Genomic DNA, 72,089 nt, shown 5'->3' with positions numbered 1-72,089 from the left:
AGAAGTGGAAGAGGAGTTCCCGTCATCCAGCGCTCCCACATAGAGCTTAAGAAAGGATCGTCTCCCAGAGAGTTCCCAGAGCCACGGAGACATAACAGCCCCAGAGGAAAAGAAAGTAAAGACATAACTCACCCAGGAACCAGAGTAAGAACACTGCCGTCTTCGAACTGCTCCCTCCTCATTTCCTTCCAGCTACCCCTGGATTGCTGGAGCCCTAATAAGTGTCCAGATAGCCCCACCACGGCCCCGGGCTATCCAGGATTGGGAGCCGCACGAGAGCACCCTTGATGACCTACTATCCGTTTCCCCTCCAGCTGGAGGGGGAGTGCTGCTCCCGCTCAGTTTTCTCCTGACCTGCTCCTCCCTACCGCATGCTACCCCCGTGTTCTCCCCATCCTACCCCTCCTCCTACCGGATCTCTAGATGCCGTTCCGTGGTGGTCCTCCCCACCCCTGTCCGGTTTGAGATGCGACTGCCCTCCTACACCTGCTCCCGGCCCTTGCTGTTTCTCCCCTGCCTTGCCCTCCCCCCACTCCCCCTCTATCCTACCCCCTACCTTGTCCTATGGGGCCCCACTTCTCTCCCCGATCTTAGGGAGTGTCTCACAGCGAGTGTCGGCCTCCGAGCTGGCACTTACAGGACGGCGACGACAGAGGGGGATTCGGTGGGATGGGGGGGTCTTTGGGAGCGCACCCACTGGAGTGATTTTACCTTCTGTGGTGGCCATGGGGAGTACCGAGGAGGATCCCGGGGTGCAATATGGCTCCTCAGAGGGGTGTGGACAGAAGAGTCTTACCCACAAGACTCCGGTCGGATCGGAGGGGCTCGAGAAGAGGCTCCTCAAAAACTGTAAGGAGGGAGAGATATCCTGGCACCAGAGTTGAAGGCACCTATCCTGACTTCCAGCAGCTGACAGGTCTGTTTTCCAAATGTTAAATTCCTGATGGTTCATATTTTGCTGAAAAAGAACTTCAGCGGCCTACTGTTTTTTCCCTGGAGGATGTCCCCCGTCATTACCCCCCCCCCCCCCATACCCCTTGACTTTCCCCCGCACCAGTGGGGAACATGGACCGACCCATAGACATAAAGTTTCCCGTGGTGATTGAAGCTTTTGTGAGGACCCCTCCGTGGGGGGTGGTTGGGGGGAGAGGGGTGTTTAAATATAAGTTGTGGGAATATGTGTAAAAATTGAATCAAACTACCTGTTTGTATATAGTTCCACTGTCGAGGTTACTAAAGTTATCAATATATCTGTTGAATTTCGACATAAATGAAAATGGGTTCCCTCCCCCTCCCCTCTCCCTCCCCTTCACTCTTCCCCCCCTCCCTCCCCTCTTCCCCCCCTCCCTCCCCTCTGTCCCCCCTCCCAACCCCTCTTCCCCCCCTCCCTCCCCTCTGTCCCCCCTCCCTCCCCTCTTCCCCCCTTCCCTCCCCTCTTCCCCACCTCCCTCCCCTCTCCCCCCTCCCTCTACCCCCCTCCCCCCTCCTCCCTCCCCTCCCTCCCCTCTCCCCCCTCCCTCTCCCCCCCTCCTCCCTCCCCTCCCTCCCCTCCCTCCCCTATCCCTCCCTCTCCCCCCATCCCTCTCCCTTCCCCCCTCCCTTCCCCCCCCCTTTCCCGAGGGGGATTGAAGCTTTTAAGAGGATCCCCACTGTGGGGGATATTTGGGGGAAGCGGGTTGTGCAAATATAAGTTGTGGGAATGTGTGTAAAAATTTAAGTAAATTACCTGTTTGTATATAGTTCTTACTGCTGATGTAGCTAAAGGTATAAATGCATCTGTTGAATGTCGACATAAATGAAAACAGGTTCCCAAAACCCTCTCCACCCTCCATTCTCCCCCTCTTCTCCCATCCCCCCCTCCCCCTTCCCCCACTTGACTACGGAGTACTAATGCATATAAAAGTATTAATAAGAACAAAATGTATGACACCTCCATCTTTAAGATATATTATGCGTGCTCTAGGAATTTCATAATTACTCTCTGGCCCCCCTTCCTGGGCAACCCCCACCCCACCCTACCCATACCCCCCGTCCCCTCACGCCCCGACTCCCTCCCCTCTCCAATCCCCTCCCCCCCCACATTCTCGCCCTCCCCCCCCCCCCTCCTCTACACCCCACTGTTCTGCCAAACCAATACAAAGGTTAGGATCCATGAGAAGAAAATAAATATTCTCTAAGAAAAACTACACGGTTTTATTTGCAGAACATGAATAAAAACATGGTTAACAATTAATTGTTATTTATATTCACAATCATTCATCACATCAAGATATGAGTGTATATAGTAAGATACATGGGATTAAGCATGTGTATGGTAGCTTCTGGCTTATTGTTGTTTTTTATTATGTTCTCAGTCTCATTATTACTTTACTGATATATGCATTATGAGTTTAATTGTATATATCTGAAGCTGACTTTTTTAATCATGTTTTTATTCATGTTCTGTGTTATGTGTATGTCTCCTATTTTATGTGTTACGACGTGCACCTGTCGATCATGATCTTATGCTCCACAGGTGCTGGGGATTGACGCACTATATTAGGATTCATTTGATCACTGGCGGATCCCTCTTTGACAAAGCGCTTCGGCGTGAAACGCGTTAGAGGATCTGCCAGAGCTCCACGAATAAGCACCAATAAAGTTCTTTAGTCACATATCCCAGCCTCTGCATCATTTCACTGGCGGTGCACCGATCCTTTCTCCTGCGGGAGTACTGCAATTTCACGTGACGTCTTCGGGAGCACGACGGGTATGCTGAAACAGCTGAGCCACGCGATACGCCCTAGATGCAGACCACCCACTGAGACTGAGGAGTCGTTGTCAGATCGTAGTGGACGGAGGAACTGAGTTATTGCAGAGACGGCCGTATTCCTCTTATCAACCATGAGTCTCCCTTCACATTTTTAGAGCTTATGTATAAGCCAGTGAGATAGGAGCATGCTCATGCTGACGGTTGTTTATTCATTGAGGTCAGCCTGTCTTACTCTATCCTCCTCATATATACTATTTACAGCATTGTTCAGCGACCCCATTACCTCTGAGCGCCGGATTGGCGAACTTTATACAAGTTTACCTTACCATCATAACCCCAATTCTCCCTAAACGTATTCATTCGGACCAAGTGGGCTTTGTCTCGGGCAGACAAGCCTCAGACAACACCCGTAAAGTCATGGATATTGTGGACAATGTGTACCTGACCGGAGTAAAGGCGATTCTATTAAGTTTAGACGCTGAAAAAACGTTTGATAGAATAAAGTCGGCATTTTTAGATCAGACAATGCTAAAATTTGGTTTCTCGGCCCCATACCTGAGGGCATTAGAGCCCTCTACAGGACGCCCACTGCCTATGTTAAACTCCAAAGAGGAGATTCGGACCCCATCAAAATTAAAAATGGGACTAGACAGGGATGCCCATTGTCCCCCCTGCTCTTCGCACTATCGATCGAACCTCTGGCGTCAATAATCAGAGATGATATAAGTATCCAGGGTATCCAGATAGGCGAAACAAACTGCAAGATCTCACTATTCGCAGATGATATAATACTATCGCTAGCCAACCCATTGATACCTCTGCCAAATTTGCAATCCCAACTAGACCAATTTGGACAGGCCTCAGGATACAAAATAAACAATGACAAATCTGAAGCACTAAATATATCGCTCCCCGCCCAAGAGGTCAGGCTTTTACAAGCAAACTTTAAATATAAATGGTCCCAAATACACATCAAATATCTAGGAATATACATAACAAACACATACAATTTATTATACCAATATAACTACCCACCCCTATTTGAAAAAATTTAAAAAGATCTTCAGTCCTGGAACGACTATCAAATATCCTGGATCGGAAGGATAACGGCGGTAAAAATGAATATCTTGCCTAGGCTGTTGTACTTCTTCCAAACCCTTCCAATAAAAGTCCCAATTAGGGATCTCAAAAATATCCAAAACAGAATCTTTCAATTTATCTGGAAGAATAAAAGACCGCGAGTTGCAAGATCGGTAATGCTAGCACTGATATCGGGAGGGGGCATGGGGGCGCCTGATATTATCAAATACTATCATGCGGCCCACTTAAAACAAGCAGTGATGTGGAACTGTGAGCCAGCAACTTGTGGCTGGCTTGAAATTGAGTCTGTCTATGTTGGCCCTTCCACTCTAACGGCGGAACTTTGGAGCTCCGAGGAGGGGGAGAGCCCCACGGGAAGATTTAAGCTTGTGGCGATGAGATGCACATGGGAAATCTGGTCCAAAAGCAAAAAAAGATACTCCCTTTCCACCCACCCTTCTAGCCTGGTCCTGATTGTCCATAACCCTAGGTTTCCACCGGGGTGTTCCCCTAAATATGTGGAACAACTCAGAAGTATGGACATGCTAGCGGCAAAATACCTTATCAAAGAAGGAGAGATCCTGTCATACCAGGAGCTAAAACAAAAACCCAAAAGGCAGAACCTCCCAATTTGTAGTTATTTACAGATCCGACACTTTCTCTAAAAGTTCTCTCAGAATTCCAAATTTACTACCCTGACGAACTTTGAAAAATTATGTATGGAATGACTCTATAGAGGTGGTTTGATCTCGGAAATATACGCGGGGATTGCATCTCACGCAACGTCCCAGCCCCACAATTATATGCGGAAATGGGCTGAAGAACTAAATATAGAAATAGATAATGACGACTGGAGGGATATCTGGGAATCTGCAGCTAAAACATTAATTTGTGCAGTCACGAAAGAAAATATATACAAAATCATATTTCAATGGTACCTAACCCCGAGTAGACTGAGCCAGATTTTCCCATGAACACCAGATCTCTGCTGGAGAGGATGTGGTATGAGAGGGGACATGGTTCACATCGGGTGGGATTACCCACAAATATAGAAATTCTGGACCATTATCCAAAGCTTGATATTCGAGAGCACAGACCTGAGGATACCTACAGTATAGACCCGCTGGCATACCTATTAGCAAAACCAATAGAGGAACTACAAACTCCAGTAAGCAAACTTATATCATTTATACTCAGCGGCTCGCTTCTCTAAAGTAGCCGCGTGGAAAGACATTATCCCCCCATCTAGACGTACAGTCATACTAAGAGTTAACAATGTTAAACTAATGGAAAAGTTATCAGCCCAATTAAACCATTCCCTGGAAAAATTCGACAAGATATGGGAACCCTGGTCCCTAGATTAAAATACTTACTGTACTAACTTAGAGAAAGAAATAAGACAACACATAGCTGACTGATATATAGGCAAACCCTCGGAACGATATTTAGAAAATCCCTTCTAAAAAACTTAAGTAATGGGTAGATAGGTCGCTGAAAGAAAAAAAAACACATAGCCAAAACTTGACCCTGCCAGCATATAGTAAATTAAAGTTGTACTTACCCCTGCCAGCATGAAGACCATTGTCATCCTCCTCATCTTCCTCTGCATCCGTCTTGTCTTAAGTGGGCATTGACAGTTAAATAAAAAAAAACTACTGACCTGCAACCCCTTAATTATCTTAGTGGTTATTAACCACTATGTTAAATACGTGGTTAACAACCCCCCCCCCTCCTGCTACCCACTCAGTCGACCTAAAAACCTAGGATATGTGGATATGAACAGGCAGCCTAGCACTAACCATCAGAATAACCCTGAACATGGTAACAGTGAGGGAAATGGGCCTGACAGTGAGGAGTTTGAGAGTGCCAGTAATCAGGGTAATTATAGAGTGAAGAATAAACTTATGTTGCTCCGAGACATTACACAGCTCAAGTTGTTATTGGGTATGCTTGATTCTGCTTTGCCAGTTTCGCAAATCATGCAGTATTTTTAATCAATTGTTGATCAGCATGATTTTGGTAATAGGGATATCTGTAAACTGTTAAAAGCCTGGCTTCCACCTAATCTATCTACCCAATTGTGTCCAGTGGGTTGGTCTTTATCAGGGCACACAAATGAAAACTTCTCTTCTTCAACAGATGGCATACTGCATTACACATTAATACTACATTGTGTATAAGCTACTTACCGGAGAGCAAGACAGCATCAATATTCCCACCCAAATAAAAATGCAGGTTAGGGTGCAGCATATGGAAGAATGCAAGAGATTAAAGGAATTATGGGAGGAGGCAGGAGAGTCGATATAACTACTTTAGAATCTATGAAAATTAACATAACAGACTCTCCCACAGAATTTATGATCTGATATTATGATCTGTATCGCCTAGTTTTCATTGCCAACATGGTCTTAGTATGAGTGACCCTGGCTTTCTCTCCTCAGCTGTTGCACGGATGCCATTTTTGGACCGGAGCATACGTGCCACTCTAAAGTGTAGCCCGACCTTTGAAGATTTTCTTACAGTCCTACAGGACTGGCTATATGATTCTGATCCAGACACTCCACACCATGCTCATAATGAAGGTAGTTATGCAGACAGAAATAATGTGAAGTGTTACAATTGTGGTAAGAGGGGTCATTTTAGACGTAACTGTAAACTACCAAGGCAAGTTGGAAGAAAAGAATGGAATAAAAGGGACAGGCTATTGACTAAGTTGCTGAAGTACAATAGTTACTCTTTGGACTTGGTTTGTCTTTTGGATCTGATACAAAATACTTTTTTTGTACCATTGTTTTGCTTGTAAACTTGCAATTCTGCTTCATTTCTGAAATAACTTAATTTCAGTGTTGTCTAATTTTTAGATTGAATGAAGCTTTAGATGAAGTTTACCTCGATTGCCCTTCACCCCCCTTTCTCAGCACATAAGGTATGTGAAGGGGGAGAAAGAGGTGGGAATTTTGGTTAGCCTCTGAGATGCATTGCATACTATGTTTTCTGAAAGTTACTGAGTCAAAAAATGTTTGAATTTGTTACAAAGATTAAATAATTGGAGTACAGTAATTCAAATGTTGTGATATATGCACTCATGTTTCTTTTTATTTTAACTAAATGAACAATTTATTTTCATTTTTTAAATGAACGTAAACATATTTATTTTTTCTGTTTCTAAGATCTTGGATGTCCCACGTATGTTACGTAAGAGTATAAAACCAAGTGGCATTACATTATGAACTCACTAATACATCAAATTGTTTGCAAACAATTCAAATTATTAAAGCAATATAAACATCTGGTTTTATAAAATGGTAATAAGAATGTGCACAAATTATTTCTGTAATGAAAAATGTATATTGTTGGGTTTGTGTCTAACCCTTTTTATGTTAATTTCCTATGGAATTTCCAGGACATCGGATGCGCGGTATAATTTTCGTTTTCTTTCCCATGTTAAATGATGTGTTAACATTATGTGAATTGATATGTTTTATTTACAGGTTAGAAGGGAAAAAGTGAAATATAGTATTCTTCTATGTTAAGGAAATGTTGTATTCTGTATCTTTCACTATTTTGTGGTTTACTGTGATATTCTGATTTTCTTTCAGGAGAAACAAGTTAAGTGTTTTGTGTCCATTGTCCTCCATTATGTATGTTGTGTTGTTTTCCATGTTTTATGTAAAGTAAAGTCCCAAATTTTGTGATAAATGTAAACTGTTGGGAATTGTAAGAGGCAAATAGTGTCCCTTATCAGAGAGCTAATTAAGACAAGAAGGGAGAGAGCTGTCTCTAGCTGTGCAAACAGTTGCTGAAATACTAACATCAGATAAAAAGGAAAACCCAGAGGGAACCAAATGAACTTAAAATGGTATGGGTATCAAACACGAATACAGAGTAAAATCACCCAGAGAGAACACCTTAAACATGTTACTGGCACTAGGAGGGATTTTCCATTTTAACTACATGTTAGAGTAGAAGCAATTAGGCAAGTGATAACTAAAAAAAAATGAGAGATCTAAAGAAGGGTTGAGAACTTAATAGAGGGAGCTACACTACAGTATCATGGTTATTAACTGCTAAGAATTGATATTGCATTTGATCTTTTACAGGTTTCCACTTCCATGGAGCTTAAAGAAAAATCATGTAATCTGAATAAATGGATGCAACTGTTTGCCATCTTACCAATTGTAGCTATGCTTTGTATTGGACTCGCATATGTTCTTCTGAAAGAGGAAAGCTATCCTACGAGCATTTAAGGACAAGTGCAAATGGCAGCCACCTCCTTAACCACAATCGCCTCGGCTAATGACATCAAGGAATTGCTGATACTAATTGTACAGTTTCTATAGGGAGTCAATTCTTCCAATTCATGTGAGTTTGTTTTACAGATGAATGATGAATTGATTTGGAAAACTTTACTAAATTTACCATTAACTTTACTAGCAATGTGAAAGGTTGGGACAATCGAATGGGTGCTAATATGAGGGAATACGTGCCACTTAACCCGTCTATAGAAGTAATCCCTTGTGGGAAGTTAATTGTCCGAAGTTGAATGTGGGGGAAAAGATAAAATATTTCCCAAATGTCAGTATTGCAGGCTACCACTAATGTCACATCTGGACAGGTAATTGGAGAATTAACTAATTTAAAAAGGCTGCCAGATATGAAATTCCTTTATTGCAATACAACTGAACCCTAGGAGGAATGTGTAATTGGGAAGAATATAGTAATGCAGATAATAGTTTAAAAATAATAATCTGAGAAGTTAAACAGTAGATTCAGACCAAGCATTATTTTTATCGACATTGCTTGAAGGAGATCCGATTCAGTTTAAACTGTAGACTCGGTACAGAAAATAGGAGTCAATCGGGCCTATTCTAGTAGCTTCAATAAAATCACTGCCATCTCGAACGGTTTGGCATTTGTATTATCACAGTATTCAGAAAGAATCAGAAAGCCATACCGCAAGTCACAAACCGTGAGGTACAGTAGGAAAATGCCAATACCGTACGGGACAGCAGCGATGGTATCTCAACCTTTTTCTAAGTTCTCCCCCGTGCGATCTGGCCGCAGCCTGTAAGAGCTGCATAGAGAGAGCTGCACAGAGGGCTGCATCTCCCGGCAGAGCTGTTACAGGCGATCAACATGTTTTTATTTAAATTTTAATTACAGAGTATTGTAGCAGGGGGTCTCCAGAGCTGAACCGCGTTAATTTCAGGTCCGGGGACCCACTGCTTCCTAAGATACAGGCCCCGGTATGGGTTGCTGGTATCTCCTATGCATTTAAAATGTCCCAGTCATGTGACACGGGAGATTTAAACATTGCTGGAATACCGGTACCCCATACTGGGGCCTGTATCTTGGGAAGCAAGGGTTCCCCGGAGCGGAAATTAATGTGGTTCTGCCATGGATACCCACTGCTACAATACTCTGTGATTAAAATTGAATAAAAACAGCTTAATTGCCTTAGTGGCAAGCCACTAAAGCAATAAAGGAGTTAAACTTGAGTACCTGTTATTCCCAGGGTGGGAGGTTATGCCTGCTGGGAAGGTTGTGGGCGGAGTTAACCCCTTCACTACAATAACAGTGGTAACCGCTATGGTAATAAAGGGGTTAACCAGTCCTGCTACCCACCAGAGAGGCCTAACCACCCACCCTGGGGCAAGTAACCCCATTCATCCAATCCCTCCACCCCCAAGAAACATAAAAATACAACAACCCTACTACCCACCTCCTCTACACCCAACAACCCCCCCCACTTAACACATACAGTGTAGTACAGTAATGGGCAAAATAACTATTATCCAGGATGAAGGGCATCATCATCACTGTCCTCCGCATCCTTGTCCTCCATGGGCAGCAACATTACGTAAAAAAACAAACTAATGACCACTAACCCTTTAATCACCTTAGCGATTATTAAATGCTATAGTAATTAAGGGGTTAACCCCCCTCCCCCGCTATCCACCCTGGATGCCTAACCACCCTCCCCTGCTACCCATTGATTGGTACAGTGATAAACCATGGCCAACAGACAGGCTCCAGACAACATCCGTAGAGAAGTAGACTTGACACAGATAGCCAATAACACTAAGATCCCTTCTATGCTCCTGTCATTGGATGTAGAGAAGAACTTCGACAGGGTGGATCGGCCCTATCTATTCAGAGCCCTCAAAGCCTTTGGGATCTCAGGAAACTTCCTTAACTGGACAAAAATACTATACAGTTCACCAACTTGAGTTAACCAACCAGCGTGCTAAGGGTTAATATCAGCGTTTGCTTATTTTGCCATCCCCACCCTCTGTAATATTAATGACCCAAGAGGACAAATTAGTTTTTGAAACAACAGCTGCATTCAGTCTGAACCCCTTCAGTCTACATCTGCATCGCCCCAAAGGCGGACACCTTATGGGGTTCCCGAAAAGCTGCTCCCCTCTGCACATAACCAGTGTGCTAAGGGTTAATATCTGCATTTGCTTATTGCTGAATTTCGTCAGCCCTACCCTCTGGAATGTTAATGACCGAATAGGACAAAAGACTTTTTGAAACAACAGCTGCCTTCAATCTGAACCCTTTAGCCTACATCTGCGTCGCCCCAAAGGTGGACACCTAATGGGGTTCCCCATTATAGGGTTGAAAAGAAGTGTAACATCTGCATCGCCTGAAAGACGGACAGCCTTTAGTGCAGCTGATGTCTGGTGATGTTAAACCTGCTCTAGTTTCAATCAGAAACTCACCAGCACTTTTATCCCATGTACCCAATTTTTCAACTGTCCATGAAATGTCTGTCCATGTCTGGTTTTGGCTACTACCCTGCCCTGCCTAACATGTAAGTCCTGGTGCAGTGCAGGCAGTGTTAGGCCCAATCCGAGTTTTCCCCAGCAGTGAGTAGCTCACTTGAGTGACAGGGGGGGGGGCAGAACAAGGCCTATGTTCTTCCCAATCCTGGGCTCAGACTTTGCTCCTCCTTCAGGAGCTCCATATGTAAATTTAGGCAGTGTTGTCTCTCCCCTGTTGTCTCTCCCCTGAAGAGGTGCGTAGTGCTCTGTCATCTTCTATCCCCTTTCTTAGGGGAGTGGGAGTGAGGTCTATACCACTCATCTCATCAAGGGGTGAGGGAAGAGCATAGGACCGGTTCTGGAGGCCTCAAGCCCCAAGGTTGAATCCAGGGACTATCTGAAGGCTGGAGGCCAAGTGTATGCAGTAGAAGCTGACTTTATGCTATGAGAATAAAGTTGCTCCAGTTTATAAAATATACTCCTGGCTCCGAGTGCAATCTATCAGGGGGAGTATCCGAGTGGTCTCCTGCGGGGTTTGCCTCCAGCATCCCTGGAGCCTGCAGGGGATGGAGGCGCTAAACCAACAAGAAAAGGACTAAACATCACCCCAAAAGCCTGTCCTGTCTTCCCCATACCACCGGCGGACAGAGTATAAGAAAGGGCAGGCTAGATCAGTTCTCCATTCATTCCAGCTAAGAGAGCTGGATGCTACAGACAGGCACTGGCCTGCAACAGATTTGCTTTATGATATTTATTTTATTTTTGGTAAGTAGGAAAGCCACACAAAGATAGCTAGAGAATTGTTGTCTAGTTAATGCTCAGATAGAGCTAGGATTTATTTTGATTCTTTTTCTTTGCCTTGATTTGGTCTGCTGGAGTGACAAAGAAAATAAAGCCTTTAAACCAGAGCTGGATGGTCCTGTGACTGTGCTTTACCCTAAAAGACAGTGGGTTTTAAGGTTCCCAGACAAGAACTCTTCAGACAAAAAGGGTATTTTGTCACATTTGGTGGCGAATGCGGGTGCCCATATTATATCTCTGAGGGTATAAAACCACTTCAAACTCACCATGGAGGAGGAATTGCTCCAGAATGCATCTACACAGCAGCAGGCTATCGCTGCACAACAAGAAACTAATACTGACCAACAACAATCTAATGCTGGAGTTATCGCTGCTCAACAGCAGGCTTCCGCAGCCTAACAGCAGGCTACCGCTGCACAGCAATAGATTGACAGGATACACGCTAAGGCACTCAGAGGGACCTGTGAGGAACAGCAAGTTGACATCTGTGAGCTGCGACAGGAGATCCAGGCTGTGTCTGAGAGGCTGTGCGGGAATCCTGATGGGAGATACCAAGGACCCAAGGCAATCCGGGCTAGTCATTGCCTTGAAAAGATGACTGCAACAGATGATGTTGAGGCGTACTGTTGCGGCTAAGCTTAATCTAAATCTTAACCGCAATTTTCTCTGCCTTTTTAATTTTCGCGCCGAAATTGGCCGCGCGCCAGCCGCATCTTGCGGCCGCGCGCAGCCGTTTCTCCCGTTCAACGCTAATGGCGCTGAACAAAGGAAGCGCCTGCGGCGCTGGAAAAAAAAAAAAAAGCCCGCGTCTGACCGCTTTTTAAAAATAACCGCGGAGGCGGCCGCATTAGTATAAAGGCGGCCGCCACTGTACCTCCTGGCGTTTGAGTGCACAGCAGAAAGAGAGGGATGGCCGGCAGTTGAGTGGGCAAGCATACTGGCACCATTCCCGAGTGGAGAACCACAAAAGGCCTATGGCCTAGAACCAGCGCAAGCCAGCGACTACAAGCTGAAGGACGAAATTCTGGCACGCCTGGGAGTGACCGCTGCAGTACGGGCTCAAATGTTCCACTTATGGTTGTATTCTCCTGACAAGACAGCAAGATCCCAAATGTTTTACCTCATACACCTTGCCCGAAAGTGGCTTCAACCTGAGGTTAACGCGGCCAGCCACATTGTGGAGCTTTTAGTGATTGACCGCATTCTGCGGGGCCTTCCTGCTACCCTGCATCGGTGGGTCAGTCAAAGTTACCCCCATACAGCGGACCAGCTGATGGTGGAGAGACATGTCGCTGCAGGAGAACTCCTACGCCCTGCTCCAACTGAACAAACCCGCAATTCCAAGGCCCAGGATCCTGCAAGACCTGGTAAGACTGCTTAGGGTTTAAGGGAAACTACTCCAGGAGCCAGGGGCGCATTCAGACATAACAGATCTGGAAAAGGAACTTATTGGGAGTCAGATTATGTTATAAAATGTTTTAAATGTAATGAGGTTTGTCATACAGTCAAGGACAGCCCACTTACAGTAAAGATGAACTCATGGAATGCAATGTGGGTGAAAACATGGGACCATACTCACTTTGTGGATGTGTTGGATCTAAGAAGGATGGTGGTAATTGTTTTCATTTGTGCTATGTGAAGGTGAATGGGAAAATGTCTAGAGCACTGCTTGATTCAAGAAGTATGGTCACCTTAGTAGCAAAGCCTGTAATACCGGACGTGAAAATAGATAATATACAGAAAATGGAAATTATTTGCGTCCATGGTGATAAAAGAGAATATCCCACAGCTGAGATAAATATTGGAACCCAGTGTGGTACCCTAAATTACCGGGTAGGGCTAGTACCCAGATTTGCCTATGATGTGATACTTGGTAGAGATTTCCCCAACTTTCTAGAGTTGTGGTGAGTAACAGAGAAGGCAGTCCAGGGCTCATCACAGAAGGGTCAAACTAGTGAGGGACATGTATTCCTGTTTTCTGAGGTTGATTTGGAGAGTGACCAGGGTTGTAATGGGGAAGAGAAGAATCAAAATGACTGCCATTTGCCATGTTAGTAGGGGACAACCCCGTTGGCAGCAGTGAAGAGCCTTGTACTAGCACAAAGGAAGATGATTTGCTGGACATGGGGGTCAGTCCTATTAATTTTAAAAGCGCCCAATGGGAAGATCCTACTCTAGTCACTGCTAGAGATAATGTCCAGGTTGTGAATGGGGTTGCTACGCAGCCAGAAAATGTTACCTAATCCCTACTTTGAAGTGATACATGACCTAATTCATCGAGTAGGGAAAAAGGATTCAGCCATCACTAAGCAGTTGCTGGTTCCCCAGACTTTCCGTAACACTTTACTAAACCTTGCACATAGCCACATACTGGGAGGACACCTGGGAGTTGAGAAAATTAGAGAATCCTTAGGGGGTTTTACTGGCCTGGGGTGCTTGCTGCAATAACAAACTATTGCTCCTCATGCCCTGACTGCCAGTGTGCAGCCCCTTTCAAGGCTTTCCGCAGCCCCCTAGTGTTCCTACCTATAATTGATGTACCTTTTGAAAGGATAGCTATGGACTTGGAGGGCCCTCTGGTAAAATCCGCTAGAGGGCATCAGTATATACTGGTTGTTCTGGACTATGCAACCCACTATCCAGAGGCAATACCCCTACGTAATACCTCTGCAAAAACCATAGCAGATGAGTTAATTTTTAGCAGGGTGGGTATTCCCAAAGATCCTCTTTTATGTCTAGGATCAGAAGAGAATTGTGCAAGTGTCTTCAAGTGAAACAAATTAGGACCTGAGTATATCATCCCCAGACTGATTGCTTAGCGGAAATATTTAATAAAACCCTTAAAAGTATGCTACGGAAGGTAATTGACACATATGGGAAAAATTGGGACTTTTTCTTACCCTACCTCATGTTCTCCATAAGAGAAGTATTCCAAGCCTCACAAGGTTTTTCCCCTTTTGAATTAGTGTATGGGCGACATCCTTGAGGAGTACTAGATATAGCTAAAGAGACCTGGGAGCATGAGACAGCACCCCATCATAGTGTGATTTAACATATATCCCAGATGCAGGGTCGACTGACAGCTATCATGCATATAGTGAGGGAATATTCAGTATGCAAAAAGCCCAGGAAGCGCAGAAAAACAGCTATAACCGTAATGCTAGAATAAGCATGTTTCAACCTGATGATAGGGTGTTAGTGCTGGTCCCTACAGTGGAGAACAAGTTCCTTGCAAAGTGGCATGGCCCATTTGAAATCATTGAGAAAGTGGGTGCTGTTAATTACAAAGTAAGGCAGCCAGGAAGAAGAAAACCTGAGCAATTGTATCCTATAAACTTGTTAAAACCTTGTAAGGATAGGGAAGTCCTGGTTGCTTTAAATGCCTTGGAACTTCCAATTACTGATCCTGAGGTGAACATACCAGACATTCTGCCTGTGCATCAGAAACAAGAGGTCATGGATTTTGTCAGGAGAAATAGGGGCATTGTCTCTGTGACCCCAGAGAAAACTAATGTAATTTAACATGACATAATAACAGAACCGGGGAAAAAGGTTCATCTTAAACCCTATAGGATTCCTGAAGCCCGAAAGGAGGCTATAAACTTGGAGGTGGAAAAGATGTTAAACCATGGGGTAATCGAAGAGTCACATAGAGGGTGGAACAGTCCTATTGTGCTGGTTCCAAAACCTGATGGCACTTTAAGATTTTGTAATAACTATCACAAGTTAAATTGCGTTTCTAAATTTGACTCATACCCAATGCTTAGGGTTGATGAATTAATAGAGAGACTGGGCAAAGCACATTACCTGACAACTCTAGATCTAACAAAAGGTTATTGGTAGGTTCCTCTCACTGAACGGGCAAAAGAGAAAGTTGCATTCTCAACACCCAAAGACATGTTTCAGTATACAGTTCAACCATTCAGGCTACATGGTGCCGCTGCCACATTCCAAAGAATGATGGACAGGGTTCTAAAACCCAATACTAGATATGTGGCGGCATACCTGGATGATGTTGTTATCCACAGTGAAGACTGGCAGTCCCATCTCCCAAAGGTTCACGCAGTACTTAATTCCATTTGTGCCGTTGGTTTAATTGCTAATCCTCCCAAGTGTACCATTGGTCTGGAGGAGGCAATGTACTGTATATAGGATATTCAATTGGGAGAGGATTGGTTAAACCAGAAAAAGCAAAGGTAAAAGCTATAAAAAAAATCTTGCCCCAGCCACTTACCAAGAAACAGGTAAGAGCATTTTTAGGTCTGATGAGGTACTGCTGCGGCACAGTTTATTCGAGCATTTGCCCGTTCTGTGCCGCAGCAGTAGCCTGGCGCGCGCCCGAGTGTGACGGGCGCGCGCCGAAGCAGCGGAAGAGCGCCCTCCGATCGGGGCGCTCTCCCTACCGCTGCCGGGTCCGCCGGGTCCCCCGGAACCCCCTGCCGCTGTCCCGCGATCGCGGGACACCAGGGCTCCCTCGGGGAGCCCCTGGACACGCGTGCAGGGGGCGCACGCTCCCGATGACGCGTGACCGCGCGTCTATGACGCGCGGCACGCCGAGGGGCGGCCACTAGCAAGCCGGGAAATCTCCCGGCTTGCGGTACCGGCCACACTCGAATAAAGTGTGTCGGTAGTGTACTACAGAAGGTTTATCCCAAATTTTGCCACAGTTGCAGCCCCTTTAACAGACCTCACAAAAGCAAGGTCCCCGGTTACAGTTAAGTGGTCTCCAGAGGCAGATCAGGCTTGTAAATCATTGAAAGAAGCTCTCTGCCCAACCTGTCTTGAAAACCCCAGATTTTTTTAGAGAGTTCATAGTACAGACAGATGCTTCTGATGTGAGCTTAGGGGCTGTCTTATCACAGGAATATCAGGGTGAGGAACATCCCATTTACTTTTTGAGCAGAAAGCTAAACCCACCAGGAAATAACTATTCAATAGTAGAAAAAGAATGTTTGGCAATTAAATGGGCTTTAGAGGCTCTGCAGTTAGGAAGAAAATTCAGATTAATTACAGACCATGCTCCACTTACTTGGATGTCCCAGAATAAAGAGAAAAACTCAAGGGTGACAAGGTGGTTCCTTAGTCTCCAGCCCTTTAATTTCACGGTGGAGCACAGGGCAGGTGTCCATGGTCTCTCACCCCAGTAGGAATGAGCTGTGGGGGAGGGGCAGATAGAGGATATGTGAGAGGAAATGTGGTGAAGTTGTGGATGGGAGATATATAAGCCCTGCATTTGCAAATTATACCTATCCCTACTAAGGGTTAAAGGCCAAGGGAAGGTTTTGCAAATGAAGCCAGGTGCAGATCACCTACTGTAGCCTTAATTAACAGAGTATATGGGCAGTCTAGATCAGTTCTCCCCTCATTCCAGCTAAGAGAGCTGGATGCTACTTACAGGCACTGGCATGCAACAGTTTTGCTTTATGATATTTACATTATTGTTTGGTAAGTGGAAAGCCACCCAAAGATAGCTAGAGAATTGCTGTCTAGTTAGATAGAGCTAGGAGTTATTTTGATTCTTTTGTTTGCCTTGATTTTGTCTGCTGGAGTGACAAAGAAAATAAAGCCTTTAAACCAGAGCTTGATGGTCCTGTGACTGTGCTTTACCCTAAAAGACAGTGGAATTTAAGGTTCCCAGACAAGAACCCTTCAGACAAAAGGGGTATTTTGTCACACACTGCAGTACTTGCAGCTAACTTTAGTTTGCCTTGTTATTAGCCTTAGTATGGATTGCCCTCTGTTTTTTTGTTATTTTCCCTAGCTACCATAGCTTTTTGGTGTAGCTCTGCACATTTTGAAAATTCAATTTTTTTCCAGTCTTATTGAATCTAGTGTAACATTAAACCCTATCAGTTTTGACATTTTGGTCTCCTGTCTATTAACAGGAACCCTCTGAGGGTTCCATACTGTACATCCTGATTGTTAAGTACCTCTAATGGTGGTATTTTCATCTTACGATATGTCCTTTTTAATTTCTTCACCCATGGGATGATGTCACAGATTTTTGTTTAGTTTTTAACCCATTCATTGCTTTTCCTGTCTCTTTGAGTAATACCCAGAATAAATTTCCCAATATGTATTTGAGTAATCAGAAGCTTCTGAATTGTTTTCACATTTAGGGACCAAGTTTACTTTTTAGGCAGATCTCATCTTCATTCTCCCATTGATTTAATTTGAGATGTTCCCATCTATTAATACTTGCTGGCCAAGGTAGATATAGGGGCCTATGCAGAAAGCCCCAGGGGGAAAAAAAATTGCAGTGCCGTTTAAATCTCCATTTTTTTAAGCGTTGCTTTCACGGTATGCAGAAAGTCCTGAATACCTGTGATAGCAAAATTTGCAGAAATGGCGAGTACCCGCCAGCGATAGAAAGGCCTTTTCGGAGGGCCGATCCTATCTGCTGCAGAGAGAGAGACGTCTCTCCCTGCGCAAATCGGGAATTTTGAAAAATGTTATTTCAATTTTAATAATAGTGTAGATGGGCAGGGGGTCTCCGATGCATTTAAATGTCCCGCGTCACGTGACCGTGGTAATCAAAAGCATAGGAGATACCGGCACCCCATAACGGGGTCTGTTTCTCTGGAAGCAGGGGGTCCCTAGACCTCAAATCAATGCGGTCATGCTCCAAATATCCCCTGCTCATCTACACTAGTATTAAAACACAAATGTACACAATTAAAAAATTTGTTACAATAGCGGCTATCTGCTATTGTAATGAGTGGGAGCAGGGGGTGTCCTGAGCTGAACCGCTTTGATTTCAGCCATGGGGACCCCCTGCTTCCAAAGTTACAAGCCCTGGTATTTCAATCCACTGCTTATTTCACACGGACGCTTTAAAAAATGGCGGCGGTACCAGCACCCAATGCCCCATACCAGGGCCTGTAACTCAGGAATCAGGTGGTTCCTGAGGCTGAAATCAAAGTGGTTCAGCTCAGGGACCCCCTGCTTCCCGATTTACAGGCCCTCGTATGGGGCATCGGGTGCTGGTACCACCATCATTTTTAAAGGGTTCACGTGATTGTAACTGGTGATTAAAATACCAGGGACTGTAACTTGGGAAGCAGGGGGTCCCTGAGGTTGAAATCAAAGTGGTTCAGCTCAGGAGACCCCTGCTCCCACACACTATTAATAAAAATGACATTAAAGCAGCTTCATTACCTTAGCGGGTATCAGCTAAGGCAATGAAGGGGTTAAACACCAGTGCCAGGCTTATTGTGGGTAGCGGGGGTGGGTGAAGGTGGTATTTGAACCTTGATGGATGTTTAGGCCTTGCAGGGGGGTTTCAGGTGGACTTAACCCCTTCATTACCTTAGCGGTAAATACAGCTAAGCTAATGAAGGAGTTAACCCCTCCAGCTACCCACCCGGTAGGCCTAAACACCCACCCTTGGGGATAATACCCCCTGCATTAACCCCCACTACCCACAATAAACACAAATACACACAACAGCCCTAATACCCACCTCCTAGGCCCCAAATGAACCATTACAATATCTAATAAACACCAATACACAACCCACCCCTTGTGCCCCCACATAAACCAATATTTTTTTTTTTACACATACGATTAATACCTCAGACCGGCAGGGGTCCCCAGGTAGTCCCGGCGGGTGTCCACAAGCCACACAGCCACCATTCTATTAATATATAAAAAAGATAAATACCCCACGAATTGCGCCAGCTCTCGCCCTATTTCGCTCATAAACACTGACATAAAAATATATGCAAAAATTGTAGCTAACCGCTTACAAAAATATATGAACTATCTGGCTCCCCACGGTCAAGTAGGGTTTATCCCAGCTAGATAAGCTCCAGACAATATTCGTAGGACTATTAACCTAATACATACAGCTGAAACTGAAAAGATCCCCTGTATGCTACTCTCACTGGATGTTGATAAAGCTTTTGATAGGCTGAACTGGCGATATCTCTTTGAGGTGTTGACAGAAATGGGTTTCATTGGAGCCTTTCTTAGGGGTATACAGACCTTATATCAAGACCCATGTGCCCAGATTAGAAATGCAGGGCTCCTCTCTGACTAAAATACCCATAGCAAATGGTACCTGGCAGGGCTGCCCCCTTTTTCCACTCCTGCTCGCGCTCTCCATTGAACCCTTGGCGGCCGCCTTCAGACTGGACCCCAACGTGTCAGGTGTGCGGGTGGGAAAAACGGAACATAAAGTGGCGTTATTCGCAGACGACATACTAATGACGATTACCAGACCACTCACTACTCTCCCCAACCTTTTTCAGGCACTGGGACAATTTGGAAGTATATCAGGCTTCAAAATAAATCAGTCAAAATCACTAGCTCTAAGTATCAATCTGACCCATGACCTGATTAAGCTTCTGAGTATTAATTTCAATTTTACATGGCGCACAAATGATATACCATACTAGGGGTAAATCTTATAAAATCCGTGCAGACAATCTATAAGTCTAATAATCCTCAACAAATTCCTAAACTCAAGAGCGATTTAGAAGAATGGGATAGATATTACATCTCCTGAGTAGGTAGAATTACGGCAGTCAAAATTACTCTCCATCCCAGGATAATGTACCTTTTTCAGACTCTTCCAGTCCAAGTCCTGGAGAAAGATATTTTCAGTTTACAGCTCAAAATTGCTAGGTTCATATGGTCAGGAAAAAGGTCCACAATCCTAAATACAATACAACAAAGGCCCTCGAAGCTAAGAGGGTTAGAGGTGCCCAATCTCCGAAAATATTTTCAGGCCTTGCAGCTGAGCCAGATACTCCTCTGGAACTCAGAAAGGAGTATGAGAACATGGGTTGATATAGAGAACCATATCTGTTCCCCTGCAGAGCTAGACACTCTGCTTTGGCTGGACAGGCCAGATACTAGTAGACCCAATGATTAAGCACTCACTGTCACTTTGGGATTGGCTTAAATTTAAGTACAGATTTACGACAAAAAACTCTAGTATGACCCCACTTTTCAATAATCCCAAATTCTCCCCGGGGAGGGAGAAAGGTGGGTTTACAGCCTGTAAAAGGGGTGGCATAACTAGGATCAAACATGATATCGGATAAAAATTTAAGGAATTTCCCGGAGCTTCAAGAGAGGGCTGATTTACGGCCTTGAGAGGTGTTCAGATATCTCCAGCTAAAACATTTTATCACAACAAAGCACACGAGCACATCTCCGGCTGTTGAAACATACTTCTAAATGCTACTGTATATACAAGATATTTCTGCAGGGGTTTAATCTCAATCATTTATAATCTTCTGCTAGATGTAGATTTTTCTGTAAAGGCTGTCTATATGCAGCGATGGGAAGAGGAAATAGGGAAAATCCTGGAGGTCGAGGCATAGTCCAATATATGTGAGGTGGCAGATTCCAGTTCCATATGCACAACCATAAAAGAAAATGCGTATAAGATGCTGTACCGCTGGTACCTTACACCAACAAGACTGCATGCTATCAATAACAGTACAGTATATCCTGCCTATGTTTCCGAGGCTGTGAGCAGAGAGGATCCCTCTTACATGTTTGGTGGTCCTGTTCAGTTTTGACCCCCCTGTGGAGGCAAATATTTTCATAAGCGAATTGAAAAAATTAAAGACAATAAGGCACCTGGCCCCGATGGTATACATCCAAGAGTTCTCAAGGAGTTAAGCTCAGTAATAGCAAAACCATTATATTTAATATTCAAGGATTCCATTTCCACAGGCTCAGTACCACAAGATTGGCGCAAAGCAGACGTGGTGCCTATATTTAAAAAGGGAGCTAGATCACAACCGGAAAATTACAGACCTGTAAGCCTGACTTCAATAGTAGGGAAACTACTTGAAGGTTTAATACGGGATAATATTCAGGAATACCTAATGGAAAACAAAATTATTAGTAATAGTCAGCATGGATTTATGAAGGATAGATCTTGCCAAACTAACCTTATTTGTTTCTTTGAGGAGGTAAGTAGGAATTTAGACCAGGGTAATGCAGTTGATGTGGTATACTTAGATTTTGCAAAGGCTTTGATACCCGACCTTACACCTACTGTACAAACCAAAGTTTCTGAATGTCTCTCTGCTATATCATCCTGGATGGCCCTCCGTCGCCTTAAACTCAACATGGCTAAAACAGAGCTCCTCATACTTCCTCCCAAACCTGGCCCTACTACTTCCTTCCACATTACTGTTGGAACTACGATCATTCACCCAGTAGCCCAAGCACGCTGCCTTGGGGTCACACTCGACTCCTCTCTCACATTTGCCCCTCACATTCAAAACATTTCTAAAACCTGTCGCTTTTTCCTCCGCAATATAACAAAGATACACCCTTTCCTCTGTTGTTCGACTGCTAAAACTCTGACTCAGGCCCTCATTCTCTCCCGTCTTGATTACTGTAACCTCCTGCTGTCCGGCCTTCCTGCCTCTCACCTGTCTCCCCTACAATCTATCCTTAACGCTGCTGCCAGAATCAATCTACTCTTTCCTAGATCTGTCTCAGCATCTCCCCTCATGAAATCCCTCTCCTGGCTTCCGATCAAATCCCGCATCTCACACTCCATTCTTCTCCTCACTTTTAAAGTTTTACACTCTTCTGCCCCTCCTTACATCTCAGCCCTAATTTCTCGTTATGCACCATCCAGACTCTTGCATTCTTCTCAAGGATGTCTTCTTTCTACCCCTTTGTATCTAAAGCCCTCTCCCGCCTTAAACCTTTTTCATTGACTGCCCCTCACCTCTGGAATGCCCTTCCCCTCAGTACCCGACTAGCAGCCTCTCTATCCACCTTTAAGACCCACCTTAAGACACACTTGCTTAAAGAAGCATATGAATAGCACTGTGGCTATTCTGAACACATGGCACATAAAGCTTGGCCCCCTGCAGATGCACTTACCAGAACTCCCTCCTACTGTCTCTGTACGTTCTCCCTACCTACCAATTAGACTGTAAGCTCCTCGGAGCAGGGACTCCTCTTCCTTAATGTCTAAAGCACTTATTCCCATGATCTGTTATTTATATTATCTGTTATTTATTGGATTACCACATGTATTACTGCTGTGAAGCGCTATGTACATTAATGGCGCTATATAAATAAAGACATACAATACAATACAATACGGTTTCACACAAGAGGTTGGTGTACAAAATAAAGAAAATTGGACTCAGTAATAATATATGCACCTGGATTGAAAACTGGTTAAAGGACAGACAACAGAGGGTTGTCATAAATTGAACTTTTTCAGGTTGTGCTAAAGTCGTGAGTGGAGTACCTCAGGGATCAGTACTGGGACCCCTGCTTTTTAACTTGTTTATTAATGACCTTGAGGTTGGGATCGAGAGCAAAGTCTCCATCTTTGCTAATGATACTAAATTGTGTAAGGTAATACAATCAGAGCAGGATGTCATTTCTCTTCAGAAGGACTTGGAGAGACTGGAAACGTGGGCAGGTAAATGGCAGATGAGATTTAATACAGATACATGTAAGGTTATGCATTTGGGGTGCAAGAATGAAAAGGCGACTTACAAATTAAATGGAGATATATTGGGGGAATCCTTGATGGAGAAGGATTTAGGAGTGCTTGTAGACTGCAGGCTTAGCAATAGCGCCCAATGTCATGCAGTAGCTGCAAAGGCAAACAAGATCTTATCCGGCATTAAATGTGCAATGGATGGAAGGTAAGTAAACATAATTATGCCCCTTTACAAAGCATTAGTAAGACCACACCTTGAATATGGAGTACAATTTTGGGCACCAATCCTAAGAAAAGACATTATGGAAGTAGAGAGAGTGCAGAGAAGAGCCACCGATTAATAAAGGGGATGGACAATCTAACTTATGAGGAGAGGCTAGCTAAATTAGATTTAATTACATTAGAAAAGAGGCGTCTAAGAGGGGATATGATAACTATATACAAATATATTCAGGGACAATACAAGGAGCTTTCAAAAGAACTATTCATCCCAAGGGCAGTACAAAGGACTCAAGGCCATCCCTTAAGGTTGGAGGAAAGGAAATTTCACCAGCAACAAAGGAAATGGTTCTTTACAGTAAGGGCAGTTAAAATGTGGAATTCATTACCCATGGAGACTGTGATGGCAGATACAATAGATTTGTTCAAAAAAAGGTTGAACATCTTTTTAGATGGAAAAGGTATACAGGGATATACCAAATAAGTATATATGGGAAGGATGTTGATTCAGGGATTAATCCGATTGCCAATTCTTGGAGTCAGGAAGGAATTAATTTTTCCCCTTAATGGGGTTTTTTGTTTGCCTTCCTCTGGATCAATAAGTAAGTATAGATATAGGATAAAGTATCTGTTGTCTAAATTTAGCATAGGTTGAACTTGATGGACCTACAACTTTTTTCAACCTCATCTACTATGTAACTATGTAACCTCATCAACTCCCTAGGAGACGCACAGATGGTCCCTGACCCATGGCTGGCCCTATTAGGCAGACCCCCTGCTAATGTTCCCAGGCACAGATATAAATTAATTCTACATATCTTGCTGGCCGCTAGATATTCCATAGCTGCGTGTTGGAATAAGCAGACCAGCCCAGGATTAATGTCCATCAAACCAGGATAGGGCATATCCTGAAAATGCATATCTAAGAGAAAAATCCCATACATTTGCCCAGGTGTGGGAACCATGGTTGTCACAGGAGGGTGGCATGGGGCTGGACTCAGAGCTAGTAATGCTGTAAAAAGTGTTCTGATGCTTCGGAAGCATGTAAACTGAGAGGAGAATTAGGAGATAGGAATGGGACGAGATGCTCAGATCATTCTTCCTGTAATTATACAGGTAAAAAAGAATTTTAATTAGTTAGTGTTAGGACCTGCGATATTATGGTCATGCCTTGAAGTGGCTCGCAGGCTTGTAATGCTTTGGCCAAAGGGTTAAACTAAATGATCCTTTTTTCTATATATATATATATATATATGTTGTATGTATGTATGTATGTATGTATGTATTTCACTGTGTATTTTTGTCATATTGTAAGTAGCTGTGGGCTCACTTTGTGTTTTGTTTTTTTGTAGTGTACAGTTATATATATATATAGGCAGTAGCAGGCACTTCAAAGGCTAGGTGTAAGTAGGTGCTTGTTCAATAAGGATGAACAGTGAACATGGTGTCCCACCAGAAGACAAGAACAGCACTCAAAGGTATACAGTAATGCAAAAAAAAAATGTATTAAACACAAAGAACAGGCACAAACAGAGGACGGTCCCTCTACGAGGACCGAAACGTTGGCGGCCCTGTGTTCACAATACACACTTTTTGGATTATTACTGCGGTGTGCTGTCTTTTGTCATCAGGATCTCCCTGGTTACCACATGTCTATATGCTTCATATGGGACAAGCATCTGCCTTCTAACAAATGTGAGTGCAAACCTCCATACCATTCATTGTAACATTGTAACATCGCCGGAAGAAGAGATCAGTGTATCTCGAAAGCTCGCACAAATAAAAGCATTTCGTTAGCCACAGAACGGTATCATCTATTTATTTATTTTTTGATTATATATATATATATATATATATATATATATATATATATATATATATATATATATATATGATAGGTAGATGTAGCCAGGTCCTCCGGTACCACCCCTTCTTAACTTGGTGCTAGTAGGAGCTGCCGGGGTGGCCGCGGCACCAGGTACTCCCGGAAGTATTGGCTCAGGGTGCTGCCATGTTATGCGCGATTCGCGCATGCACGATAGTTGTGGTGGCCCCTACAGATAGAGTTGCACATGCGCAGTGATACAGGAGAGTCAGCTATTTTAGATAGATGCATCCCTAGCGGCAGCCATTACCAGGGAAGGCTCTGTGTCGGACTACAAGTCACATGAGCCTGAGGGAGTTGGGATACCAGGTGGTCCCAGCAGCCAATGGGGTTGTCAGAACTCCCTGCTCTCTGATTCTGAAACATTCCGCGTGCTGGAGAAAACAAGCAGTTGGTGACAGTTGGTGCTGGGAGGCAAGGGGAGAGGAGGTGCATAGTGCAGGGGGTCAGTGACCCACTGCATAGGCCAGAATATTCCCCTAGGCCCCAGTGCAGGCCCTGAGTCACCACCAGCTTGTGGTACTGCAGGGAACAGCCCTTGATAGGGACTTTACCATTTACTGATAGTAGCAGTCAGGGACACAGCATCTTCCTGAGCTACAAGGTGATCTGTAGTTTGGGATCAGACTGCATTGCGGAGTCAAGCCTCGTGAGAGACCTCCCTGACAGTGAGGAACTACTCGTGAGAGACGACGCTGGATCTGCGGATCCTTTTCGTTGTATCAGCGACCGGGTGCTGGAGCGCCCTGCAGGTTTTATTATAAAGTGCACCAATACCGGTACCTACAGGCGCTGGTCCCGCATTGGGGGGTGGGTTTCTTGGGGACACTAAAGGTTAAGTGACCAAGGGTGCACACGGTGGTGGGGAAGGGACACTTGCACAGTGGGTGCACTCTGAACTACTGGTATACAGCTATATCATTCTTATATGTGTATATGTCATTCAAGGTTAGAACTGCCATATAAGTGTGTATGTTCGCTAATGTTATTTCATGCATACTGTATGTGTTATTAGGCCCAACGTATATATATATATATATAGTAAACTGTTACATTTACTTGTGGTTTGTTATTATTGTTCTTGTCCGGGGGAATCTCACATCTAGGGGATCCTGGGCAAGTGGAGGCGCTGCCATTTACTATTGTTGCCCCAGGGTCCCAGTTAGCGGAGGCTCAGATCTCGGTGAGCCAGCAGGTATATACAGCATCAGTAGCCTGTCTAGTCAGCAGGAAAGAGGGATATATATATATATATATATATATATATATATACAGTACATACATACATACATATATACATATATAGTTTTCAAAGCGTCAGGGGAGTTCGTCTCGAAGTCATAAAAAATAGAAAATCATATCATAGTGCAAAAATGTTTAAACAGTGAAAAAAGTGAAGTTTCTTCCAAAATGACTACTCACATTTTAAGTAATCAATTTAGACAGTCATCCAACTTAAGGGGTGGATGCACCCTATGTGTAAACAGCAGCCACCAATCACAACCTAAAAGGGAGAAAAAAGAGAGAGACCATATAGTGTAGAGGTAATGCAATTATATTGTCAAAACATGATTCAAGGCTTACACGTCATACGGTCGATGTGGGCACTCATAGGTAGCTGTTGGTGGATAGCCCAGCGGCTCGCGATTCCTCTGGGTTTCTGGTCACCTCTGCTCTCTCTGGAGACACTCGTATTCACACCGGATATTTGTTCCCTTCTCTTCCGGCACGCCGAGGGACTCGCAGGCTCCCGCTGCGTCACTTCCGGTGCGCCTAGGACTTCCGGATCGGATGGTAACAGTGAATTGCAAGTGCCTCCCTTCTCGTGGCTGTTGGACTGGAACACTCTACGCATTTCGTCGCTCTCTCTGGCGACTTCCTCAGGAGGGCGACGAAACGCGTAGAGTGTTCCAGTCCAACAGCCACGAGAAGGGAGGCACTTGCAATTCACTGTTACCATCCGATCCGGAAGTCCTAGGCGCACCGGAAGTGACGCAGCGGGAGCCTGCGAGTCCCTCGGCGTGCCGGAAGTGAAGGGAACAAAGCTCCGGTGTGAATACGAGTGTCTCCAGAGAGAGCAGAGGTGACCAGATACCCAGAGGAATCGCGAGCCGCTGGGCTATCCACCAACTGCTACCTATGAGTGCCCACATCGACCGTATGACGTGTAAGCCTTGAATCATGTTTTGACAATATAATTGCATTACCTCTACACTATATGGTCTCTCTCTTTTTTCTCCCTTGGAGGTTGTGATTGGTGGCTGCTGTTTACACATAGGGCGCATCCACCCCTTAAGTTGGATGACTGTCTAAATTGATTACTTAAAATGTGAGTAGTCATTTTGGAAGAAACTTCACTTTTTTCACTGTTTAAACATTTTTGAACTATGATATGTTTTTCTATTTTTTATGACTTCGAGACGAACTCCCCTGACGCTTTGAAAACTATCCATGAGAAGACAAGTGAAACAGTCTTTTTTCAAGGGTTGTAGTTTATTTTGAGGTTTTTTTCACCTTATATATGCACTTTAAATAGGCACGTGCACTATCACTTTTTTTGCAGTGTCACTGATTGTATTTATCACATTACCACTGTCACAATAGTGATCATTATTATTATCATATTTTGGGTTTGTTTTGAGCGCTATTGTTATTGTTTTCCACATATATACATATATAAAACACACAAGAAAAGACTAAGACAATCCCCTAATATAGCACTCTAAAATATACCACAAAAATAATCAAGTTAAACTATTGCAAAAAGAACCGGATGCTCTGTCAGAGTAGAAAATGAAAAAGATTTTATTAATTAAACAGCAATGAACACTAATTTAAAAACATAAACACACTAATGGCAGCTCAAAATATACAGGCTATGACTCACTAAAAATAGAAATAAATGTTAACTGATGATCCAAAAAACTAAGATGTGTCTAAATAATAAGTATACACAAAGAAGCTAATAGATAGAAAGAAAAACCCTTGTAGTAAAAAACCTTGCTACAAAATATGGACTGCAACTACAGGCATAAAGAAAAATATGACATTTAATAAACCTATATACATAAAAATGTATATAAGACAAAAATATAACTTTTACCAAGGGAAAAACACAGGGGAGAAAAAAAGATATTAACAAAACTCATACCCAGATCAGCAAATACAAAAAATAATGAATAAATGAACAGCATAAATGCATATAGTGTCTATGGTCTTATGGGTTATTTCATGCTTACTGTATGTGTTATTAGGCCCAACGTATATATATATAGTAAACTGTTACATATACTTGTGGTTTGTTATTATTGTTCTTGTCCGGGGGAATCTCACATCTAGGGGATCCTGGGCAAGTGGAGGCGCTGCCATTTACTATTTTTGCCCCAGGCACCCAGTTAGTGGAGGCTCAGATCTCGGTGAGCCAGCAGGTATATACAGCATCAGTAGCCTGTCTAGTCAGCAGGAAAGAGGGTTATATATATATATATATATATATATATATATATATATATATATATATATCCAGAGGGAGACAAGCTACAGTCTGCAGCTGAAGCTCCGGTGACGCCAACTACACGAGTGCAAACCGGAAGTGACGTGTCGGCTTGGACTAACAGCACAGGATGGAGACCGGTGGAGGAGGCGGCTCTGTGTGGGGTTCCCCGAGGTCGCGACTCGGCACAAGACCATCACCCTTAACCAATGCTCTTAACCATCTGGTATCCTGTAAGCCTTGAATTTTACTATTGTCGGATAAATAGTTTTTTTGGCATTTTAATATCTTGGCTCTGTGTCTCTCTACTGGGTCATTTACCTCCCGATTTTTGCTCCTTTTTTGCTCCTGATTACTATCTATGACTGGACCTTTGAGTTATTTATCCATGATCTAGCATATATTTTTTCTTTTTGGAGTTCTACCATTCATATGTTTATTTGAAACGTTATGCACTATGGTAGTATATTTATTTTCTTTCAGATACTGACGCTCCCCAGATTTTTCGTTTTTAGCATCAGTAGCCTGTCTAGTCAGCAGGAAAGATGGTTATATATATATATATATATATATATATATATATATATATATATATATTGGGACAAACGCCCTCTTTTGTAGCGCTGACGTCTGTCTGGGTTCTTCCCGACACAGTCTTCTAGGGTTATTTATACAAAAAAACAGGATCATTCAAAGTATTATGCTGCTTAACTCAGGCTTCTGCCTGCTTTATTTTCATCCAAGTAAGGTACTGCAGCTTTAACATGTGTAGGTTAGAGGTACTCAGATACTTTCATTCAGCAGTTAACACATTTCAGTGTTACAGTATTTCCCACACTGTTATTTTTAAGAAATAAAACCAAAATCATATAAACAAAATCCTATCCCTTTCAGGGATCTAACTACACATCAGAATCAGTCTCTCTAACAGCTGCTGGCAAACTAACCTGGTTCCCCAGCTTAAAACAATGCTCTCTCATTTAGGGTCACTAGATACAGCACAGTCTTTTAGCAACAGCAATAACCATTTGTTTTGTCTTATCTGTTCGTGGTGGGAACTCGGTCCCAAGTGTCCAGGCAAATCCTCTGGTACTGTGATACTTGGAGGGGCCGTCCACCCCAAAACTGGAAACAGGGGAGCAGCGATACCCCCAGCCTCCAGGCTCTAAGGAGAGAGACTAAAATGCAAACCTCTCTGTTCTAAATACCTGTGCTAGTGATTAGGAGAGCAGGTGAGGGAGAACTAGACACATTGTAATCTGTGGTCTGGATTTTCCATCCACCAGTCTGAGTTATTGTTAGATTCTTGCTCCTTCTTCCAACATTCTCGCTCCTTCATCAATCCCTGCTGCAGGACTTCATAATCATGGCGGGCAGCTTGGAGTGCAGAAACCAAAGCCTCTTTATCCTGGTTCAAGGATTCAGCTTCCCTTTGCTCCTCCTTTTCCTTTGCCACTGTTCCCGTGAATATTCTGCCGGTCACTTCGGTCTGCAGCACATCTCGGCGCCTTTCTGACGCATGTCCTGAGAGCGCAGGTTCAAGTGGCTCGGTCACTTCCCCTGTGACTTGAGGAACAGTTTTCTTTTTCTTCTTTCTTTTTGCTTTATTAGCTCCAGAGATACCAGTGGTACTGGGCACACACTCACTGGTATCAGCTTCCACATCTTGCTTGCACTCATAGGGCGTTGCTTGCTTTTGCAGCTGTTTGTCTTTGAAAATTTTGGGGCACACATCTTCCATGTGACCTACTTTATGACAGGCCCAGCAGACTAAATTCATCTGTGGGTACGGCTCTCCTCCAGGGGCCACATATGAGTCGTCATCATCATCGTATGGCCTGAAGGGACACTGTTTTTCATGATTATGTACATTACAAAACAAACATTTCACGTCGGCCATTTTAGAAACCCGGCAGGGACAATTTGCTAGCTGCAATTTCACTCACTTCAGCAACTTGCATACAGCACTTGCTAGCTGCAAATTCACTCACTTCAGCAAAAGGCATTAGCTTTACAAACAGCACTTGCTAGATGCAATTTTTTTTTTTTTTTTTTCTTCAGCAAAACATTTTGGTTTTCTGTTTGGGTTCAGGGTGCTATTGCATCCACACTTTGCACATTCTCTGTGTATGCTAGAAGCACAACTGATATACACAGTGGGACAGACTTCACTCATAGCATCTGTACTTTAGTTCAGCTGGGCGGCCATTTTAAACCCCCGCATTTATTTGCAAACCCACAGACTTTTTAGTGTCGACCCGCATTCTCCACCATATGTGACAAACGCCCCTCTTTTGTAGCGCTGACGTCTTTCTGGGTTCTTCCCGGCACAGTCTTCTAGGGTTATTTATACAAAAAAACAGGGTCATTCAAAGTAGTATGCTGCTTAACTCCGGCTTCTGCCTGCTTTATTTTCATCCAAGTAAGGTACTGCAGCTTTAACATGTGTAGGTTAGAGGTACTCAGATACTTTCATTCAGCAGTTCACACATTTCAGTGTTACAGTATTTCCCACACTGTTATTTTTAAGAAATAAAACCAAAATCATATACTGTAAACAAAATCCTATCCCTTTCAGGGATCTAACTACACATCAGAATCAGTCTCTCTAACAGCTGCTGGCCAACTAACCTGGTTCCCCAGCTTAAAACAATGCTCTCTCATTTAGATACAGCACAGTCTTTTAGCAACAGCAATAACCATTTGTTTTGTCTTATCTGTTCGTGGTGGGAACTCGGTCCCAAGTGTCCAGGCAAATCCTCTGGTACTGTGATACTTGGAGGGGCCGTCCACCCCGAAACTGGAAACAGGAGAGCAGCGATACCCCCAGCCTCCAGGCTCTAAGGAGAGAGACTAAAATGCAAACCTCTCTGTTCTAAATACCTGTGCTAGTGATTAGGAGAGCAGGTGAGGGAGAACTAGACACATTGTAATCTGTGGTCTGGATTTTCCATCCACCAGTCTGAGTTAATGTGAAGCTGTGGAATGGATCCTTTTTTAACTATTCCTGCACTTTCTGACCTAAAACGGGGCAGAAAGCTGCCTAACATCTTTGGACTATGTCACAATATATATATATATATTATATTGACAAACAAAAATAAAAAAGCAGCGCCTATAGGGGTAAATTAGTGAGGTGTATAAATTTATAATCTATTTAAATGTGTTACTGAAACAACTAAGTGCCTATCCTAGTGGGTATATGTGAATCAATTATAAAATTTAATCAATTGTATATAGTGTGCTATAATATATTCATTAATGAATACCAAATGGTGATAAGTGACACCCAATATAGATGCATAAACAGGGTTACATATACAATGGAAAGGATAATATAATATGAAATATATAAAAAATAAAAAAATATAAAAAACAATAGAAAGAGATTAATACCAGTCCTCAATTGGATTGTCCAATAAAAATAGAAAAATAAAAAATGCAAATGGTGTTGGGGGTCTCCGGCTGCTCTCAAAGGATTAACCACATCCGAAAGGAATCTGCAGAAGAGAGAGAGGAGAGAGCACACACCCCATAGCGTAAAAACGTAAATTTATTGAGGGGAGGGGGAGGGGGGGATAAAAAATGCACTCACAAGGGTACAAGTTTTAAAAGCATATTGTGATATAATCACCACCATCCGGTAACTGCAACAGGTACTGGAATAAATCCTCGGTCCCAGGATGGTATTGAACCACGTTGTTTGCAGGATGTCCTGGGCTTGGTGATGGTATGAAACGATTTCCAACCAGGATACCAGGAACACACCACCCTGCCTGGAGTTCTCTGCGATATCCGGCGCTCAAATCAGTTGGTAGCTGCGCTCCGTGATGGCGTAATGTCCTTGAGTGCGTGATGACGCTCCCTGACGCGTTTCGTCACACACGGGTGACTTTTTCAAAGGGTTGTGAGACAGAGTGATATGTCCGCATATATATACCCTAATGATTAATTAATAGTCCCTACAAGCAGAATCCACATGTCATACATGAAACTTTAAGACAGGTCGGTGCACTCAATCGCGCCTCCCTGCTTATGAAGGTTCCATCCATGTGTGTTTCCTGAGTATCCTGTCCTGAGGCTGTCGTTGGGAAGTCCCTTAAAGATACCCACTCCTTCTGTCCCCAAGAGTCCTTAATTTCTTTTTCAGATGGCGTGCAAGTTGTAGAAGCAGTAATCCAACAGTAGAAAAAACAGAGAAAAACAGTGCACTGCCAGAGAGTCAGGTGGTAATAAAAATAAACTTCTATTTATTCAGCACAGATACAGAACATCACCCTAGGAGGTGAAAAAATCCCTCCTACACGTTTCAGACACAAAGTGTCCTTTATGTACATACATACATACATACATATATACATACATATACTGTATATATATAAATATATATATATATATATATATATATATATATATATATATATATATACATGTAGAGGTATCAGTACCGTGTTAGCCGAGCTTCAATAATCAAAAAATAAATAGATGATACCGTTCTGTGGCTAACGAAATGCTTTTATTTGTGCGAGCTTTCGAGATACACTGATCTCTTCTTCCGGCGATGTTACAATGAATGAAGCAAGGATAACTTACTGTTTTTAAGTTATCCTTGCTTCATTCATTGTAACATCGCCGGAAGAAGAGATCAGTGTATCTCGAAAGCTCGCACAAATAAAAGCATTTCGTTAGCCACAGAACGGTATCATCTATTTATTTTTGATTATATATATATATATATATATATATATATATATATATATATATATATATATATATATATATATATATATATATATGTGTGTGTGTGTGTTTTTAATTTTGGGGGTTTATATGAGCATACTGGGTATCTGTGTCCTTTTCTTCTTTCTTTATTTTCATCTGTTAATTGTAAAATTGTAATCCATTTTGTGCTCTTCTATCTTCTTCTGTATCTTCCCTGACCCCTGTCGGAACATCTCAAGAGCCCCCAGACACCCGTGGAGACCACCCGGGGACCCCCGCCGGTCTGTGGTATTAATCCTGTGTGTAAAAAAATTAAAAAAAAATTTTTTGTGGGGGCATAGGGGGTGGGTGTGTTGTGTTTTGGTGTTTATTAGATATTGTAATGTTTATTGGGGGCCTAGGAGGTGGGTAGTGGGGCTGTTGTGTGTATTTGTGTTTATTGTGGGTAGTGGGGGTGGGTGAAGGGGTTAGTAGCCCCAAGGTTTTAACCGTTAAGGTAATGAAGGGGTTAAGTCCTCCCACAATCTCCCCGCATGGCCTAAACACCCACCATGGGCCAAATACCACCTTCACCCACCCCCGCTACCCACACTAAGCATGGCACTGGTGGTGAACCCTTTCATTGCCTTAGTGGTTAGCCGCTAAGGTAATGAAGTGGGCTGTAACTGCATTTTTCAGGCATGTGATTCGGGCCGGGGGGCTACGGTGCTCATATTAATGGATATCAGCTCTGGAGTTTCCCGGCTTCAATCCGATGAAGGAAAAATGCATTTTATTTTCTAAGTGCCATCTCGCCTCTTCTGCCCACCTTCTTGCCAACTTTTTGTGGCGAGGTGATTTGAAGAGGAAATCTCTATTCTAGATTGGCGAATAGCCCTGAGAAGCTATTCGGGGCTAGAAGATTAGCATGAGTTTTAAAAGTGGCTTTTCGCCGCGCGCTTGACAATTTTTTTTTTAATCGCCGAAAATCTCTCTTATTACCGACTTATCAGAGTTTAAGTAATAGTCGTAGGCTTTTTTTTTGGCAAAAACATGGCGAGAAGTGACTTATCGGAGCTTTCTGCATAGGCCCCATAGGCTTCGACTTCTTCTAATTCTTTTCAAAAAAATTCAATCTTTCTAGACTTAACACATTTCATGAACATCACTTTGATTTTGATGAAATTCATATGAAGGCCCACCTTCTTACTTTATTCTTCTCTTATTTGTTGTTGGAGGTACAGTATAAAACCCTTTGTATTGTACAGAACCTGTGACTATATGTGTGTGTATATATATATATATATATATATATATATATATATATATATATATATATATATATATATACTGTATACAGGCATACCCCACATTAATGTACGCAATGGGAACGGAGCATGTATGTAAAGCGAAAATGTACTTAAAGTGAAGCACTACCTTTTCCCCACTTATCAATGTATGTACTGTACTGCAATCGTCATATACGTGCATAACTTATGTAAATAACGCATTTGTAACGGGCTCTATCGTCTCCCCGCTTGCGTACAGCTTCGGTACAAGTAGGGAGCTGGTATTACTGTTCAGGACGTGCTGACAGGCGCATGCGTGAGCTGCCGTTTGCCTATTGGGCGATATGTACTTACTCGCAAGTGTACTTAAAGTGAGTGTCCTTAAACCGGGGTATGCCTGTATATATATATATATCTCAGTGAAGCCTGCACAATGGGTACTATAAGAAGCAAAAATAGAGAGAGCCTAATTACCAAACATCCTATTATGGCAACCCTGTATTTGTTACCCAAGATACATAAGAGCATGACCAATCCCCCTGGGAGACCAATTGTGGCGGGTATTGGCAGCATGTGTGAGCCCATCAGCCAATTCCTGGACCCTTTCTTACGCCCATCCGTGGAAGCTTTACCATCATATTTACGTGACACTATGGATGTCCTTTCACGATTGGATGGCATCATGGCTGATGCCAATACTATTCTTGTCACGTGTGATGTGGAGGCTTTATACACCTCCATAAACCACAAAGATGGCTTATGCGCTGTGGAATTTTTTTTTGAAAACATCCTCTTTCAGTCCAAATCTCATTAATCTTCTCTTACAGTTTCTTTCATTTATACTATATCACAATTATTTTGTGTTTAAGAGTAGATTTTATTTACAGATTAGAGGGACGGCGATGGGGGCAACATGTGCCCCATCATATGCAAACCTATTTCTGGGTTGGTGGGAGAGGGAGGTGGTTTTTTGTGAGGAAAATCTTCATCTTACCATGCATGTTTTGTTGTGGTTGAGATACATTGATGATATTCTTATTCTCTGGCAGGGCTCTGCTACAGAGCTTAGGAGTTTCGTGGATGTGCTCAACCACAACAAACTCAATATTAAACTTACTTATAAATCAAGCACTGAATCAGTGGACTTTCTGGATCTCAGGATCTTCATTGATGAGGTTGGCAGTATTGGTACTGATATTTTCAGAAAATCTACCTCCACAAATTCAATCTTGCATGCCTCAAGTTTTCATCAGCAGCACCAGATTCGGGGCATCCCCCGCAGTGAATTTTTGAGATTAAAGCGTAATTGCTCAACCGAGGTTTGTTTCGAATCTAGAGCTGCTCAGATGCGTCAAAGATTTAGATCTAGAGGCTACAGCAATAAATATATTCATGCTGGGTATCAGCACAGTGCAAGTAGCAAACGCATTACATTATTACATCCGAAAATGAGGACACAAGACACCAAAACACGTTTTATTGGTACATATAATGACAGGTGGTAAGATCTCCAGTGAATTTTACAAAAACACTGGCCTGTCCTATGTACAGACAGAGAACTAAGGGAAGCGGTAGGTGACAAGGTCAACATGACAAGTCGACGGTCACCTAACCTCAAAGACCGACTTGTACATAGTCATTATGTTCCCCATACAAGCGAAACATTCTTGTCTCTCAGGAAAAAGGGTTTCTCTAAATGCAATAGCTGCTCTGCATGTAGGTATATGGTACAGACGGACACATTTTTGAACAGTAAACACACTAAAGAATATAATATTGGGTACACCCTTAACTGTAAGACCAAGGGGGTGATATACTGTTTAACTTGTCCCTGTGACCTTAAATATATTGGCATGACTACACGAGAAGTCCACTTTAGGGTCTTAGAACACACAAGAAATATCAAAACGGCACAACGGGATTTGGATTCATTCAAAAAAATTACATCTGTAGCTAGACATTTCCTTCAACATCATGCTTCAGACAGTACGTGTCTAACAGCATTTGCCTTTGATAAAGTGGCCCTAGGCATAAGGGGTGGGGATTTGGAGAAAGCTCTCCTTAAAAAGGAGTGTCGCTGGATAGTTCTTCTCAATACCATGCAGCCCATGGGACTAAATGATTCTTTAGGGTTTGCTATGTTTTTATAGTTTATAATTGACATCTGTACATATATGCAATATTGTGTTCCAATTTAACTTCATTACCTTGTGAAGACGCGTGGCCCCCTTTCTTTTGAAATTAATTTTGCATAAATATGTATTATTTCGTTCCTCTCTGTTTTACTATTTAACTTTTTTAACAAAATTTCATAATTATTTTCTGATATAATGTCATCTTCTACTCTTTTAATATATATATATACAATTCTCCTCATTAATTTTCTCATGTTCTCAATGCTAACTCTAAATATACTATTGTTCTATGTTATTAACATATATGTCTTTGCTTTGTCAGTGCATTGGCAAATGAATTGATTCCATCCAACTGCACCAGTCCTTGATATGATCTGCTAGTGACGTCATCTAATACATTACCTATGACGTCTGCTTCAGCATAACCCTTGCGTCAGAATCACAGCATCTATGGAAACATCTCCTATACAGATTCCTTGGTTTCTGTATTTTTGCTTGGACTATAAAATGCTTTTGTAAATGAATTGATACCTTCCATTGCACCAGTCTCTGATATGATCTGTTAGTGACGTCATTCAATACATCACCCATGACGTCTGCTTCAGCATAATCCTTGCTTCAGAACCATAGTATTGATGGAAATACCATCTACACAGATTTTTTTGGTTTCTGTATTTATGCTTCGATTGCTAAAGTGTGTCTATGTTTTCAGACTATGTCAGAGAATAATATTGTTAGTTTAGTATTATTGGTATAATTACAATGATGACTAGTAGTAACTGGATAAAACTAGATCTTTAAAGTTGTATTAATATACTTTAAACTACTTCATGCTGCATTTTATTCCTGATTTTGTGCAAAATGATGCTGTTTGCATTTCTAGAGATGCAAAAGAAAAACGGTGCTGCTGATTTTTATGTCTGTAGCTGCACCACGGTCTTTTTGGGGAGAGATGTTTGTTACAAAACCATAGCTATCTATATACTTGCAAGCTGTCACTTTTTGTGCTGTGAAGTTGTTATTTTCATACACACCAGTGCAAATATATGGGCTTAATTTGAAGCTTTGCCTGAAATGATTACAATATTGCTTGCACTGGTGTGTGTGACGCAGCTCAATTTAGCAGGTAGCTTTAATTGGACAGGAAAATAAGAACAAAGCTGGAACTAATTACTTTACCATCTATAAAACACTGCACGCCTTCACTTTAAATTTTACCACTCCAGGAAGAAGCCCACTCAGGGTGAAACATGTTGAGTGTTTACTTTACTACAGCCTTTATGTAATCTTCTATTTTGAGGGACTTATGATGGATCTGATGCAGCATTTTGGACTTTATTTTTTGTTCCTGTTATAAGCAGACTTTGGAAACACATCCTGTACAATCAATATGGACACAAACTCTACACAATCTAGCTGCAGCTGAGTATTACCCTCCTCTTACTGTTTGGGCATTACCTGTCCTTGCAGTGCAGTGCACTTTGTGGTGTTTTCAATATGTATGACTCTGTTTGCTAATATGTCTTTATTAGTCATATTTTTCTTTATTTGCTGCATCAGTTCTCATTGATTTCATTTTGGGGAAATGCTGTTCAGGGTATAACTATTATTATTGTTATATTATTTTTCCCTGGTTGCTTTATTTCTTTTTTCCCCCTCTGTTTTTGGTATACATACTAATTTTTCCTGGCTATATACTGGGTCATTGACTATATACTTTTTCCAACGCAATGATTTATTATTCTTTCATGCATATGTCAGTGGGAATATATTTTGTATTGCCTATTATGTTAGACTAAACTACTTTGTTGTCATTATTTAAACTTTATTTAGACACATTTTAGTTTTTCTTTTTTCTCTTTGTAATACTGAAAGTGTTTGATTAGTAGTCCTCTCTTTATGTTTTTGATACATATATATTTTCATAGGCTGTCTAGTATTTTTATGTTTTTAAGTTAGTGTGTCTTGTTGTTTAATTAATAAAATCTTGTTCATTTTTTCTGAATTGGCGGAGCATCTGTTTCTTTTTAACCATCTTTATCTTATAGATTAGTTTAGGTGTAATTTAGAGTGCTACTAAGGGGATTGTCTATGTTCTTTTCATCTGTGTGTCTTATATATATATATATATATATATATATATATATATATATATATATATAATGTATTCAGGATTAAAAGGAATATAAATACTCAACATTAATTATATTTTATATTTATCTATTTTTATATAAAAAATTATGAAATTCACATATCCTGCCAAAAACCAGAACCAAAACCAAAACCCGGAAAAAATGTTTGGTGGCAAAACCAAAATACCAGTGAAGTGAACATCTCCACTTCATCCATAAGTGAAGCACACTATTGCACCCAGCCTGGATGTGTGTTGTCTGCTCATTTTGACATCTTTCTCATTTTTTCGATAATTATACACATTGGTACCATTTTATGATTTGTTATAGTTGTCACTCTTGACATGTATCTCTGAGTTTTTGTATTAAAAAAAAGTGAAATAATAAAAATAAAAATCTTTAACCGTTCTTGAATAACAAAGACTGCCACACATTACAGAACAATGACTTTCATGTCATTCTATAACTGACTATGTTAAAGCTTGTCAAAATATGTTTTGTTAAGCATGACATACAACTTAATTGTTGAAACTTTCATTCTGTAAAGAAAGCCAAAAATGTTGAAATGAAACCTCAAGACCTTGGAACTTGAATCTCCTCACATTCTTAAAAACAATAAGACATTTATCAAAACATGCTTGTTAAAATATTTAGCCATACCTGCCAGTCCTAGTAACGTACATTGTCTCTACTGTATGTTCTAACAAGGGGCCTTTTGTCCAGATTGGAGACAAGTGAATATATATCTTACATAGACTAGAACTGCTGACAGATAGATGGACAGATTAAAAACAGGACAGATGGGTTTAAAAATAACTTGATGGTCTTTCTGCTATGTTTTTTTTTATTGTTATTGAGTAAATGCATGCATCTTTTGTACGTGTGCGTTTTACCACTGACACTCCTCTACTCTTATTGAAACGAGGAAAAACCTTACAGTAATAGAGCATAAAGGTGTATGTCTTAGCACTGCTTATGGCCCTTGATCTCTTTAATGGGCTTATTCTAGTAACTCTGAAGTGTGACACACCATTTCTAAAGTGCACTTTAGAAGCGGATTGGCATGCTTTGCTATTCTGTGAGCCATTATCGCATGTTCAAACCACGTCCCAATGGCTTTTTACGGAGGTAAATATCTCCGGAAGCTGGAAGTTCTCTGAGATTAAATTAATGGGGTTCACCTCCATTGAGGCCTTGAGACCCACTGCTTTAATACAACATAGAAAAAATTAAATAATAAAACATTGGATTTCTGCAAGAGCTTCTCGGGGAGACATAGGGGCTTATACATTAATCTCCGTTAGCGCTGTACCGTGCGATCTGCAAGGAAAGCCTCATTAACTTGAATGGGGCTTTCCATGCAGAGCGCATGGTACAGCGCTAATGGAGATTAATGAATAAGCCCCATAGAGAGAGAAAAATAAAAAGTTAAAAAACACAGTACAGCAGTTAAACATACAGCTCTTACTACGATCCAATGATTTACTATTTTTATTTTTGAAATGCTGTATTGATGCAGGGGTGTCTCCGGTGATGTACCCCATTAATTTCAGCTCTGAGGATCCCTTGCTATGGGAAATATGGGGTGTAATAGAAGCCACTCCGGCTGGACCCATGTGGCGTAGAGCGGGAATTTAAACCTCAGCCGGAGCAGCTACCGGCATCCCCTGCAGAGATCTATATCTGCGGAAGCATGAGGTCCCCCGAGTTAAAATTAATTGTTCAATACAGCATTTAAAAAATAAAAATAATAAATCATTGGATCACAGTAAGAGCTGCCCAGGGAGACATAGGGCCTCATGCAGTAAGCGCCGATAAGGCTTTTATCGGCATTTTCCTGCCAAAATTGGATTTGAGATTCAGTAAGCGCAGATAAGTGCTCAAAATCGGCAGTTTTTCTTGCCGATAAAAATTTATCGGCATGCGGCTGCCGATAACCCACTTATTGGCACTTTTCTGCACTTTTTGAAATCGGCTGTATTCAAGTAGCCCCAATCAGCTTATCGGTGCTGATCGGCACTCAGAAATGGAGATTTCATCGGCAATTGGTCCCGCCAACTAAAGTTGGCAAGTTGGAGGGGAGAAGGATCGGCAAGTTGGAGGGGAGAAGGATCGGCAAAAAAACTAATTTCTACATCAATGGAGTCAATGGAGCGAGGACTTATAACATTATAGGACTGTTTACGTTCTATTGCTCATACTTAAAATGTGCTTGGCATTACAGTGTCGAGGTCATTCACTTAATCGTGTCACCCCTTACGTTTATTATTTGCATAATATTGTACTTTTTAATGTTATGATGATTTGCGTGTCACATTAGTCTTAATGTTATAATGTGTCAAGGGAAAATCCTATACTCAACTCTTAAAGGAACAGGTCACATCATATCAAACATGTTACTTAAGTGTGCTTCAATTTATTATATGATGTAATACATTTCACACATCTAACAGATCCAGCGTATAGTAATGTTGCTATACATTATACAATGCTTGTAATGTTTTAAGCATGATCAAACGTAAATGTAGCTGTTTATTTTCATGTTTACATGTACTTTGTGACCTCCCTCTTTTGATGTCGTTCGTAATTGGACTCTCAATAACATTGCATGTTTACATTGTACACGATGCATTAGAATCACTTCATGCTAAGTTAGACACACATCTATAATCGTTACTCATTTTTACACGATTGAAACTGAATCCATAGCAAGTATCCTGATGGCATTAAATTATGCATATGCAATTTACAATTACTTCATGTGAACAGGTGACAATAACATGACAAATTACACATGTTGCAACGTAGTTTCTCAACGTCAATGTCATGGTTGTATCTTAATTAGATGACTGAGTGTTGCGTTCAGAAGTGGTACATGCATTACACATTCCAGAAATACTTGCCAATAAATGATTCTACAAAGCTTAATGCTACATCATTCTCAAATATCATGATTGCCTGGTGAACACACATAAATAATCCTTTTAATTGCTACTGGATACACGTTGGGAGAGAACAACTTGGATATGTTAATGTAACACCTTGCACTTCAGCAAGTCACCTGACATCATCACATAGGTATTTAAAGGAGGGCAATTACCTGCGCATTCACAGCTACAGACCTGAAAATTATGCGAATGTTTATGAGACGGAGGAAGATTCTATTGCACGAGAGGCTTGCTGATGGAGAGGATGTCACAGGCTAAGGAAGGGACAGGGACAGTGGCAGGGACAGTGACAGGGACGCGGACAGGAGAGGGAGAGGTCGAGGGAGAGGGAGAGGACAAGGAGATGAGATGAGAGGAGAAGAGAGAGGAGAGAAGTTGTGCCTCGTCCTCGTTTGTACAGGGAGAGAACCCTGTTAGATGGGATGAGTGAGGAGGAGATTGTAAGTCGCTATTGTTTGAGTTCAGCAGCAATCTTAGCTCTTTATGAAGAGATACGGGGAGATTTAGATTTTGTGACAGCCAGAGGTCGTGCAGTCCCTGGGCTTGTTAAAATGCTGTGCTCATTACATTATCTTGCTTCCGCGTCATTCCAGACAACTATGGGCTTAGTGGGCGGGGTCTCGCAATCTACATTCTCGCCGGCCTTTACCCAGTTTCTATGTACACTGAATAGACGCGCTAGGAATTATATTCATTTTCCTACAGAGCACACAGAGTGGCTGGAAGTCAGGAATTGCTTTTATACCATAGCCGGGATACCATGTGTGATGGGTGCAATAGATTGCACCCATGTTGCTTTGATCCCACCTAGTCAGAGTGAGCATGCTTACCGCAACTGTAAGCACTACCATTCCTTGAATGTGAAGATTATGCATGTGTTAGCCAAATTCCCTGGTTCCAGTCACGATTCCTCTATCCTGAGAAACTCATCAGTCTTCCGTGCTTTCGAAGAAGGCTATTTTGGACCTGGTTGGCTGGTGGGTGAGTACATATTATGATGTGTTCACAAACAACTCTTGGTTTTCTAGGAAATGTTGTATGTAATAATGTTAACACAAATTGTTTCATATTTGTGCACGATGGATTATAGGTGACTCAGGATACGGAATTAGGTCGTGGCTGTTGACCCATGTGGCAAACCCTCAATGTGAAGCAGAGGAGAGGTACAATGTTGCCCATATATCTACGCGATCCGTCATAGAGAGGACATTTGGGCTTCTCAAGACAAGATTTAGGTGTCTCGATAGAACTGGTGGGGCACTTCAATATAAGCCTGCTAAAGTGTCTGATATTATAATTGCATGTTGCATTTTGCACAATGTGGCACTCCGCAATAATGTACAAACAGACATACGTCAGGGCTTGGATGAGGAGCATCCCGTCAATTTACCAGCTGACACTGACCAAACAGCCAGTGGTGTTGAGACACGTCTGAATGTCATAAACACATTTTTTCCATGTAAGCAAATACATATATGTTCATAGTACTACATAGATGTATTTATTCTTTGTTATGATAAATACATTTGTCCAAATACCATTCACTTAGAAAACAGATGAATATGGTTCGCACACCTTTCTCTTCTCTGCTGTGTGGACAATTGCATGTGGCACCGGTATGTCATTCATCAACAGGTTGTATTATACTTCTTACCACAAAAAGGTGTTGTGTGTACGTGAGGAAATTATGTGTACTAAATCTATATTTTCTGTACATGCTATTTTTGGTTAGGCATACACAATAAACCTACTATGTCGATAGCCAATAGCTAGTGCAGTATGGTTACATACAATTTTGCTTTTGGAGTGTGACATGTGAGTCACAATGATGTGTACACTATTGTGTATTTCAGATCATATTTTACGTATTCTAGATGTTGTTTCATATCACATACAAAATTATCAATTCTGTGTGTTGCTTACCTTAATGAACATGTCATGACAATGATTTATATTCATTCATGTTTTCTTTTTCAAGGTACAGTATATCACTTCAATGACTGCTCATGGTATGTATTTCAATTCACATTTGTCATAAGATGTGCAAAGCTCGATACAGGTATAGTTACAGGATATATAAACAGAACGTAATGAAAAAGATGTGACAATTGAAACATGTCGTTTCTGTATTGTGTACGTGCGTTTAGCTACACTCGGTGGTTATTGTGCAGTGTGTTTTACAATCATTAGGGACATTACATAACATGTAATTTAGCAAACGTAACAACATCCATTCATGGAATATAGGGGTGGGGGGAGATAAGGGGATAAACAATGCTCAGCTATTGATTATGGGAGGAGAACATCCATTGATGCACATGAGCGATGTTAACACTCAATGCATGTTTGTATGAAAAGACCCCAATGTTTTAAACATCATTAACATTTCAATGTATGTGATTAGTTGTTGTATCAATTCATCTTCATGTTGATTACTACATTGTCACATGTGTATGTATAAGTGAAAGATGTCTGTTGATTTGACGTACATGTAACATGTGTCAAAATGTTAACACCATTCCAAAGTATAGTTCTTTGGATTCTCAACTTTTCATTATTCATTCAACACAATGACAATTTAGTTAATAAAATTTTTATTTCATTCACGTTAGTTATTCATAATGATCATGATCCTTTATAACTAATGTCAACATATGAACATAAATGAAGTGGACATTTGCATACGCACACATTTCAGCAACAGTGTGTGTGTGTGTGTGATGCATGTATTTCTACGTGAAATAATATAAACCAACATAATAATGTTGCTTTTATCATCGGCCTCACTTAGCTATGTATGTGTTGAACGTTTACTAATAACACTAAACTATAGTTAGTCGTGTGAATAAAATGTACACACAAATGTTCATGGTTTAATGATCTTTACCTAACATTCATTAGCTCATGCATGTTAGGTTACCACTACAACTTAGGTGATAATATAAAATGCACACGACTAAACAGTTTCTATCACCTCACTATTGTTATTGTGTATGTTCAGATACAATGTCTACGAGTTGTTATTTAGCATTTACATTCTTTGAAAAGTCACACGCGAGATTATAATATATAGTAGATTAATGTGTTTGCTGAGTGATAATGTTGATTGCATATATCACATGGCAATACATATAATGTTAGTAAAAAAGAACAAAAAAACAATATAAGTTCTAACTTCAGTGCTTAGCAACGTCATTATGTTAATTAAGTGCATAGTAAATATTTGCATAATAGGATAACATTATGTAGTGATTGTTAATCTGCGCACCAATCATTTAAAGCATTGTTACATATTTATTATAATAGTTGTTCGCTAGTCGTCACAATCATCTAATATAACGATTGGCCCATCTGAAATCATACATTGGTCCCATGTATTCATCCGCGACATCTGTAAAATACAGCAAACACATGATGTTCAAAGATGGCACATTTATATATGTGTGCCCACGGAAAAAACGGACGATCAGCTAATGAGCGAACAAAATACGTGTGACGTCATGTTAAGGCACCGTGAAATGCATGCAAACACCCCTCCCACTGAATGAACATTGGCCTCAAGCGCTGTGCACGCACCGCCCCACCGACGCGCGCATGACACACTGCACTGACCGTAACAATAAGCTACGGGCAAAGCCAATACGTTTTCATGCGTGCACGTCGGTTGGGGGTGGGGCTTGCATTGGTAACCTTTTTAAGGACGCCTTGTTACATTACCACGGTCCCACGTCATATGTGGGCGACACTTTGTTTTTATATGTTGAATGCTAAACAATGAGGTGTGTGCGTGTGTTACAGTTAGTGTAACATGTTGAAATGATACTTTAAAAGCGATAATAATCTAGGATTTAGGACTCCGTCACCAATGTGTACTAATGGTTCATCATGTAGTATATTGTTATAGGAAATAATGTCTTTGTGCACCCTACATGTAAGCCTGTCTGCAATGTTAAGCTGTATCCACTCATTTGGCTAACAAATGGTGTATATTATTAATGTAGACATATATAATTTGAGTAAAGGCATAACGAAATTTGTATTTACCATTCTTGTAGCAGTCAAAACTGATTTGGCTGCAACTGCTCGCTCCAGGAAGGCACCACAGTATCATCCATGGTTGAGGCAACCGTTGAATCCTGAATCACACACATCTCCATGAGGGCGTCATATGGATCTACAGTGGCTTCTTCAAACAAGACGTCCAGAGGTACGTACAGTTGTTGGTTGTTTTCCCATCCATATTGGTATTGCCCATATAAGTTTGGATACATATCATAGTAGTTATGTCCATCTTGCATCTGGTCTTGATGAATGTAGGGTGCAGGTATATCAGCAGACGCGACAGTCGGTGCGGCTTCAGTGTCACTGGTATGAGGCAAAAATATGCTATTTAACAGAAGATATGTTCCATGTTCCATGGTAAGTTTAAATGATGGGGCAACATGCCAGCATCCATATCGTTGATCTAGCCGATCATGGACACGCTCAAAACATTCATTTGCGGATTGTCACGCTGCGCTCACCACAAACAGGACGGAAGACCGCGGGGCTGAGGTGGGGATTGATAGGCACCGACCCACAACCACGCAGTCCTGTCCGGAATGCGTAGTCCTAGTCGTACCGCGTCGTAGGGTTGGAGAGGTCAGGGTAGTCAGGGTACTTGCCGTGTTCCAGGGTTGGAGAGTCCGGGTAGGTAGAGTTTCGTAGCCAAGGTCCTGGGTAATAGAAGGTAGAGTAGTCGAGTAACGAAGCCGGGGTCAAAGTGCTGGAGAGTGTAGAAATCCAAGTAACAGGCAGGGTCAAACAGGTCAGACAAAGTTCAAGACAAAACTAGACAGCAGCGGTGAGCACAATGCATAAACAGGAGTTTATGCTCAGCAATGAAGGACAGGCAGAAGCAGGTATATATGTGGGAAGGATCCAATTACCTTGCAGGGGTGTGTACTGGTCCACCAATGGTGTCAGAGAGACACTGATCAAAAACAGCTTGCAATTAGGCTTTCCTGATGCTAGGTCTGGTTGCCGGGCAACCCGCGCGCGTGCGCGATGCGCGTCGCGACATGATGACGTCATGCGGTTTACTCAGCAAGTCTCCGCCTGTGGGAGGCTCCAGCAGCTCCCTCATGTTCTCCTGCTTCCTGGTTGCCGAGCAACCCGTGCGCGTGCGCGATGCGTCTCGCGGAGCTCTGCCATCACGCCGCTGCGTCTGCACTGCCCTGGCAGTGCGTGGGCGCATGACTCTGCCCCGTGGTGCTTCCCTGAGTCGGTCTCCGCGCGGATCAGAGGCAAGTGTGACACGGATAAAGTGAATCGTACAGAAGTTTTAAAATTTCGTTGTTTGTCATGTTCTTGGTAGTATGGATATTTCTTTTGGATCAAGTCATAGATTTTTGCCACGTTTGCACTTTTCTCTGGCGTTGATTCGATTGCTTCATAAATCATAAATTTGTATGATTTACGTGGATGGCTGTGCAATGTGGAAGCTTCTGCCATTTCTTCTCTCCGAGTGTACGTTGTGTTAAGTTGAACGCATACGGATTTCTGCTGAATGTGTAAATAGTTACATGTTATCTTTGCGGTTTCTTCCAAGGTTATAATACAACCTAGCAGTTATACGCCTAGGTTTTCTCCCACAAGAAATTTGTTACAATAATTGGCTGAAATTCTTTGGGTAAGATACTCTTTTCACAGGAATCGAAACTTTACTTTTGGCTTAGCCAATCAACATGTGCAAAACAAGTAGACTCTTTGAATTATAATAACAATGTGTGTGAAATCATCTACAGTGCTATGATGAACAGATTTCTGGTTACACTTAGCTAGATTTAACCATACACACACATATCTTTGTTTGTCTCTTTTTCTGTTTTTCTCTCTGTCTGATTATCTCTGTTTCTCTCTCTTTCTCTCTCTGTTTCTCTCTCTCTTTGACTCTCTCTGTTAGTCTCTCTTGATATATACATAGATATATATAAAAATAAATTTATATAGAATTAGATATATATATATAAATATATCAACATATATATTTATCTATATATAATTAACTATATATTGTGTGTAGATATATATATGTATATACACTACCGACACGTTTTATCCGAGCACGGCTAGCACCGCAAGCCGGGGGATGCCCCGGCGTGCTAGCCGCACTCCCTCAGCGTGCCGCGCATCACCGATGCGCGGTCACGCGTCATCGGGTTCCTGCGCCCCCTGCACGCGCGTCCAGGGCTCCCCGAGGGAGCCCTGGTGTCCCGCGATGTGGGGGACGGCGGCAGGGGGTTCCGGGGGACCCGGCGGACCCGGCAGCAGGAGGGAGAGCGCCCCGATCGGAGGGCGCTCCTCCGCTGCTTCGGCACGCGCCCGGCACCCTCCGGCGCGCGCCAGGTTACTGCTGCGGCCGAGAACGGGCAAATGCTCGAATAAACTCGGCCGCAGCAGTAGATATGTAGATATATATAGATATAGATAAATATCTATATATAGATATATATATATCTGTACATTGAAGGCCTTGTGTGCAAACAGGCCTTGTTGTAATTATCTTAACAGTTCATTACAGTTTATATACATTTCTGGGTGAGTATGTTTGAGGGCCTATTTGAGTCAGCTGTGTAGAAGTTGTATTTAACAGCAAACAAGGCCTCTTTGAGCCATGAAGGCCTGTACTGTTGTTCATTCTGATTTTATATATATATATATATATATATATATATATATATATATATATATATATATATATAGTGCTAAACTAAAGCCATTGATGTGTGTAAGTAGGCCTTGTTATAATCATATTGCAAGTTAAATACAGCTCAGTGAATTAGGGGCTCAATCATAGTGATACCATAATTTTAGCAAGGGTCCTAACATTTATATCTCATTAACAGAAGGCCTGTTTGCTGACAACAGTGTCAGATATATATATATATAAATACATATATATATATATATATATACATATACAGGCATACCCCGGTTTAAGGACACTCACTTTAAGTACACTCGCGAGTAAGGACATATCACCCAATTGGCAAACAGCAGCTCACGCATGCGCCTGTCAGCACGTCCTGAAGAGCAATACCAGCTCCCTACCTCTATCGAAGCTGTGAGCAAGCGGGGAGACTATAGAGCCTGTTACAAATTAGTTATTTATATCAGTAATGCACGGATATGACGATTGCAGTACAGTACATGCATTGATAAATGGGAAAAAAGGTAGTGCTTCACTTTAAGTACATTTTCGCTTTACATACATGCGCCGGTCCCATTGCGTACGTTAATGCGAGGTATGCCTGTATATATATCTCTATATCTCTATATATCAGTTAATATATATACACACACACACACACACACACACACACACACACACACACACACACACACACACACACACACACACACACACACACACACACACACACACACACACACACACACACACACACACACACACACACACACACACACACACACACACACACACACACACACTGTGTGTGTGTATACATATATCCATAGAGATACAGAGATAATAAAGATATATTCATACACACTTACAGATCTGTTATTGTAACCAAAAATCATACATGATCACATGCCAACATTATGAACTATGACAGAAGATTAAGGTAAGTAATGTGTTACAGAGTTAAGACACCACAAACCACAACTTGAAAATGTATGCTGTTATATGGGTAGTTACTTAAAGTTGTATGTCAATAATATTAGCATGAAATGACTATCTACATTACCAAAAAAAAACACATACATCTCATCTTTAACAAGAGCTAAGTGAATGTCAGCTTCTATTAACATGGCAAGTGTGTAATAATGTTGTACCATTAATCAACTGATGATTAATATAATCTCATATGTTATTAAATATGCCTTAATTCAGTCAGTGAGCATTTCTAAACATTCATGTGTACAAGGACATACTTGAATGTTATCAAGCATCTGTACATGATCATACATACACTATGCATGAAATAGTCTGCAGTAAACACCACCAGGACACCAACAAATTTAGTGAATGTGATTATTTATTTTTGTTTATCCTTTTGAGAGCGTGTCACAGGCCTGCTTTTTGGCTATTGTGTTTGCCTTTTCCCTTTGCCAAGTACTTTGGCCTTAACTGTACGACTTGTATTGGCCTGTGGCAGTTCTGTGGCACTGGTTGTGGGCTGTTGCACTTCAGGGGCACTGGGTGTGGGCTGTTGCACTTCAGGGGAACTACGTGTGGGCTGTTGCACTTCAAGGGCACTGGGTGTGGGCTGTTGCACTTCAGGGGCACTGGGTGTGGGCTGTTGCACTTCAGGGGCACTTACTGCACCGACACACTTTATTCGAGCAAATACCCGGTATGTACCTGGCAGATACCTGGAATGCGCCGTTCCTCACCTCTGACAAGCCCCGTTGCATTTGCCTTCCCAGCCTGGGTTCATGCCTGGCTGATGGGCGGCTGATCTGTTAAATGATAATGATTAGGATTTAATAGGCTGCAATGCTTCGCGTGTCTACCAGATGGCATAAATTCATGAATTGTAATGCAGTATATATATATATACTGTGCAGAATTGAAGCCAGCAGGAATAAAATGCTTCAATCCCTGCTTGGAAAATAACTCAATGCACTCGGGCAGAAAACAGTCACAAACCTCAATACACCCGGGTATACCCGAATTCGTGGGACTAGCCGAGCTCGAATAAAGTGTGTCGCCAGTGTAGTGTGGGCTGTTGCACTTCAGGGGCACTGGGTGTGGCCTGTGGCAGTTGTGAAGCAGTTGCTAAACATTGCACGACTGATGGTGGAGCAGTTTCTTGTTTTGGTGTTTTAATCTTTTTCCAAAAGCTAGTTAGTAGTAATTGTTGCCCTGACTTTCTTTTTCTTGTCTCATTTGTAGGTGTCTGTTCCTGATTTTTGAACAGATGTAAGCGGTTGGATGTTGAGAGGGACCTGCACAGAACTTGCACCTACTATACCGGTATCATCCAGAACTGGGGAATGAAGAACTGATGACTCTGGAGAAAAAGTAGCAGCATGTAAAGATCCATCCTCAGATGGGGTAAAGTGGAATTGTTGTTCTCTTGCTGTCATTCGCAACTGATTTGCTTGGCTTAGATTCACAACTATTGCTTGTAATGTCCTGTTTACATTTTGGATTTCATTAGGAACTCGGATGATGTCAATTTGTGACATTTGTGATATTGACCTTTCCTGCAGTGAGATCTTCCTTTCAAGCACTGACATAATTTCTGAATGGCGACGATTATCTTCACCCAAGATTCTTTCTTCAGAAGCTGCAATAGCTGAGTAGGTGTCACGAGCAAGAGGACTTGAATGCTGGTTAATCCAGGAGTGGGAACATCTTCATGGTCACTTGAGTGAATTTGTCCTTGAGTGGCAACATCTGGTTCTACAAATAAAGAAAGACATTATGAACTGCCATGGAACTTTCACTTGTTTTTCAATATAATGAGAGTTATTCTCACAGTGTAACACATAACATGTTTCCATAATTTTTAATTTGTGTCAAATTAAATGTTTATGCTTGAAGTAACAATGATGTTTCGACTCAGTGTGAAAGAAGAATGAATGAAAGTTTGTTGTAACCTCACAACTCCTAGCTGATAGTTTACAACACACACAATACATGTTGTCAGGAAACACTACATCTTCTGTGACAATTACTGATGTGAAGTTAATTACATGTGAAAGGCATTTATTTAGCATGGCAAATTAACATCTACAAATGTACACATTAGATGTGCTGCACCTCATACACTCACCTTCCATGCTTGATGATGAGCTGGATGAGCCAGGTGATGAGACATGTTCAGTGTCAAGTGACACATGAGCTTCAGGAGCAACTATATAGAAGAATAACATAAGAATTTTATTGACATGTGTACATAATTAACATTAAGTTTGTGTAGTGGGATTATTTATGGCTAAATATCAGCATCACATAAGGAAATGACAATGATATGTTTCTGGCAAGCCGTACATTATCCATCTTAACATCAATGTACATGTGAACCTAATTGGCACATTTATTGTAAAAACCATACAACATACAATCTTCATGCAGGAATGCGTTGTAAAATTAAGTGTTCTGTTGTACATACACTGCATATGTTGTGTAGTAATCTAACAATAATAATGTACATCACTTCCATGACAGCAAAGTTGACTCTGCTTATAATTCAGTACCTAATTGTGGAAATGTGAATGAATGTTTTTAGTGATCTGTGTGAACATTTAAGAGAAGCAGGTGTAGCGCTCAATGTGGCTGACACTCATCAACACATGCAGTATGTAGCTCACAGATGCTACTGGTGTGATAATGTGGCGTATCTATAAGGTTAAAAGAAGATATGAGTGAATGAATGACTAACGTACCTTTTCATATATAGTGGCCTGGTGGGTGAAAGTCTTCATAGAATTACCATTTCAAATGAATGTGATGAACTTCTGTTCACCTTGTCAGCTTCTAATAATTGCAGTCCCTCCCCCAAGACGTGACAGCACCCTGACCTTTTATTTGTTTCTACCACCTGTAAGGCATCCCACAAGACTTGACCATAACATGACCCTGTGATCTGGCTCGGTGCCCAACCCCACCCCCTGTGTTCTCCTCTATGCTGTGATTACATATTAATTGCAGCTGGTTTCACACACCAGTGCATGAGCGAAAGACAAATCTGAAGTGAGCTACATATGAACACAATTAAATACCATATGGTACATGTTCCTATTTATGCTCTCAGTATACTACATGAAGGGAAAAAAGAGCTTTAATTAAACATAACGAAATGGGTTCCATGCAAGACTTGATGAGGCAGTAATGGCCTGTTTATAGGTGTAACATAGATTCTCACTAATTTATATATATATATATATATATATATATATATATATATATATATATATACATATATATATATATATATATATATATATATATATATACATATATATATATATATATATATATATATATGTGTATATATATATGTATCGACAAATACATGAAAAAGTGAATTAGGCATTTGTGTGCACAGACACAGTATAACGAAGTTATACATTACTGTGACAAACAATGATTGCGGATGTGCTTTGTGGTTATGCATGTTAACCCATTGTTTGTACAAAGATTCACACATACATTCTGCTTTCAACTATAGGGCAAACATGTTGAATGCTTTGTAAGGTAGAAGGTTGCAGTGTGTGTTATTTGGAAGATCATTACACATAATCCCTTCATGCAGGTCAAGTTGTGTATGTTTACTCATAATGATGTCATCCACGATAGCTGAGCCAATACATGTTTCCAAACACACACATACAGATATATATCTATATATATATATATATATATATATAAAGCAACTGTAAATATTACTGTATGCTCATTTGCATGTCTTAGAAAGGTCTGCAACCCTGTCTTTCCCCATTATCTCTCAGCATACAGCGCTTCCACTGCAGCAAGGGATTCTGGGGGGATTCTGGGAAATGACATGCAAATGAGCACTCAGTGCAACCTTTTGCCACCATATATATTAATTTTTACTTTTTGTAGGACAACTAGATATAAATATATAGATAGATAGATAGATAGATATAGAGAGAGAGACATATATACAAATATAGGTATGCTTATATTGGGTATGCTTATATTGGGAAGAAAGTATAAGTTGCAGCGGAGATATAGATAAGAATTGTAACCTACGAAACGCCTAGTACAGTAACATTTGTCATCTGGTGGAAATGGAGCAGAATAAATTCCGATATCTCTGTCCCCGGCAAACCCTCCACAACGACAGGAAGAAATTTTTCCCGCATCTGCTCCTCCAATGGTGTTAAGATTAGAGATTGTGCTGGCGGCCCACCTCCAGTGCCAGAAGCATGTATCCGTTGTGCTTGTATTTTTTTCTTTAAGTTTGCCCTGATATCATCGAATCTCTTCCGACAATTCGGCCGGTCCCTGACATGATTCCCACACGCAGACACAGCCAAGGTTATTTGATCCCACATTTCTTTTTTTGATGCTGAACTTGTCCGCCCTTGAAATACATACTGCACCGACACACTTTATTCGAGCAAATACCCAGTATGTACCTGGCAGATACCTGGAATGCGCCGCTCCTCACCTCTGACAAGCCCCGTTGCGTTTGCCTTCCCAGCCTGGGTTCATGCCTGGCTGACGGGCGGCTGATCTGTTAAATGATAATGATTAGGATTTAATAGGCTGCAATGCTTCGCGTGTCTACCAGATGGCATAAATTCATGAATTGTAATGCAGTATATATATATATACTGTGCAGTATTGCAGCCAGCTGGAATAAAATGCTTCAATCTCTGCCTGGAAAATACCTCAATGCACTCGGGCAGAAAACAGTCACAAACCTCAATACACCCGGGTATACCCGAATTCGTGGGACTAGCCGAGCTCGAATAAAGTGTGTCACCAGTGTACAAAATATATGACGTTAATTATTATTATAAAAACGAGCAGTTTCCTAAACTGCTACCTGTTCCAAGAGATACCAAACATGCTGGTTTAGATGTAATATGTGTACCACATGAGCATTTACGTGTAAACATACAAATGTAAGGAAGCTTGCATGAATATTGTAGGAACTTTGGCAACATTTTTACACTGATTGTTATGGTCGTTCTAAAGCATGAAGGAATATGTGTGTAACAATTAAGTTTAATTGATAGATATTATAGAATAATATTTTGATATTAAGACATCTCACGACCTAGGATAACATATCTTTGAAGAATCAATGCAAAGATAGACTTACCTAGTAAATGCCCATACAGACAGTCATAGTGCTCCAGAATCCCTGTGACAAGAACTCTGTTTTCCTCTTCATTGAACCGAGGATTACGTGGCCGCTCAAAACGTTTCTTCCGAATACGTGCAGGCCCAGAGCTTGGCTGCTGCTGACTGGACTCTCCTTCTTCCAATGGAAGAGACTCCAAAAGCGGCCCACCAGCAACCACCCCACCACCAGACGCACCAGCAGCAGACACCCCACCAGCACCAGCAACAGAGCCACCAGCAGCACTTGCACTCCAAGCAACACCACTCGCACTCACAGCCACAGCACTCCCCTGAATCCTATGTTCACACAGACGTGTACTCACATGACTACCAGTACCACTCACACCAGCATCACTCTTCCCACGCCTTGCCGCCATACCTCTAGCACTCACAAAGAACAGAAAAGAAATTTAAAGACAATCACACTGAACACTTACAAAGTGAAAACAAGACAAAGATGTAAACAAAACAACACAGGACAAACCTCTCACAATACACCACAACTGTCTCAGTCAATATGAAATATGTAAATCGCCCAGCTCTGTGTGTCTCTCTGTCTCTCTGTCTCTCTCTCTCTCTCTCTCCCAACAACACAGAGAATGAATAAAAATACACACTGCCTTTAAATGGGCTGCTCAATCCAAAACATGCTTGCTTCGGCAGATTCAGCAAGAAGTTTCATTGGGGAACCTAACACCACCTCGCCATGCATGCCGATACACCTGTGTGTGATCGGCAAATCATCGGCAGAGTGGGAGCAAATGTTTTTGGCTTGATTCGGAAGGGATTCGGCACTTATTGCATACGGAGAGGGAAAATCGGCAGAATCATGCCGATAAGGTACCCTTGGCGATTGCACTTTTTCAGCGCTTACTGCATAGAGCCCATAGAGAGAGACCGCATCTCTCTCTGGGACTCCTCTGCAGCTCTTAGAGACTCTAGGCTGGCTCAATAGGATTAACGCTGTGGTGGTCCCATCCAGAAGCAAGAACCACCGCTAAGTAAATCCTCCCGGACAGCTTACTGATTTCTTGGAAGCAATCGAGCCCTGACCTGGCCACTCTCTGGCATCGCAACCTCACATGCCCACAGAAGCAGTAAGTGTTGATACACCTGTTGGTATTAACTGTGCAGTCCTAAAGATCAGAGCAGGGCAGACATGCTGTTGTTTGAAACCATAGCAAATTGTTCCAACATCATTTAAAGTTATCAATTAGAGTTCCCAAAGTATCTCAGTATCTTACTTTGTAAAAGGTTTCGGTAATTGAGGGAGCGGAGAAACAACCAGAGTTGACCTTGGGGCTAGACGTGCTCTTAAAGTAAGATATTCATGCATGGCAGCTATTGGTAAAGTTTCATATCCTAAATACTTTTTCTGCAGGCACTAATGTGCTAACAGGGCCGCTTTATACATTAGGCTGACTAGGCACAGTGCCTAGGGTCTACGAACCTTTTAGGACCTACAATATTTCACTTGAAAAAATACCTAAACAAAAAAAATCACAAAATAAGAGAAAACAGCAATTTTTTATTTAAAATGCCTTCGAAGTATCGATACCTTTAAATATCGAAACAAAAGTATCGATGCCAAATATCACTAGTATCGAAAGAAACAAGCAAACGATGAAATTAGCATAAAAATGAGTAAAAATATCGGACACACAGGCCTCTAGAAATAAAAGTGCCTAGGGCCTACGAAGGTCTTAAAAAGGCCTTGTGTGCAAATGTTACCATGTTTGCAATTTTTTTGGCCATCTCTATTTGTGAATAAGTGCCTTTTGGAGGTAGGAGATCCCATGTCAAAAGTTGTAAATGTGCTTAACAGCCTTTTGATAGATACTGTACATACATTAGGGATCACTTGTACATATCAACACCAAATGGAATAGTACAGATAAGGTAAGCAGGTGCGGAACTACCAGCGGTGCAGCTGGAGCAAGGCCCACAGGCGTACACCGCTGCACATGGGTGCTGTAGCTAAGGCCTTAGAGAGTAAGTACCAGTGTAAATAAAATACAAAATGCCTGATGCCAAGGTATTTTTTTGTTGTTGTTGTAGGAAGTGGTAGCAATGTTCCGTCTACAACCCGAGTCCCCCCTGTTTCTCTTTCTGTAAGAGTCAGGCTGCTGCAGCAATAGCACAGCGGTGATTGACAGGTCTGCAATTTTACACCCACAATGATTTACGAGAGAGGAGAAGGAGATAACACCGTGGCACTGGCACCATACCTCCTTTCTGCAGCTGCAGCAGCACCCACACAGGTTCAGACTTCCCAACCTTGCTGCTTGGTCCCTGCTGCACATTGTAAAACCGAGTCAACTATCCACTAAAACACAGAGACTATGGGGCTTATTCTAGTAGCTCCAAAGTATTACAAACCACTTCTAAAGGGCACTATAGAAGTGGATGGGCATGTTTTGCTATTCTGTAAGTCTTTATCGCATGTCCAATATGTGTCTAAATGGCCTTTTAGAAGCGGTAGTATTCTTGCTCTGACAATCTGATCGGTTTGTCCAGAAAGCCTTAAACTCACATTTTTTGCCTACAGCTTCTAATCTAGTAGCTCCGTTATGCAAACCGCTTCTAAAAACTTGCATTTTTTTTAACGCCACCTTAAGTGTGGCGAGACTGGTATCGCAAATTACATCCACAGATTGAATTAGTAGTTTGGCTGGGAAAGCAATACTAAAGCAAGTACAATCCGGGTGGATGGGCTGTTATAACATGCAGTTTGTCACTTTTTTTTTTTTACAAGCAGTTTACAGTAGTGCTTTGCAATAGAGAATACTAATTTTTCTCACATTTCATCCGCGCCTTGTGAACATACAAACCGTGCCATTTGGCAATGACAACTTCAGAGCTACTGTACTTGAATACAGTTTGTCCTAAAATCTCTCAGCTCTAAAAATATCTATTTTATTGTAAATATAAAAAAATATAATGTTTTATTTATTATTATTTTATTGATTACTATTTATTGCCATATACAGTACAGTATGTGACTATTCTGGTGTCGGAATTGAATAGCCTTATCTGTCAGATGACAATATCTAGTATATGGTTCTAATCTTGATTTGATATTGATTTTAACATAAGGTAACTAACTATACAGGAATCATAACCTTTATTCACTCCTTATGATCAGAATCTTTGTCATGACCTCGTAGTACACGTATCCTGCTCATTGCTACAGATGCTTCAGGGCCTTTATTTTAGACCCCTCTGGCAGGGAGCAGCATTTTATTCCATTCCAGAAATACCAGAAATTGCAGTTATGATCCTTTGATGGGAAACGCATGACAAAGTGTTGGAATTCAAAACACACACACACACACACACACACACACACACACACACACACACACACACACACACACACACACACACACACACACACACACACACACACACACACACACACACACACACACACACACACACACACACACACACACACACACACATACACACACACACATACACACACACACACACACACACACACTAATGCTGCAAACCCCATCCCCTACACTGGATTCCAAGGACTCAACAGAGATAACTGGCCTGTCCAAACAATCCTTTCGGATTGTAAAAATCGACTGGAAAGTATATTTTTAATTTAACTTGGAAATTCTTTAGAAGATGTGTAACATATAGTATAGCAGTCATATGAATCCCAAAGAAGATCAGTTACGTAGAAGAAATTGTTTTTTTAAGGAGCTCATACCTTAGTGTGGCTCACTAATTGCCACATAATGTGGTGTGTGTGTTCTACAGCTACAGTACAGTCATGTGAAAAAGAAAGTACACCCTATTTGAATTCTATGGTTTTACATATCAGGTCATAATAACAATCATCTGTTCCTTAGCAGATCTTAAAATTAGGTAAATACAACCTCAGATGAACAACACATGACAGATTTGTTAACACATGACATATAACACCGTGTCATGATTTATTTAACAAAAATAAAGTCAAAATGGAGAAGCTATGTATGAAAAACTAAATACACCCTTACTGCTTCCATAGGAATTAAGATGCTAAGTAGCAGACAGGTGCTGCTAATCAAATGACATTGATTAATTGAACATCAGCAAGTGTGACCACCTCTATAAAAGCTGAAGTTTTATAATTTTGCTGGTCTGGAGCATTCAGGTGTGTGTTAACACAATGCCAAGGAGGAAAGACATCAGCAATGGTCTTAGAGAAGCATTTGTTGCTTTCCATCAATATATATATACAGTGTTCGACAAATCACCCAAAAATCTACTAGCCCAACCAAAAAGTCTACTCACCCCTAACCCCGCTCCTAACCCCGCCCCTAGTCCCGCCCCCAACCCCGCTTTAAAATAAAACACATTTAATAAATTCCTAGTCAGAACAACATTCATTTTTGAAATAAATGTATTTATTGTATTACATTATACTACAATTAGTCGTGTGTGTGTGTGTGTAAATGCCGGATCTTACCTGATCCGCAGTCCCTCAATGTCCAGGTACCCTCATTCCCGCAATGGTATACATTGGAGGGGAGGTGTTCCCTACCTGTCTTCTGGGTTAGGGGGGTTCCGATGTCTTCCGTGTGAAGCTTGAGTCAGATCTGGAAGAAAGCAGTGTAGGTTATTTCTGTGTAGTATAGGGCAGTTAAGATATATAGGGTAAGTAACGGGATGGGGGGTGACGGGGTGGGGGGTGACGGGGTGGGGGGTGACGGGGTGGAGTGACGGGGTGGGGTGATGGGGTGACGGGGTGGGGTGACGGGGTGGGGTGACGGGATGATGGGGTGGGGGGGGGGTGATTAGGGTGGGGGTTTGGGGGGTGATGGGATGTGGGGTTGGGGGGGTGATGGGGTGCGTGATTGGGATGATGGGGGGTGATTGGGGGGGGTGATTGGAGTGATTGGGGGGGGTTATTGGGTGGGGGGATGTGACACTTCTGGTATCCTACACACACACACTCTCCAATGCACACACACGTTCTCTCTCAATCACACACACACACACACACACACACACACACACACACACACACACACACACACACACACACACACACACACACACACACACACACACACACACACACACACACACACACACACACACACACACACACACACACACACACACACACACACACTCCCATGCACTCTCTCTCTCCCCCCCCCACACACACACGCGCACACACACACACACACACACACACACACACACACACACACACACACACACACACACACACACACACACACACACACACACACACACACACACACACACACACACACACACACACACACACACACACACACTCTCTCCCATGTACTCTCTCTCTCTCTCTCTCTCCCCCCTACACACACACACACACACACACACATACTCTCGCCCCCCCTCTACACACCTTGGGATCGCTGTGGTCTTCCCCAAAGAGCGCCATATCCCATGGAGAGAGGGAGAAGAGGTGGGGGCAGGCTGGGTGTCGCCCTCGGCGGCTGTCGTTGCAGGTCACCGGGTGTCAGACACGCCAGGACATGGGGGCGGCGGCAGCAGCCTCAGCTCAGTGGCTGTCAGTGGAGACCTTCCGGGACCTGGCGGAACTGCCACACGAGATCGGGAGTGAGTGGCGAGATTTGGAGTGTCGGGGGAGATTGTGGTGAGGGGGGTCACGGAGGCCGGGAGAAATTGTGGTGAGGGGGCGTCACGGAGGCTGGGAGAGATTGTGGTGAGGGGGTTCACGGAGGCCGGGAGAGATTGGGGTGAGGGGGGGGCACAGAGACCAGGAGAGATTGTGGTGAGGGGGTTCACGGAGGCCGGGAGAGATTGGGGTGATGGGGGGGGGGTCACGGAGGCTGGGAGAGTTTGGGGTGAGGGGGGGGGGTCATGGAGGCCAGGAGAGATTGGTGTGAGGGGGGGGGGTGGTGGATGGCCCGATGGGAGGGGGCGTATGGCCCGATGGGAGGGGGGGGGGGCGGATGGCCCTATGGGAGGGGGGGGGCGGATGGCCCTATGGGAGGGGGGGGGCAGATGGCTCGATGGGAGGGAGGGGGGGGTGACAGATGGCCCAGCAGGGGCCTGAGGCAGACAGGCGTGGAAGGGGCTGGCTGCCGGAGGGGGGTGGAGTGGAAGTGCTGAGGAGGGAATGTTGCTGAGAGGCGGGGGAGGAGCGAAGGCACTGCTCAGAGAGCCGGAGGCGGGGTAATCTCCCCAATAACATGAAACTGCCTCCAGCTTTTTTATTTTTTCTTCAGCGCAAGCGCGGGAAAAACAGCAGCGCGAGAAATTTAAAAACCACACGTGTGATGCTTGGGCCAATATTTACTCGCCCGGAGGTTAAATCCACACGCCCGGGCGTGTAAATGTATATTTGTCGAACACTGTATATATATATACAGTATACACACACACAAAAAAGACTAACAAGATCCCTCTAAATATGCCTACAGTAAAGTAAGATATGAGAATCAAACACAAAAAAAGGGAACCAAAGTCAAATTGAAAAAATGGCTATGATTTTAATACAGTAGCAGTAGAACACACTAAGATGTAAAAACATACAAACACTGATGGCAGCCTGAAATGTGCTAGAAAATGTAAAAAAAAGCATAACAAAATAAAAAAACAATCTAAAGACTAAATGCACTATACTAAAATGAACTAATAACTAACAATCCATATATGAGTAGTAATACAAAACAGTAGAAAGTGCAAAAACATCCCCACCAAACCCTAGCTGCATGAAAAGAGAAGAGAAAATAAGATCTCTATAAATTATATCAAAATGAAATCAGGTAACTAAGGAGAGATAAATAAATTGAAATAAACTTATGAGTGCTAGTAAAACAGCACACATAAAAAATAACAACCAAGGGAGAGTAACAGGGAGGAAAAAGGAAAATAAATATAACACTCAAACCCTGTATGAGATAGTATAAAAAATAAAACACTAAAGCATGCTGAGGTGTCAACAAACACTATGGCAAGGAGCAATAAGGGAGACAGATATGTGTAAGTCTGCTGCCCAGCTCGGCATCTATGTTGGTGCTAAAAAGCATATGAAAAAGCCTGTGCTGTTGAACAGTCCTGGTAATTGACAAAAAAATACTCAGCTGTAGACATCCATGTTCCAGTCCTTATAGAACCCAGTGGAGGAGTAATTCCATCTAGAGTCTCAATGAGAAGTCAAATGTCCAGGAAATACACCAAAAAAATAATCACTAGCAACATAAGTCAGGGGGGGTCCTGCCATCAGGCACACTCTACGCGTTTCGCCCGTAAGGTGGGCTTCATCCCAGAGTGATCAGTGGTTAGTGGAGGAGTGCACATATATGTGCTAAAACAGATAAGTACCGGCGCTGCCTCCCAAGGATTTCTGCCAATAGCGGAAGCACACGAGGGAGGTGACGTAGTGAAATCATCTGTCTGTTGCTAAGGGCAGGATTGAATATGCATAGTAAGGTGCTGGGAAGAGCCTGCTTCTGGCTGACGGCAACTGATTGGTTGCACATGTGCTGTTCGCTAGAGGGCGGTATTGTAGCCACCAAACAGCAAAGATGACATCATCAGCCTCGCAGTATGACAGCTCCTCCATGCATAAGCATTTGCACTCTGCAGCCCCATCCAGCCCAGAGACTCTAAATAGAAAAGTCTGAAGACATGGCAGTATATTAGTAATGTTACCAAAATAGTAGCTAAATCCTTCATAAACAAAACAAAACCAGACAGAAAATAAGTAACACACATATACAGCGAGACTACGCAGAAACAAATATTATGCAAACGTTTAAAAAAATAAATAATAAAACAGAAGAGGGATTCATTGAGCAAGAGTGACCCTTAAAGAAACATAGCGAAACCCAACGAGTCATTCAGACCCCTGGGTTGCATAGTATTTAATAAGACTATCCACCTACATTCCTTCTGTAATAGGGCTTTTTCTACATCCCCACCTCTAATGCCCAATGACACTTTATCTATTGCAAAGGCTGCTAATAGAGTGCTATCAGCCCCATGAGAATATAGAAAGTGTCGTGCAACAGATGTGATTTTTTTTTAAAGCATCGAGGTCCCGTTGAGCAAATCTGATGTTCCTCGAGTGCTCTAAAACCCTGAACCTACGTTCACGACTGGTCATGCCTATATACATTAACTTGCAAGGACATGTCAGACAATAAACTACACCTTCAGATTTACAATTTAAAGTGTAGCCGATGCTACTGTATATTTTTTGGTGCCATCACTAGTGGAAAAGGTGTCAGTTTGTAGCATAAATTTGCAAGATGAACAGCTGCTACATTTTGTAATTCCCTTCCTTCTAGTGGTGAGGAATGTCTGACCAGCAGATGGAGTGTTGTGGCTATGGACCAAACGGTCCTGTAGGTTCGGAGATCATCTACTGGTCAGGATAGGGCTGTTACCAAGTATATCTTTCAAATCCCCATCTGTGCATAATACAAGCCAATGTTTCTGAAGGATTAACCTACTGTAAGGTCTTGCATCATCGATCGTTATAGGTGCGAATAAACCTAATCTTAGAGTCACCAGCTTTCTTTTTGGGTTTTAACAATAGGGGGCGTTTAGTCTGTGCACAGCCCTGGTATCCTTGGTGGATACTTCTCTTGCTATACCCCCTTGACAAAAATATTTGCTTCATCTCAGTAGCGCTGATCTCAAAGCATTCCTCTGTAGAGCAGTTGCGCTTAAGTCTTATAAATTCACTCCGAGGAATGCCCTGGATTTGGTGGTACTGATGGAAGCTGGAGGCATGTAAAATAGAGTTTGTGGAAGTTGACTTCCTGAAAATATCTGTTCCCACATTTCCACACGAATCAATTGTAATTTTAAGATCCAGGAAGTCTATCGAGGAGGGAGTCCCTAAAACTAATACAATCATCGCCACATGCAACGTAAAAGCATTATATACATCCATTGGGCACCAGGATGTGTTACATGCTACCAATTTCTCCCTAAAAATGTCACAGTACAGCTCTAATTTGATTGACTTACTCATGCAACTTCTGTCCTTCATCTTACATCTTGTATGCTTATGATTTACCCCCGCTACAGCTTAATTGTGAACAAAGGAAATGGTGCTGCAAGGGGCATGTGAACTTGTACACTGATAGACAGACAGAACCCCTGTAGACAGCACTCTAATCCGGTATGATATGGTGATTTACTTAAAATATCTTTATTATTGACAATATCGTTAAAATATTGGGGTTAAAACAATGATTAAATAATACCAAGTGTTGCTAGCTCTTGGAATAAGTTGATCCAGAGGAGTGTACAATAATTGGTTAATATCCAGTGTTAGGATATTCACTGGCCCTAGTGTTCCTCATACAATATGGAGTTAATGAACTAGAGGGTTGTGCTAATGGAGCGGCAGTTAGGACCACATATGTAGTGCCCCAGTAATAGAATACTGAGAGATGCACTGGTTATTTGAACCTGTACTGTGCTGCTCTGTGCTGCAGCTGCTAGTACATTATAGATTTGAGTAGAGCAAATCTGGGTCAAAGTGCACCTAATGGTGTTTACTGTCACCAGCATGTATAGATGGTGGTGCGTGAGTGCAAGTTGGTAGTGCTTTAAACACGTGTGAACCCCAGGTGTGTAGTAACAGGTCTAAGTTAACAGTAGTATTCATGGATGAGTTACTGGTAAGTATTGTAGCGCTGCTGAGACTCCTGTATGGTCAGATACTGAGTTATCAGCTGAGTACTGCTTCTTGTAGGGTTAATAAACCGGTCAACTATGAAAGACCTTTCCGTAATTGGTGCAGTACTCCACATATGTGGTAATGGTCTGGCACTCCAGAGGTGAATTGCTTGATGGGGTGCCGTTTTGCTCACTAGGTTGTGTCCTATAAGCTATATGCTGTAGTAGGATATTAGCATTCAGGCTTCAATAAGTGTAACAGTAATAGACTGCCAGATGAACAATGTGCCGTTCCTATTTGTTGACTCTTAAGACCGTCAGGTCTATAAACAGTCCATAAATGTACACGAGCAGAGCCACGCGGACTTCCTAAGTAACACTGAGTCAGTGTCCATGAACTAGGGCTCCGCGCGTGCACGTGGTCACGTGTTGCCGACGTGCGCGTTTCGCGAGTGCTTTGTCAAGGCTATGGTAATCTGAAGGTTTCCTATGTCTGAGAAAGGTATTTATACCTCTTGGTTTAACCTATTGTGACCCCATTCGCAGTTAGCGCATGCGCACTATGAGGCTGGTAGATGTCAGGGATTCAGACCAGCACTGTGTCTCCTTTGGTGTACGAGACTGTGAAGAACTGTGGCATGCTGCTTTGTTATTGATAGCTGATTGCTTTAGCTTGTGTAAACTGATTGTCATCTAGTGTTATATAGTAGTGGCTCTCACTATTGTGACACCATGTATATAATGCTTAAATAAATTGATTAATGTGTATCTTTGTCTGTGTTATTATTAATGTTTAACTGTGTTTGTTATTGTTTGTATTGATTGAATGGCAGAGTTTGAGACAGAAAGGTCTGTATCCAGACTTATGTACTAAAGAGTGCAGCATTCCAGTTGTTATGTTGATTTTATTATATTTAAATTAGATGAACTGGGGAGCTTAAATGAAGGGACTATAGACAAATCCTTCATTGAGGCCTTTAGGTGTAAGTGCTTTTAGAGTATAGATCCAGCGTGCTTCCTTCTGTAGAAGCACAGTGTCTATATCACCTTTCCTCTGACCTAGGGAGAATTGGTCTATACCTGTGAAGAGTATGGACTTGGTATTACCTTGTTGGCAAGAGTTTATGTGCCTCGCCAGTGGGGTGTCCACATTGTTGCGTATAGTGCCTATATGCTCCAGTACTCGCTGTTTAAATTGGCGTTTTGTTTTGCCTATGTAGATCTTCCCACACTTACAGAGGCCTTGGTATATTACGCCAAAGCTTTGGCAAGTAATACATTTCCTAATCTGATAGGTTTGTGAATTGTTCCAATTCTGGAATGTTTTGGTAGTTGTAATGTTTTGGCATGCTTTACAATGATGGCATGAATAGCTGCCATGTGGTTTAGGTGGTAGCCATGATTTAATGGGTGTTTCCGTAAAGTGGCTATGGACTAAGATGTCTTTAAGGTTTTTGGCTCTTCTGCTCACCATTGATGGATGAGTAGGAATGACTTCCTTAATGTCCTCATCTGCCTCCAGAATGTGCCAGTGTTTACGAAAAACTTCCCTGGCTAGATTCCACTGTTTGTTGTATGTGCCAACAAAACGTATCACTTTGTTCTCATTGGTTGGTATTTTATCAGTTAGTAGGTTAGCACATGGAGAGTATTTTGCTCTCTTGTATGCTATTTTTATACTTTTATTACTGTATCCTCTTGTTTTGAAACGTTGGATCATTGATTTTGCCTGTGTTTCAAATTCTGCAATTGTACTGCAGTTTCTCCTGAGTCGTAGGAATTGGCTTACTGGTATTCCCCTAATTAGGGTACTGGGGTGATGGCTAGAGGCCTCTAGAAGGTTGTTTGTGGCCGTGGGTTTATGATAGACAGTTGTTTCTATCAGATTGTCTGTCCCTCTTGACAATTGTAAGTCCAGGAAGCAGATGGACTTATAATTATACTCTAAAGTAAGACGTAGATTAAGTTGGTTCTGATTAAGGATTCCAATAAATTCTTTTAATAGCGTAGGTGTGCCTTGCCACAGCATGAACACGTCATCTATGAAGCGCGTCCAAAGTATGATATGTGACGTGTAGTGTTCCATTTCTTCAGTGAAAACGTGTTTAGCCTCCCACCATCCTAAATAGAGGTTCGCATAGGATGGTGCACATTTCGTGCCCATGGCAGTTCCCTGTGTTTGATGATAGATTTTGTTGTTAAACAGGAAATAGTATCCTTAATCGGTGCAACTATGATAACCGCGGGCAGATGCTTATTTTCCCCCCCGGAATATGTTCCGGTATTTTCGCGCTCGTTTCGGGGTCTATGCACTAAGCACGGGAATCAGGAAAAAAGTAATCAGGCCTTTTTCCTGCCTGGGATTGATGCCGGAGGTCTCCGGAGCTGATACCCATTAATACCAGCACCGGAGCCCCCCGGCATGCATCCGAGGCAATTTAAAATGCATTTAAAGCCCACTTCATTACCTTAGCGGCTAACCGCTAAGGCAATGAAGGGGTTAACCAGCCGTGCCAGGTTTATTGTGGTTAGCGGGGTGGGTGAAGGGGGTATTTGGCCCTTGTTGCTTGTTTAGGGCTTGCGGGGGGGGGGGTTGCGGGTGCACTTAACCCCTTCACGACCTTAGCGGTTAATACCGCTACGGTCATGAAGGGGTTAAGCCCTCCTGCTACCCACCCGCAAGCCCTAAACAACCACAGTTTTGGCTAATACCCCCTTCACCCACCCCCGCTAACCACAATAAAAAATACACACACAACAGCCCCACACTAAATAAATATATATATAAATAAATAATAAAAAAAAAATATATATATATATATATATATATATATATATATATATATATATATATATATATCAAATGTAAATATACTGTATGCTCATTTGTATGTCTTAGGCAGGTCTGCAACCCCGCCTTTCACCATTATCACCCAGCACACAGCACTTCCACTGCAGCAAGGGATTCTGGGAAATGACATGCATTATATACATATATACATGTATTACAGCAACAACCCCTGTACCTCCCTAACATACACATACAGTATATGCACATCAATGATACTATTGGCCTGCGGTGGCCCTCGGGTGCTACCCGCAGGCCTGCAGTACCAATTCTGTGTCCCCCAAATTAATGTCAAAACACATACATACTTATAAAGAAATAACCCCCCCTAACACATACAGTATTGTAATGGGCACAATTACTATTATCCACAAATGGATAATAGTGAATGTGCCCATTTTAAATACATTAAGAATAATAAATAAAATAAATACATATTGCACTCACCCTTGTCCGTCTGCCACGATGAAGGCCATCCTCATCTTCATCACCGTCCATGCCCCCTCCGATGCTGCAAAACATACACAAGAATAAAAACATCCAATGTAATGTCCCCTAACCCCTTAATCACCATAGCGGTTATTAACTGCTACAGTCATTAAGGGGTTAACCCACCCTCACTCACCACTCGAGAGGCCTACATACCCTTCCCCAACAACCCCCCACCCCATGAGGCCTAACCACCCTCACCCAATACCCAGCCGGGAGGCCTATCCACATACCCTTGGGGCCAATACCCCCTCCCCCCACCCCAGTACCCACAATAAAAACAATACACAGCCCCACAATAAACATCATTCTATGTATTAAATACATAACCCACCCCCTGTGCCCCCCCATAAATACATGATTTATTCTTTTACATAAAGGGTTCATACCCCAGGCCCACCCAGTGGGCCCGACGGGTCACCTCACAGACCTACAGGTTACCAGCAACACGTTTCACACAGATTCTGGAGGGCTGTTGGTGGATCCCGCCAGGTGCTATGGCCCACCAGGTGGTCTCCACGGGTCACCATGGGCCACAATTGGGTCCCCACGGTAGGCCTGTGGATTTCTGGGGGCCCCGGGTCAGACCCACAGGTGTTTGAGGGGCCTCGGGTGGTTCCCACAGGGGTCTGGGGACCCACAGGTGGTCACTACGGGTCCGCGGTGCCCCCACAGATGTGAGGCCACCGGTTCTTCCCTGCACACTACGGGTCCATGGTGCCCCCACAGATGTGGGGCCACCGGTTCTTCCTCGCAGGTGTCCCCCGTGGACCATGCAGCCTGATACCCGTGAGAAGCCCGAGGTGGTTTCCAGAGATCTCTCGCAGAACCAAAAGGAACCAACCCTGTATTTAAAAAAATAAACCTGACCTACACATTAAATACATCAATCCCCCCCCTCCCCCCCCCAACACATACAGTACAATAATGTGCAAAATAACTATTATTCAGATAGGGATAATAGATTATCTGCCCATTATTAAACACATTAAGTACATAATAACATAAATAAAGTCCTACTGACCTCATCAATATGTGGCCCCCGTCGCCAGCAAAATCCTTGTCCTCCGTTGCCAACAAAATACATAGCCAATACATTGCAATTACATTCAGATATCAATTAACCCCTTATTCACCTTATCGGATAATAACCGCAAAGGTAATTAAGGGGTTAAGCCTCCCTGGCCTGATACCCACCCTTCACTAATTCATTTATACAGTGGCTACATCATGCAACTACATACTGTATATATATACACATGATGAACCAATAAATAAATAAATGTTTAAGGGTCAACAAAAACATGCTCTAATAAAAATACTACTTCTCGATATCAGCCACAGTCAAATAAAATCCTATTTCAGAAACAAATCAAATCTCATCTTCCAATCTAAAGCATCAAATGCCAATCAAAACATTGAATTTACATTGTATACATGATGCATACAATCTATGCACCATGTACACTCTGGAAATCAATGTTAACAATAAAATATTCCAAACAAAGTACCATTAAATCCAAACAAGTACTGTATAATATTTAAACCAAGCAAGTCACCATAAATCAATTAGCATTCATTAATCACATCCAAAAACAATTTAAATACCATCCATAACAATTACAAAATTAACTATTTCAATCATTAAACAGAACAAGTTACAATCAGACAAAAAATAAGTACCAAAAAGAATACAATATACAAAAGCACGCCTCACCCTGACCTAAAGTACACCATACAAGACCAAAAATAACATCTATCTACAGTAATTAGAAAATACATTACACACACATTTATGCATATCAGCATAGCCAAAAATCATTTAAAATACTGCAAAACAAGCTTTCAAAACAACATCATTTCTTATCCTGTATGTATATATCGATCTAGACATACATACATACATGTACAGTGGCAAGAAATGATCTTTAAAAAAAAAAATCACATGTAAAAAAATCATAAAAACATGTACAAGTTAAAAAAAAATACATTTCTTTTGTTCACTTACCATTACTTGACCCACTCACGACTCCCGTTGAAAAGCTTACTCTCGAACCAATGCACGCACAGGAACCCATAAAATAATAAACCATAAAATAATAAACCTTAAAATAATAAACCAAAACAATCCAGGGGTCTTCTATTTGTAATCCATCTTCATCTGTATTCTTCTTTCTTGTATCTTCTTCCGCTCTCTTCCGGGGTCTTCTTCTCTTCTTCGGCCACGCCCTGGTCTTCTTTTTCTTCTGGAGGTCCTTCCTCCTCGGCGTCTGCCTTCAAAATGAGATGACAAAGGCTTTTATAGGCATATGACGTCACATTTTCGTCATATGGTTTCCACGGCCCTAATTGGGCCGTGAAAACCATGTGATTTTGGGGGGGAAAATAAATTTTGATGACATAATTTAAAGGCAATGATGCCAGCCAATCAGAATGGCTGTGCTTCAATTGCCTTTAAGATGATGTCATGAAAGAAAGATGGCCGTCCTAACATAGTACGGTAGCCAATCAGAGCGTGGGAACTACATCCCTATTCTGATGGCTCTAGTAGACCATATGACAGGGGCTTGGGGGAGAACGGATGTGACATCATTGAAAGCCTGTCACATGGTACTAGAGCCAATCAGAGTAGGGATGTGTTTCCCACGCTCTGATTGGCTACCGTACCATTTGAGGCCGGCCATCTTTCTTTTCATGACGTAAGGATTTCCTCTTTTCCAGTTGGATTCAGTGACATTTTGTTTTTTGAGATCCCCTTCTTCTACAGTGCCTCATTTTTTAACCATTTTTTAATTAGTGTGGATTCCTGACTGTTTCACATTCCTGTTCCCTCCCCTTATTTGTGCCTAGGTCATCTTCACCAATATATATATATATATATATATATATATATATATATATATACAGTGTACGACAATTAATTATAACCACACGCCATGCTGCGGCTCTATGCTCGCGCCAATTTTTTTTAAAATAAATAAATAATCCCCCTCCGTGATTGGGTTAACGTGGGGAAGAAGGCCGGCAGGCAGATCTGGATTAGCCCCTTCCCCCGATCTCCTCCCCCTCCTGCCCCCGATCTCCTCCCCCTCATGATCTCCTCCCCCCCTGTCCCCGATCCCTCAGTTGCGCGCGCCCATGCCTGGCACCCACGAACTATGACCACCTCCATAGAGGGACATAAGCATTGGCACAGTGTGCATGCATGATAGATGGACGGGTACGCCCGTCGGACACTTCTGCCCAACATAACTGACTTTGCTCAGTGGGACTGCGCATGCGCACGCAACGGAGTCGCACAGTAGCTGTACCAGTCTACACCAGGACATGCGCAGTGTTCATTGAACTACGTGAATGGGCTCAGCTGTTCCTGACCCTGGATGATGATAAGCGTCGGCCGCTTCCTGAGGGGGTGGAGCATGCTGCAGCGTCTGCGTCCGCCTCTGGAGGGGGGGGCGGCCCCTTGCAGAGGCCCTCCTGCCATGCAGAGGGCCCCGCTGCCGTGCGGAGGCCCCCGCTGCCATGTGTGACACCCCTGCCTTGCAGAGGCCCTCCTGCTGTGTGGAGGGCCCACTGCCGTCATGTGCAACCCCCTGCCTTGCGGGTAAGTGTGTGTGTGTGTGAGTGACAGTGGGTGAGTGTGTGTGTGTGTGTGTTACAGTGTGAGACAGTGACTGTGTGTGTGACTGTCTGAGTGTGTCTGTGAGTTTGAGTGTTAGTGTTTGTGTGAGTGAGAGGGTGTGTGTGAGTGAGAGGGTGTGTGAGTGTGAGTGAGTGAGCGTGTGTGTGTGAGTGAGAGTGTGAGTGAGTGAGAGTGTGTGAAAGTGAGAGTGAGAGTGTGTGAGAGTGAGAGTGTGTGAGAGTGAGAGCGTGTGAGAGTGTGTGAGTGAGAGTGTGAGAGTGTGTGTGAGTGAGTGTGTTTGTCAGTCAGAGTGTGTGTATGTGTGTGTGTGTGTGTCAGAGTGTGTGTGTGTCACCCTCTCTCCCTCTCCCTGTCACACTCTCCCTGTGTCACCCTCTACCTTTCCCTGTGTCACCCTCTCCCTGTGTCACCCTTTCCCTGTGTCACCCTCTCCCTGTGTCACCCTCTCCCTTTGTCACCCTCTCCCTGTGTCACCCTCTCCCTGTGTCACCCTCACCCTTTCCCTGTCGCCTCTCCCTGTGTCACCCTCTCCCTGTGTCACCCTCTCCCTGTGTCACCCTCTCCCTGTGTCACTCTCACCCTCCCCCTGTGTCACCCTCTCCCTGTGTCACCCTCTCCCTGCATCACCCTCACCCTCTCCCTGTGTCACCCTCACCCTTTCCCTGTTGCCCTCTCCCTGTGTTACCCTCTCCCTGTGTCTCCCTCTCCCTGTGTCACCCTCTCCCTGTGTCTCCCTCTCCCTGTGTCACCCTCTCCCTCTCCCTGTGTCACCCTCTCCCTGTGTCACCCTCACCCTCTCCCTATGTCACCGTCACCCTTTCCCTGTTGCCCTCTCCCTGTCGCCCTCACCCTTTCCCTGTCGCCCTCTCCCTCTCTCTGTCGCCCTCTCCCTCTCTCTGTCGCCCTCTCCCTCTCTCTGTCGCCCTCTCCCTCTCTCTGTCGTCCTCTCTCTCTCTCTGTCGCCCT

The sequence above is a fragment of the Ascaphus truei genome, chromosome 6 (genome assembly GCF_040206685.1).
Source record: "Ascaphus truei isolate aAscTru1 chromosome 6, aAscTru1.hap1, whole genome shotgun sequence".
Classification (NCBI taxonomy): Eukaryota; Metazoa; Chordata; class Amphibia; order Anura; family Ascaphidae; genus Ascaphus; species Ascaphus truei.
Note: the sequence above shows the minus strand (reverse complement) of the source record.